Source organism: Tripterygium wilfordii, chromosome 18, assembly GCF_013401445.1.
Source record: "Tripterygium wilfordii isolate XIE 37 chromosome 18, ASM1340144v1, whole genome shotgun sequence".
Taxonomy (NCBI): Eukaryota; Viridiplantae; Streptophyta; class Magnoliopsida; order Celastrales; family Celastraceae; genus Tripterygium; species Tripterygium wilfordii.
In genome coordinates this window covers 4,346,546-4,418,479 of record NC_052249.1, presented here as the reverse complement: position 1 = coordinate 4,418,479, position 71,934 = coordinate 4,346,546, and the positions used below count along the sequence as shown (strand labels likewise).

Sequence of the window (71,934 nt, the reverse complement as noted above, 5' to 3'; positions counted from 1 at the left end):
TGACTAAATTGAAAATTGAGCAAACTTTCGATGATGAGAAGTGTACTTAACCCGCGTTTGTTTAGTTTCTTGATGTTGTTGTAGCTTCAAAGGCGGCCTGTTTATGTTATTAAAGAGAGTTTACAATGTAATTACAGATTATATATTTGATAGTGCGTGTGTGACGTACAATTGGGACTTGTATAGTATCAATATGAAGATTTTTACAATCCCAGGCGGCAGAGAAAGAGGTTTATGCAATGCAATGCAATGCAATGCAATGACGTTAGTGAACTGAACTGTAGGAAAAATATTCATAACAATTCAACTCTTAAACAACTTACCCATTATTTATATTCCTGTGAGGCTACTGACCCTGCGCAATACATCATATACTGGAGTTTTTTTTCTAGTTTTTTTGAATCTTTAATTACTAAAATAATATAGTCTTATTTTTTTATTACTAGTTTGACATAATGCACTAATCTCAATAGCTCATGTACTGGAAGTGACATTTTGCAAATGTTTTTTTTTTGAATAAGTATCATAAAACCCTTAAACTTATCAAAAAAGATCAAGGAAGCAACGAGAGGGGTTTCGAAGGAGGAGGTGAGGTTGCAGAGAAGGCTTGATGGTGGTGGTGGTGGTGGTTGGTGGAGATTGAAGAAGAGATAGAGGGAGGGAAAGAGAAAAGTGATAGACATGGTTTTTTGTTTTCAATTTAAATGTCTTATTTTTTAAATCCATATCATATTATACACATATTTTCTATTTTTGAACAAAACAAAGTCATGTCACATATTACCATCCACATCAACGGTTTTTGACGGAAAATAGACAGATGGACTAACAAGATCCATTGCATATAGTACAAGAACTTATTTGACACGAAAAAAGCACGAGTGTTGAATTGATCATTTTTAATAAATTTAAGGGCTTCTATGATATTTATTCATTTTTTTTTAACTGCACTATTGGTAGTAGCGCACTATTGGTAGTAGCGCATTTGGTGCAATTACGGACAAAAACTCAGCATATAGGTTCGATGTTCCTGAACAGTAGCATATTCCCCTTTCCGTGACGAACTTGGATTGCGTAACGTGGGATCTCTTCGGTGGACAATATGAAGTCAAACCAACCTTTTGCGTCATCGATGGAAGGAGTACAAAGTGGAAAACCTAACCAAATAAAAGAAAGAAAGAAACACAAAATGCACGTGACCGTCCAAACTTACCCCGAGTGAGTAACAAAGAAAGGTTTGTGCCATTAAAAAAATAAAAAAAAAAAAAGTAAAAAAACAAAGAAAGCACTCATGCTCCATTCTTTCAGTACCATACATAGGTAATTTTATATAATTATTATTGTTTTTACAGTATAACAATGTAAACAACCTGTTTTCTGATTACTCTCTGTTTCGTTGCCAACTGCGGCGGCGCCCCCCTCGCCCAAAGTCAAAACGAAATTAAGCAAACCCAATGGGAAAGAAATACGTATAGTCGTCAAAAGAGAGTATAATATGTTTATATATTTATTAGTCCGTCTCTGAAACGTCAAAAGGGAGATCTTTCCTCTTCCTTTATCTGCCATACCTGAAAACATATATTGTCCATCACAAAGAAAATAATAAGGCAAAACATAAGAGGAGAATCTTTTCCTCTTTACGGGCAATATGGGTCTGAGCTCAACTCCAATACGTAGGAGGAGGAGTAACGAGTTGTATCAAGAGATGATGGAGAAGAGACAGCTTTTCCTGAGAAGCTATCAGTTCAGTAGGAAGAGGAGCCTCACGGAGAGGATCAAGAGATCGTTGAAGCGGGTCTTTTGGTTCGGGCTAAGGCTACGATCCACTCATAAAATCAGCAATTTTGTCTGGTCGAGACTCCGATACCTCATCTTATACCGTAGGAAGAGAAGATTTATCCACCTCCTTAACAGTCAGAACCACACATGTTTCGGCTGTTCTTGATTTTCTTCTCTTTTGTAATTTTCTTATGTATGACGCCACGATGATGATTCCAATATCCGGTTGCTTGCCTGAATGACAATCAGATATTGTTGCAGAAGATCCTCCAGGACAGAAGGTCAAGGAGCATGTTTATCTTTTGCAGGACAGAACACGTGGATACAAACAACAGCTAATTATTTAATTTTGGTCTGTTTCAGCATCACTTTCTGTAGAGGCATATATATATATATATATATATATATTCATTCGATGTAAACATATATCAATCAATCTTAACGAAGAAGAAAGTAGGCTTGTATCAGATGTGAGCTGTTTCCATTGATTTTGAATCCGAGGAACTAATCTGCTGTTTCTCTGGGAGATCAATCAAGCAAAGCTGAATATTAAGAAAATGCTAATTTGTTTTCTCCATAACCAAGCAGGGTCAAGGGTAAAATAACAACTTCTTCTTCTACAAATATAAGGAATTTATTGACTTGCACGTAAAAAGATTCCAAGCACATAAATACTTAAGCCTACTACTGTAAATTGTAACATTATAATTTCTTTAACCCAGAATCAATTTTTTTAACCCAGAATCAATGGGGCTACAAGAGTAAGATTTACGATGAACATTTCCATGGCTCGAATGTTATGAATAGCTTATGATATATGCTTCATAAGTTAAACAGTAGCAATCTTATATATATTAGGTCATTCTCAATTGAAACAAGGGGGGATGATTCGAACATGATCATCAGAGTAATGCACAACCTCCTTACTATTCCAACTAATGACTCGGGTGTAGCATATTTTATTATTTATTCAACAACAGCATCAATATTTCTATTCTAAATTTCTACTATAATAAAATATTAATTTTTACATTAAAAAGAAACAAATGCATTACTTCAAATCGTGCAACAGACACCAATGCACGACTACTTTTTTCTAAAGCTTTATTTCCAATGCTCTATTTTACCTTTCAGAGACGCTAATTAGAGTGCTCTTACAGACAGTTTTATGTCCGTTGCTTTGTGATTCATCTGTTGCTTCAGAATTTACATGGAACTAAAAACAAAAAGACTTCCTCAATCAAAAAAGAAAACCACTATATTATTGTGTAGAAGCAACTCTCAAATTCATGCCTTGTGTTCATTAACATGAGCAGTAGCAATGCAGACTCCCAACTTCTAAATTTGACAATGGTTAGAGGTCAATAGCTATCAGCAGTGTATAAAGCACTACTTGTCCATATACATGAATGCAATCCCATTACAACAGAGCACGAGAACAAGAAAACTCTGCTGCCTTAAGCTTACTAAGGAATGTAACAATGAATATTGGCAAGACCGCCTTCAACCTAGGAAGAATTCGCTTTTATAAACTGTAGAATTCACTTAAATCTAAGATGTAAAATGTTGACGGATTTTGTTTACATTTCTCAGAGACTTCATAATCATATTGTAGGAAATGAATACTAATGTGCTGAGCAGAAAGCACTGTCAAACAGTAAGGGAAGCACCGTTATCTGCTCCTGTAAGATTAAGTATCATAGTTGCAGCCTTCAAAGCCCTGAGAGAGAACAGGTTCAATTAAATGAGAAACATAGATGTTCAAACTCAATGTTTGAAAAATGTTTTTAAAAGGAAAAGGGGAAAAAATGACTGGCGATGCTTTTGTAAAAGGTATAATATTCTGTAAAGGTCTTGCCATTTTTTTCATCGGACAATGGGTTATTAGCAAGGCAGTCAAAATCGGGATTTTACCTAAAATTGAAAAGGGGGTGTAAAATTGTATCGTAAAATCGTAAGATTTTATGTGTTCTCAGAATTAAGTATAATTATTAATAGTATAATGCAAAAATGTCCTACAATCACATATAACATGTTCAATGACACAAGTATAGAACAAGTTTCAACATCATATATAGTCAACGTAAATATACCATAAGTATATAACAAGTTCAAATAAAATTGTATAACATTGATGTGATATTCGGATATTCCCATTGCTGCTGCTGTGATAATCCTCATTGTAATGGTCTCTCCTACTGTAGTAAGTATATCTAGGTGGTGACCTAATATACTCATATTCAGTGACATAACATGATGGCTTGTATGTGTTGTAGCTTTGAGTCACATAGGAAGGCAGTGATGAATCTGGTGGTAGTCCTTGGCCACTGGGGTATTTGCTCCAGGGCCTAACATAGCCATGACTATACCCATATCTGTAGCCATGCTTCAAAATCATATAAAATCGTGTACGATTTTACACGATTTAAAAACCTAATTGGCACGATTTTAGGTCACTCACAATTTCAATACGATTTACCTATTTTTTGACACCTAAAATCTTAAAATCTTATGATTTTACGATTTAAAAAGCGATTTTAACTGCCATGGTTATTAGCCCATGAAATGAAAGCAAAATTCAATCAAAATCACAATCATAAAAAATGACCTGCGACCATGATGTAAAAGATAAAATTTTGTAAAGGTATTCGCATTTTTTTTGATCAGACAATGGGTTATTAGCCCTTGGAATGAAAGCAAAATTCAATGAAAATCACAAACCTATTTGCACTTTTTGTATGATTATGCTTTAAACAGTAAGCACAAGATCAATCAGAACACTACGAAAACAATTTTGCTTTAATTAATTGCGAGGCACCTTTCAGAAACATTACTACAGTAAATCATAACAAGGACAATGAATAAAATCTTTTAAAGAGGAGTGGAGTGGTACCAAGCATCAGGTGCCTGATATAGGGCAGCTGAATTTCCGAAGCATGACGCAAGCATCTCGGTATTTATAACACCCGGATTAAGTGCAACAATAGCCATTCCATCAGGTAACTCTTTTGCGACTGATCTGGTCAAACCCTCAACGGCCCATTTAGATGCACAGTAAGGTCCCACCTGTTTTTTTTTTTTTTTTTAAAGAAAACGGTAGGTCAACAACTGAACCAAGCAGTTTCATATCAGCACAGTACGAATAAGAGAAAGAAAATAATAAGCACCAAACACCTTTGCCATAGCAGTTCTACAACAGTTGTTAACAAGTGTCCCAGAAATCAGAATTATAATCATTGTCATAATTGACTTGAATAATGTCTTATCAGTGTCAGGGTGGCTCAACCTTAGCCTAAAGGTTGCAAAGTTAATAGGTAGTTATGGGAAGAGCTTTAGGACAAGATCTTACTCCCAATAGGTATTTCTTGGATTACTAGGGGTTCAATAAATGCACACTTCAATGCCTAGAAGTGTCTCTGAAAATCAAGCCAAGAAAAAGGATAAGAGAAATATATTGGCTGTTAAGGAATTCAAGCCTTGTCGCATTCATTATAAGCTAGGCAGCACCGACACGACAAACAGGGCTTCGCACCCGCCCTGAATGCGGCTGCGAAGCAGGTGCGACTGCGACGCGTCAAAATACGCATGGGGTGCGCAATCCTGCACCCCTTTTCTTTTTTACAATATAGATACAAAAATATTCCGAAATTTTGCCTAAGTGAGAATCCTAATGCTAACCAATAATTCACGAATATGGCTCTGAACTGTTTAAATTATAAAAACACAGAAAAGTATGCATTTCTCATGTCACTAGCTTTTCCTTATATATTACAGCATACTGTCTCCAGAAATTATTATACCCTCAGCTTTGAAAGTAGAATGCATAAAGAAGTCCATTTAGTGAAGATTCACATCACATCCTAAATGGATAGATAATATATACACATCAGGGTGCAATAAGTCATATGAATCAAAATTCAGGAAGGAACGATAGTCTGGATACATGCAGGGTTAACAACTTGTTAATTTACCAATGCAGCACCAGATCTCCCCCACCCAGAGGACATATTGACGATGATTCCTTGCTTGCTTGGCAGCATCAGTGGGATGAAGTGGCGCAATACATTTGCTATTCCTTTTACATTTGTATCAATAACATTGTCGAACTCTTCAGGTGGAACCTCCCAAATTTTGTTGTTTCTATTGATTGTGCCTGCATTGTTTACTGCAAACACCATACTACCATAGGTTAGTTACAGAAGCAGCATTTAATATAAAAGGAAGATGCAAAGTAGAAACAGGGAGGAGAAATCAAAAGTCCATACTACTCAACAAATTCCCATCTGGATCATATATACTTACTTTAGCTATTGCAATTTGCAAGTACATAAGTTCTAATCCTCCAAAAGTACAAATGAATGTGGTTCAAGAAAACAGATTCCTGACTACATGGCATTCACACATTCAGGTATCATATTCAAAAAAAATTATCAATCTCTGAAGGTTAGAGGTGAAAAAAAAAAACCCAGTCTCTGTTATTCATAAGACATCTCATGCCTTTTTTTGGATATGTTGGGGTCATATTCTTAACTTTTTGAGGGAGAGGAGAATCAAACCTTGCACCTTGTGCACGTATAGGGAAGATATTGCATACATTAACTGTTTCCTATGAGAAAAAGAAACATATGTAATCAATGAGACCAACCATGAAGTGTTTCCTAAACTGTTAAACCAAATATACTGCTTGCTTTGCCTTCGGGGTTCTTGAAGAAATAATTATAGACAGTAGTTTTAGAAAGGAAAAAAAAAAGTGCTTTGCGAGGTGATGTTATCCTCAAAGCAAAATGCATAAACTTTTGAGAGAGAACAAATCATCTATATCTTCACCTCTTTGCCAATAAATCAGACCATTTGCATGGAATAGGATTAGAAGATGGGATTAGAAACAGCATTATATCTGATTGGCTAAAGACCAGAGTAATCAAGAGTCTGAAGTTTTCATCTTTTAACCAAGGTCCAACTTATAAATCTGCATCTGAGGTTTTAGACTTCGACATTGTTTACCCAAATATCTCAGGAAAAAGTCACCTATCTCAGAGTGTTGCTTAGCGATCAAATGCATCCGATGGGTGGTCCTAAACTGCAGTAGTTCTATGGGCAGTACATGATTGAGTATAGGTTCGCTCCATTGCTGGCAAGCATAGAATTTTAAATTTGCTAACTAATCACATTAACAGGACAAGGACAAGGACAATACAAGACACAAAACCAAGGCAATCAAATATGCCTTGATCACAATTACAACAATTATCAAGGACAATAGCTGGATCTTTTGTTTAGACCCATAAATCCTCATCAATAGAAGGCTTAATTCTCCAATTAGAAGAAAGAGTAAGCAACAGAAAGATACCTTTTACTGAACATATATTAAAGAAACCAACAAAACTTGTATGGAAACAAAACATGATTTAAAGGTATTTGTCACCACCTATGATATCCGGAATCCCTTTCTTTTCCACCACCACCCTTGCCAGCTCTTCGACGCTGTTGTTCAATCTCTATAACAAAAAAGAGATGTATAAACAACAACATTTGTAATAAACTAATAATAAAAAGCAACTACTCAGACCTGCTCATTTCCGATACATCAAAATCCACCACCTAGACAACAGAGGAAATGCGCACACACAAAGAACGAATTACTATCCACTAGAAGACTTCGACCAAAATAATTGGAAGCCTGTCTCACAAATTTTCTTTCGACGCTCGAAAGATATCCTTTTGCATTCATATCCTTCTCTGTTACTTGCACCTATGTCTTTTTGGGCATTCCTCTCAAAAAAACTTCTCGGTGGAATTCGTGTTTTGCCAGTCAGAGTCAAAAGCTGCACTCTCTATCAACTCTTTCACATTCATATCTTTCTTTATTATTTCAACCCATTTCTTTTTCAGTATACCTCTCCTCAACGCTAAGATTTTCTCACCTTTTCACACCAGAGAGCTAACATCTCTAAGTTATACATGTCCATGCCATCTTAGAATTTCCATTCCTTCCATAGGAACTACCTCAACCTTAAATTCAATTTTGTCAACTCAACCTGATAGGTTTCGAAAAAAATTTACAATCAATGTGAATCCAGTTCAACCTTCCCCTTATACTCGGCCAAGGAAAACTGTGACAACATAGTAAGGACCAGAAAAAGAGTATAAAACAACCAAAAAATCTATTTCAATTCAATTAATCATAGAAAAACCCCAAATCCACCAGACATATGCAGAACAAAAAAGAAGAAAAAGAAAAAGAAGAGGAAATGAGAGAGTGCATATATTTTCGTGTGTCAATTTATACAAATATACAGCAAAAACAAGAATACCCAGTTCAATTATTCACGTCAAAACCAAACCACCTAAAAAAGAGTAATTAGGGTCATTCAATCACTCGTATCAAAACCCACCAAAGGAAATGAAATGCACATATAGACATAAGCAAGGGATGCTTATGTAAAGGTACCATGTCGGCATTGACGAAAAGGTGGGAGTCTGGGGAGGAGAGTTCTGATTGGAGAGAGGAGAGCTTATCCTGAGAACGAGAGCAGCCAATAACGGTGTGGCCTCTCTTGGCCAGCTCCACTGCTAGGGCTCTCCCCAGACCTTTACTCACGCCGGTTATCAGAACCGTCTTTGCTCCTGCACCCGCTCTGTTCACCACCCCAAACGACGCCGACATTGCTTCCACCATCAACGATTCAGAGGCTCCGTCTATCTGTCTCTATCTCTATCCCTCTTTTCATTTCGAAGATATATATGACTACAGTGAGAGGGGTAATTAAGACTTCTTGATATGCTCCACTCTCTAATATCTAATTTTTATATTTATGACGTTATAATGACGTTATCTACTTCGAAATATGTGAATGTTTTCTCGCAACTTAACACAATTGTAAAAGTTAAATACATAAATAACATATAGTATATAATTTTTATTATCAAAATAACATAATGCGTAATGTTTAGCGTAAATCATAATTCCAATTGAAACATTTTTAATCTACATAAAATAAAAATTTACTGATAATGGTTCTCTAAAATAGATAAGATTTAAAAATTTTAATTTAATTTTAATCAATTGAATTCTTTATTTATGTTTCTATTTTTCTGTTTCTTTTTACATAAAAAAATTTAAAATATGTTTATCATAAGATTGATTATTTAAAAAAGAAATAAGAGATTTAATTTAAAAAATTTCCATCTTATCTAATTGATGGTTAAAAACTTTAATGGTTTATATAATTTTGGTTGAAATGCGCTACTCCCACTAGCGCATTTGGCATAATGATAATGCGCATTATATCATATTGGTAAAAAAATTAAAATAATTTTATTTTGGTATTCAAAATTTTGAAAAGTATTATTATAGGAAAACCTTGAAATACTTGCATCCCAAAATATATTAAATTGTATAAAAACCTACAAATGCTATTTGTTCTTAAGCCCAAATGTATTTTTTTTTTAATAGTTAGGGTAATTTAAAATTTCAAAATGAATGACAACCCAAACTGAACTCAACTATTTTGTTTTTCATCAAGAGAGTCGCATGCACTTGATTCAAGGAAAAATAAGTAAGAGTCTCTTAATTGAAATTTTTATTTCAATAGGTCCAACCATGTTTATTTTGTTCCATAAGAGCTCATAGGATTTGTAACAATATTTCATAAAGGACAAAATAATTTAAAAAAATAGTTTATTGACTTAAATGCCCTCACTTACTATGTTAGAGCTTTGAATTAAATATGAAATTTACAAAATAACAAAACGCGATAGGATTTGCGATTGGATCTCCTTCACCAAAAGAAATAGATAAGATTTAACAGATATAATAAAATAGATAACATAAAATAGAGACTTCTAAACATGTATACAAATCTGATAATTTTTTGCAAAAATTGAATGCATATATATATATATATATATATATCCAGAATAACAACAAAAATCATGACGCAAACGAAAACTAAAAGACAAAATTTATAATAATGTGTGTTTTTTTTGTTAACGGACAGGTAAACCGGAACTACTTGTAACTACTATTGGTAATGTGCTTACTTTTGATATCTCTTTCTTTCACCCATTTCGTCTCTATTTCTTTTCGTTGGATGCCTTCGCTTTTCTTTGTGATTGAAAATTAATGGATATGCGTTTTAGGATGGAAGAAGATCGACGGACGGGAGGAACTGACTGAGATAGAAATGGGGGAACTAGGTTTTGAAACTGCTGGTATGAAAGAAGAAAGAAGAAGTATCCTTTACATAGGTAAGAGCATCCACAATGGTGCTATATTTAACATTGTTAACAATACTTTTTGGATAAATATAGTGCTATACCATCACAATGGGTATAATGGTGTGTATTTCAAGTACTTGAAATGTTACTTTTTTGATAAATATAGCGCTACATGCACACAATGGGTGAAAAATGACACTTGAAAATTTAGTTATGGAAAAAGGATACTTGAGAGTTGCAGTATATATATAGTTGATGAATAGTGAAGAGAGATGATGAAAATGAAGAGAGAAGTGATGAAAATGAAGAAAGAGAAGATTAAAAGGAAGAGAGAGGTGATGAAAAGAAAGAGAGAGAAGATGAAAAGAAAGGGAGAGATGATGAAAAGGAAGAGAGAGAAAATAGAGAAAATGAATATAGAGTGTTGGAATTTATGGAGTGTTGATGAATAGTGTTTATTATGGGACCCACTCATCCAATTAAATTATGCCACATAGAAGAGAGGAGAAGAGAGAGAATGATTTTGAAGTGCTGTATTATATTACTACTACTGTGGATGCTCTAAACGTATTTTGGTCTGCTCGTAATGTTTTGTCTTTTTTTCTAAAAAAGATTTTGGCTTGACCGCTTGGAATAAAAATGTTCCATTTTTGTTACATAAGTCCCTTGATTCAATTTGTTAATTATAATATACCATATATAGTATTTATTACATAAGTCCCTTGATTCAATTTCTTAATTTTAGTATTTATTACAATTGATGAACATCACCAATCATCAATCAATCAATCATCATCAATTTATATATATAAAATGGAAGCCTCAAGGATGTTTCCCCTTAAATTGTGAAGAATAACAAAGAGGGGTAAATCCGGAATTCTTAGAATTCCTTCAAGTCTCAAGTCCAAGTCAAATCTCAAATTCAAGTCCAACACTAAAATCCAACTGGATTTTATTACAAATTCGTAGAATTTGTTTAAAGTGTTCAACTAAAAATCAGAGGATTCCGTATTCGGGTGGAATACGTCAAAAGAAGAGATCAAGTCCACTTTGATTTAAATATTTGTAATTTGTATCAACTTCGAAGTGTATTTAATTTACACTGAGAAATTTGTTGTGTACAGCTGTCACATCTGTTTCTGTATGATTCAAACTTTTGCCACATGTAATAAAATAAAATTGAAGTTGTGTTAAGAAACGCTTTCAATCATCACGCCTTTTCCGCCTCATGTGATCAATCATATGTTACAATTCAATAATGTCATGTTATATATAGCAGTGCTATTATCTTGCTACTGAATGTACTCGCATTATAATTAAAATCTTTGTGAAGTGTATTGTATTTCAAACTTGACCACTTTTAAAAACCTTTTAGTTTTATCTTTTAGTCGCGTGAATAAATAGGGATACATATTTTCGCTCTGTTGATCCTACTGAGTACTCAGGTTTAGAATGGGATTCATGATTTGTCCATTTACTACTATGCATGGAATGTTGTCCATACACATGTTCTTGATAACATTTGTCACTTTGGAAAAAAGCAACGTAAACAAAAATTGATAAACTCTGAACATATTTTTTCCTTATGCATCAAATTTCTTGCTCCCTCTTAGAAAATTATTTCTTAGCATATTAAGAAAAATGTATTGTAGTTATTTGTTCCTCTCACAATTATCTCAATTTTCTACAATTCAAGCTCTGTTATTCATCATGATAACAAAGTATCGAAAAATTGTAAAAAATCTTTATTTTTCAAAATAATTATGTGCCGCGCGAAGCACGGGCATGCAACTAGTTGTATATTAATATATAAATACCACCCAAAATGAATATTTAAATAGGATGAGAGTTGATCGAGTGTTACATCCTTTTTCTGGAGCCTTACTAAATTAGTTTAATTAAGTTAATGCCTAATAATTTATGTCATTCTTTTGCTCTAAAAATTATTGTAATTCAAGAAATGGGCAATTCCTCTTAATTTGGAAATAATTTTTTGTATGTAATTAATTTAACAAGTTCCTAATCTGTGAAACCATTCGGATTGTTTATGAATATGGTGTGAAGGTGACGTAAATTGCATGTAGTTTTCCTTTAATTAAAATTGATCACCAACAAATCTTCAAGAATTTGATCATTATTAGTGGTTTTCAATTCTTTTTCCAATGAATAATTACCATACATATATATATATATATATATATGTTTAAAAGTGGTAATTTACAATTTAAATTAACAATGGATGGTGGTTACTTAGGCATACGGTCAATCAGTTATTTTTGCTGCTTCGATATCACTAATTGATGGGTTTCTCCAATATGAAATAGAGGAAGGGAAAATTTCAAATATCAAATTCATACAATTGTCACACCATCTTCATGAAACATCCATATGGTCTCATGGAACACAAGCCGAATATCTAATGAACTTTACAAAACTTAACTTGGCTTATAGTCATTCCCACACGCAGTGGGTTTTCTCTTCTATAGGTGAGTTTCTTTCCTAGGGTTCTTTGGGAGGTGGTGACTGCGGCTAAAAGATGGAATCAGTTTCTCAAATTCACGAAAAATTTCTCACTAACTGCTGAAGAAGATGTCCTTGTGGAAATAGAAGCATCACAAATCGAATAAAATCTACTCGCTTTCCCTAATTCTTTGGCGGGGAAGATCTTGGCTCCCAAAACAACCAATAACAAAGCTTTTCAATCTACCATTTGTAAGGTATGAGGAGTCGGAGAAGAAGTTTGGATTGTCGACATTGGGCCCAATGCCTTTCAATTTATGCTCTCTAATGATTTCTGCATGTCCCGTATTCTGGATGAGGGACCTTGATCCTTTGATAATCATATGATTGTATTGAAGCACTGGGAGGAAGGAACGACAACAACTACCTAACTTTGAATATATATCTCTCTTTGTATCCAAGTATGGGGTCTTCCTCTGGTGTGTCATACTCACTCTGTAGCCTCCCTAATTAGCAACTGTATCGGGTCTTTCATCTCTGCGAATAATTGCCCGAATGTGCATTTGTTCCATTCTTATCTGCCTTTATGCTAGTATCCCTCTCAACAAAGAGTGTCATTTGAAAACCCCAAATGGGAAATGTGTTTGGGTAAATCCTAAATATGAAAGACTACTAGATGGTTAAACATCAAAAAGAACTCTTAGTTAGGCACATTGGCTCTATATAAGATGGTAACACTATGCATGATATGCCTGTGCAAAAACGAAATGAAGATGTCCAAGCACAAACTATTATTCTTGGAACAATTCATAATCTTGATGCTAATATTACTCCAATGTTAACGATCAATCCAATACTGCAACTATATCCACTCCTTGTGCCTATTCTAGAAGGATTAGGCTTAAAGCCAAAGCCAAGAAATCCAAAATTTCACAAGCTGGGGGACTTGGTGCTAAACGCAAGGCTGTATGTGGAAGAGCTGATGAATGCAGAGTTAAATGATGATAATAAGCGACTTTGTATTTTTGATAGTGGGACCAATCATGACCTTAATTCTCTATTGACAGTGGCTAAGAAAGCTCAATCATGTCGACAATGGAACTATCGTGGGCTTGGAAACCAAGTACAATTCAAGCTTTACGTTAACTCCTCCGACATCAGGATCCTGATCTTATGTTTCTTTTGAAAACAAAACGTTCACATTCTGATGGCTCAAATTTAAGTGGTGGCCTTCTCCTATTATGGAAAATGTGCAGCATTTATCGTATTCTCCTTCTCGTAATAAGATATATTCTGCTATAAACCCCCTAATCAGACTCTCCTTGGCATTTTATTGGAATTGATGGGCAACCAGTCTCGGGTCATCGTCATGAATTCTAGAATCTCCAACAAAGTTTGCTGCTTATCTTCCCCTTATCATAGGTATGTGGGGGGAGTTTAATGAAATTTTATATACCTGGGAGATCAAGGTTTCTATTTAGAGGTCGGGAACCCTTATGCATAACTTTCATGACTCTCTGAATAATTACCAGTTGTTAGATCCTAGATATTTTGGATCTCGCTTCATATGGTGTGATAGGCGATCAATGTAGTTTAATTGAGAAATAATTAGATAGAGTGGTAACCTCTATGCCTTGGAACAATATTTTTCCTGAATTCTTCTGAGTGGATCATTTCTCTACTATAGTATTGGGTCTGATCATTCTCCAATTGTTTTATAAACAAATTTTGGGGTTTCTTCCCCTATATTGGGTCGAAGAAAAAGATAGTTTCTTTTTTAGGAGTATTGGACACGACACTCAGATGGTGAACTTGTTTTGGCCAACTCTAATTACATTAAGCAGTGCACTAATAAGTTTTAATCCTGAAAATCAGAAACGTTTGGCAGTCTTCCGAAAAGAATTAAGCGGTTGGAACAATGTTTGCATTGGCTGAGGAATTGATATGGTTTTGGAGGTCCAAGTAGTGAGTAAAGAAACCTTGAATTAGAAATCAATGAAATCCTTCATTATCGGGAATTAGGTTGGAGACAAAGGTTTAGACATGATTGGTTGTAGGCTGGAGATCATAACACTCATTTCTTTCATCAAAAATTCGACAAACGTAAATGCAAGAATTCTATTAATGGTCAGTGATTCCTTGATGGCACGATAACCTCTGATTTGTCTCAAATTGAGAATATGGTGGTCTTTTTTTTTTTTTTTGATATGTTCTAGTTCGATCCAACTTCTCCACTTCCAGCTTGTTTTGAGGCTTTTACATGCTCGATGACAGATAACATGAATTGCATTTTGCTTACTCTTTTCACTCCTAAAAAGGAGCGCATAGCACTGTTCTAGATTACTCCTTTGAAATCTCCATGCCCGGATGGAATGGCGACCCTATTTTATCAGAATTATGGAATATTATGGGTGATGTTGTTACAATTGATGTGTTGGAATTTCTCAATGAAGGAAAATTCTATGACCAAATAAATCATACTCTCATTATCTTGATCCCTAATGTGAATAATCCGGAGGCAATGTCATAGTTTAGACCGACTAGTCTTTGCAATGTTCTCCACAAAATCATGTTCAAATATCTCTACAATCATATGAAAAGGATAGTGCCAAGAGTTATATCTAATACCCAAAGCACTTTCGCCTCGGGCCGGTTAATTAGTGATAAAATTATTATGACAAATGAATGCTTACACTACATGAAGGGACTCGAGTCGAGGATGGATGGGTTTATGGCCCTCAAATTAAATCTCATCAAAGCTTATGATAGAGTGAAGTGGAGCTTTCTTTCTGAGATGATGAAGCTCATTGGTTTTGTCCCGAGATGGATTAATCTAATATTGTGATGTATCTCCTCAATCTCTTTCTCCTTTATGCTAAACGGAGCAGTGCATGGCAATATCAAGCCAACTCATGGTCTCTGACAGGGTGACCCATTTTCTCCTATTTATTTCTTTTTTGTGTAGAAGGCTTATCATTCCTTGTTCGAAATTCTCTGGCTAATCACACCCTTCATAGTATTCGAATATATCGTGGGGCTCCAATGATTTCGCATTTACTATTTTGCAGATGATAGTCTCTTATTTTGCATAGCTAATTCTAATAAAGCTATTGAAAATCTTAAACTTTTATATCTCTATGAGATGATTTCTTTTATTTTGGTGGTCCGGTTCCAAGATCGGTGCCCGAATGACGATGTGGTGTGGGGGAAAGGGTGCGGCGCGGTGAGAGAGAGAGAGGAGATAAGTTCATCTTATTTGTAAAATTGCCACTAGTCCCTCTCCAAAGTTTTACAAAACATTATAAAGTAGTTTTGATTTTTTGGTTTTTGAAAACAGAAAATGATTTTTAATTTTACAAAACAAATATCTAAAAAAACTCCCAAATGAATTTTTACATCCATTTTGATTTTCAAAAACAGAAAATTGTTTTGGAAATTACAATCAAACAAGTCCAAAATTTTTGTCCGGTTTAAAATAGGGTTAAGGTCCAAACACAAAAATTTTGTTTGATTTACTTGTCCAGACCCTAACCCAGATTAGATTATTGACCGATTTAGTTATCCGAATTTAACCAATCTAGGTTTGGTTAATCAAGTCTATCTGAAATCCAATCCTGGTTAGGGTTCACACATATATATATTTCGTCGATATGTGCTATTATCCGACATGGAATAGACCCGAGACCGAATTTTTGCCGCCCCTATGCAAAACTATAAGGTGATCACTATTCACCACAACAACGTTAATAATTTGTGTTCCTCTCTTTAATTTTTTTAATACTTCTTTTTGCTTCTTATGGTGCCGAGTAGGCTTGTGGTGGCCTGGGACCTTACACTTTTGAAACTCTTTAACAGGCCAAGTCAGAATCCCTGACTTAGCCCATGAAAGTAAAGTGGCAGGGCCTAACAAGGCCTTACCCTAGTAAAGTGCGACATGTCAGGTTCCCAGGGCCCTGACCTACTTTACAGCTCTAAATCGAATTTGATTGTATGAACTATGAAACACCATCCTCTGACTTGATTAAGAGCACTTTCAATAGCTTGTTTCAATTTTCTCGTAGATTCTCTCACTTTCTCGGGAAATAGAAGTCCAATTTCTGAGTTCTCTTTCTACAAATCCATGCTTGGACCCACTGATTTTGTTTCTTTGATGGACTTATAAAAAAGTATTCCACTGGGTCTAGGCCCATCCATATACCACTCTGTTTTCGGTCATACCATGATCAAATATGGGCTTACTTAATTGAAAAAGGGGTTTGACACTTTGACTGGTAGTCATGTTAGCTTGATTAGCCTATTCACACTATTGTCTGTACCGTAGTGATGGGAGCCCGGGAGCCCAACTTTATGTAGTTCAACATATCCCAAGTCTATATGGCAAGCTATCTCATCAAATGACGGAACAAATTTAAAAAGGAACGATCTTCAAAGCATAAATGATGCAGATGGAGATGGAGATTGAGATTGAAATATTTCTCTTAAATATTTTATTTTCGTATTTTAGGAAATCAATTGTTTGAAAATTAATTAGTATTATTTTTCTAGGTGTCTAGTATCTTTTTAGGTATTTGTTTCCCATTAGATGTGTTTATGGTTTGACTAAGTTTCGTTTAGTTTAGTATTTAAGATTGTAACCTTCATTGAGGTATTTCAGTTTTGAGTTGAATAAAAATTAAGAGACGACGATCTTTTTCCAATTCTTTGGTATTCACTCGAATCAACAAAGTATTGAAGTCTTAAATATGATATTCTGTGTCGAATTAACAGATTTAAGAAATCAATTGTTTGTAAACAATTAATATTATTTTTCTACGAGTCTAGTATCTTTTTTTATTAGAAGTATTTTTATATTTTTACTTTTTGGTATTTGTTTCCCGTTAGAAGTCTTTAGGATTTGACTAGAGGGTCTCATTTGATTTACTATTTAAGGTTGTAACCCTTATTAAAGAATTTCAATTTTGAGTTGAATTAAAATTATAGATGCGAGCAGCCTTTTATTTACAATTCTTTGGTATTCGTTAGAATCAACAAAGTCTTGAAACCTTAAATCTGATATTCATGTGTCGAATCAACAAGTCCAAGTACGTATTTTTCCATCACGCTGCCCTGCATCAGTTGGTATTGAAGTTTTGCTCCCTTCAGTATGTCGCCAAGGAGGTGTGCCATTAGGAAGGTACTTGTGGATGACGTTTATTATCGAGGTGAGATGGTTTGGATTCAACAACAATTGGCTAATCAATCAACTAGTGATGGCTTCAAGTGGCAACTGCTTCATGTTGACTTTCTTCTTTGCTCAAACATTTTTCGACATCGATGTCAGCCTCGCTGCTCATCTTATAGATGCCAAATTTGCCAAATCTTCCATAACCCACAATACCAAATTTGCAGGTAGTCTCTTATGTATGTATTGTATGATCAAAACTTAGTGCTATATCATTTCTCTATAGTTACTTTTATATATAGTTCAGTTCTCTCAAGATATTGCAAAGAATTGGTTAATGACGAATATTTGTGAATTTAATGTCATTTGAATACATTCTTTAACAAACAATTGAAATCAAGTCATATACAAACTATAACAAATTAACAGTTGTAAATTAATTGTGAAATAATGAATTGTAGATGACCTTCCTTATACCAAATTAATATAGTGTAAAGAAGAAAACTAAGATAAAAATGATTATCTAGCTAGTAAAAAGGATTTAAGGTTTTAATTAAAAAAATTCTAGGAGCATCCACGATGACAGAGGTTTGGAGTGCTTGAAATGAATATTTCTTAATTTATCAAGTGCTAGATGTAATATCCTGTCCAGATTTTTACACTATTCATAGTTTTTTGACGCGTTGATCGAGGTGGAGTGAACCTCGATGATCACGAACCGGGATTTGGGGAGAATAAAAATTAATTAAGATAAAAATCTGGAAATATTTTTCATAAGTGGGGGATTTAAAAAGAAAATTTTTGGGACAAGAATCACCTTAATCGGAGTTAAATGGAATTAGTTATGATTTTTTTAAGTTTAATACGTGTACATGTCTTATAAATGTACAATGACATTTCTGTAAAAACTGTAGGGACTACAGCGAAAAGATGAATTAATTAATTAAATACCAAAACTTTTTAAACTTTTCAAAAACACCCTCTTGTTTTCACGATTTTCTCTCTCTCTCCTCATTCCCTCTCTTAAACAGGTTTGACAGTATTTTGTGATTCCGACGACAGTGGTGGTCGTGGTTGGTACCAAAAGAAGCGTATTAACGAGACGAGTGTAACCCAACTTGAATCACATCAAACGAAGCTCCGATTTGGAAGAAATCTGGGATTGAAGTTCCGGCCACCGTGAACTTCCTTTGGTCGATCCGGCCGATTCCGACGACGGTTTGGCTTGTTTCAGGTACCTATGAGTTCATCTCATCGAGCTCTTCGATTTGATATTAAGATTTGATTGGTTTGGGTGGCCGGATCGCCGGCGGTAGTGTTGAATGGGTTTCGGCCGAGTTGACTTGATTGACTGGTGTGTTGATCTGTCTGACCCGGTTTGGCACTGTTAGACCCAGTTTGGCACGGTTTGACCCGGTTTTACACTGTTTGACCCGGTTTGACCGTTGACCATTGACTTTGACCGTTGACCATAGTTGACCAACCTTATTTTAACTGTATTTTCGTATATCGTGTTTTTCGGTGTAGACGGTGATCCCGGTTGAGATTCGGAGCGGGTTGACTTTCGAAGTTAGGGGTTGACGGGGACGCTTGCGTGGTATTTGCTTTCCGATTTCCAGGTAGGGGTTTCCTTACTCTTACTTGTGATTCTAGAGTTCCGGTTTCACGGACTCTTATTATATGGTGGTTTTGTCGGTTTTTGGGGGTGGAAATACGGCTTGTTATATGTTTATTTATATTCCTAGTTGATTATGATTATTGGATTGTTTTTAGGAGTGGGGTGGTTGGAGGTGATTGGAGGTGGTTGATGTAGACTGTGGGGCCCATATAGGAGCCCAATTTATTGGATATGGATTTACAATGGATGATATATATATAGACCGGGTACGTACCTGTAGACCGTCTGAGATGAGGTGCATCGCAGGGGACACTCTCTGGTGTAGGCTATGCTATCAGGATATCCGATCCTCATCCAGTTTTAGTGTGGACCTGGACTAGGAGACACTCTACGGGGATTAGGGTGGGTCTAGGGGTGGATTATGGATTATGGATTTCTGGTGGCCGGGGTTTGTAGTTACAGTGCTATATAGCCTTATCGGCTACTATATTACCTGATTGGATTGTCGATGATTGCTTATTTATTGTATTGCTTATTCTGCATCATATTCCTGGATTTCTTATATTTTTTGGATATCGGTGTTTCCTTTCTACGCCCTACTGAGCTTTGTAGCTCACCTCTCTTCTTTATTCCCTTTCAGGTGAGTTCGATGCGGGAGATGGTGGTCAGTGATGGGTTGCGTGAGCTGATGTGTAGCCTCGAGCCGACTATTGTAGCAGGGCGTGGATTTTGGTATTGTATTTTGTGTATATTACATGGTTTGGTATCGAGTGGATATATTCTACTGATCCACTGTTGTATATTTACTCCGGTGGTTTAGGTGGTTATCACTATTATTATTACATATGTTTATTGGGTTTAATTATTGGTATGGGAATTGGTTCGGGGGATGGGGTGTCCCCTGCCGGTCACGTCTCTGTGGGTATAGGTACACTTCGGTATACCTTAGGAGAGGGGCGTGACACTAGATGCCCACTGATGTGAGATTTAAGACCCGCTAAAAATATAGCGATTCCAAACCTAAATTATACTTGTAAGTGTGCGAATCAATTGTAGTATAGAAGTGGCAAATATGAGTGTCGATCCACAAGGACTGAATATTAAATATCTGCAATTCCAACTCTTCGTAATTATCAGTGAAAACAAAATGAATATTAATTAACACAAGTAGACAAACACTAAGGATTTGATTTCACCAACTCTATTGTATTTAAATTATTTAACCGATAATTATCATTTCATTCATGCATGTCAAAGATCAAGTCTCCTCATTTATATAATAATCATAGACATCTAACTTGCCATGTCTATCCTTAATCGCAACCATCCATGGGCATCTGGATTGACAAGGACAATCAAGAACGCATTAGGATCTATGATAAATTATGTAGCGATCACAAAGACCCTAGCATATGGCATCTATGTCTAAGTCTGGTTTTAACTGCAAAAAGCTGGTCTTAAATTGGACATGGGCATATGCCTCAATTTGCATCATGGTAATCAAACCTAGATGGTAGCTAAACATCAGGATTTAATTATCAATAAAGCATAGCTAATTAACACTTGACATAGCATAAATAAATTAACAATTAATCAAACCAAATTTATTTGAACACAATAGAGTGGATCCATCGTCATCCTAGTAAGAGGATTAGTTCCTCATACTAGGCTTATACAAATAATATAACATACTCATAAGAACACCCCCTTGTATAGGAAATCTAAACTTCCTCTCAACTGTCCAAGAACAACTTCCTCACTTTCTGCCTATCTCTGCTCTATGTTTCTTCAGAAAAATCTCCTTTCAAATTGTCTCAGTGTCTCAATTTATAGAAGTGAAAATCTACTAGTGAGATGGAGAATACTGATGATAGTCTTCACATGGGTCCTATCAATGTCGTACTTTGCAGTATTGATGAAGAGCTGAAGACTTTAGAAGAAAAGGAGATGCAATATTAATGCATATAAGTCCACGTGAAAACCAAGACAAATAGATATGGTGTCTAGTGATATTATATTATTGATATCATGACAACTATATATATATATATATATATATATATAGACACACACACGCAAATGAGCCATTGGTTGAGTGGCAATGACTTTGCCTGTCCCTTACTTCAGGTCATGGATTCTAGTCTCACCTCCTCCGAATATTTATAAGGAGGTGTGTGGGCTTGATAGTCTGCCTCCTGCGTGGGGCCTGTTGACACATGTACTTTCATAGGCCTGATCTAATGGTGTGTCGTATACTGTATTTGTACTTGTACTCAAAAAAAAGTATATAGACACACAAACGCACAACTATATATATACACAACTTATACATGGACTTTTAGTATCAAACGGAGATGGAGATAAATAATGTGGGGTAAGCTTATATACATATGCATATATATTTATCTACATGATAGGATGATTAAATGGAATGGGGATATGTAAATATACAGATGATGCAAGTGGCCTATTTGACATTTAGGATGATGACACATGGCTAAACAGAACTAGGCTTCATATAATTTGTTTATGGAACCAGACCAGAACTGAAAATGGACTATAAGTTTTTGGGCCTAAAAATATAGAAATAAATATAAAGTGATTAAAAATGATATTTTTACTTTAATTATGTAATAATCACTTCAAGCCCTAATTGTATGACAAATGTCCACTTGGTGCCATCATGATAGGTGCAGATGTAAATAATTGCTTCAATTTTTTGAATGCTTGCAAACAATCATCATCAAAGTTGAAAATAACTTCTTTAGTGAGCAAATTGCATAATGGCCTGGAAATCTTCGAGAAGGCTTTGATGAAACGACGATAGAACCCCGCATGTCCGAGAAAAGATCGCACCCCTCTAACATAAGTGGGAGGTGACAATCTAGAAATAACTTCAATTTTTGCTTTGTCGACGGCAATCCCCTTCTCGGAAATAAGAGGTCCAAGAACAATACATTCGCGAACCATAAAATGACATTTCTCCCAATTAAGCACCAAATTAGTCTTCTGGCATCTTTCCAAAGCCAAGACAAGATTGCATAGGTAAGTATCAAATGATGATCCAAACACAGAAAAGTCATCTATAAATACTTCAATGATGTGGCCCACCATGTCGGAGAATATATTTTTCGCGCATCGTTGAAACGTAGCTGGTGCATTGCAAAGCCCAAAGGGCATTCTTCTGTGTGCAAATGTCCCAAAAGGACATGTAAAAGTTGTTTTCTCCTGATCCTCCAGTGTGATCACAATTTGATAATAACCAGAGTAGCCATTAAGAAAGCAATAATAGGAATGGCCTGCCAACCTTTCCAGCACTTGATCAAGAAATGGTAAAGGAAAGTTATTGACCGATCCGCCAATTGCAAAGTGATTGAAGTTGGTTGCAATTCCTTTTCGAGACCAAGTTGCACAAAAACTGAGTATGGCATTAGATTGATGCTAACACCTAGGTCTAGGAAACCTTTCTCGAAAGAAACTTGCCCAACTGCATAAGGGATAGTAAAACTCCTCGGGTTCTTTAGCTTTGGTGGTAGATTCTTGTTCAGAACGGCACTACATTGTTCAAACATCATAACCTTCTTGTATGGTGTCAGTTTCTTCTTTCTGGTGTGGACATCCTCTAGAAATTTTGCATAGGAAGGAATTTGTTGAATTGCATCAAGGTGAGGAATGTTGATCTCCACCTTTCTAAACATATCCATTATTCACTGCATTTGTTCAGTCTTCTTCTCATTCACCAACTGGCTAGGGAAATACACATGAGATTCATTCATTTTATATTTTGATAAGTCGGTTGCCTTGGGCTGAATTTCATCATCAGACTTTTGTTCACTAGTTTTTTTTTTCATTTTCAGTCTTTTCACTATCATTCTCTAAAATTCCCACAAATGTTCCACCTCTGGTGGTGATGACGTTGATTTGTTCCTTGCACTTTAGATTAACTTCTGGTTGACTCAGCAATCTTCCTAGCTCCCTTTCACTCAATCGCTCAGCAATTTGACCAATTTGAATTACAAGTTTCTGAATAGATTTATGTATGTTGCTGAATTGTTGGTCTTACCTGCTATTTTGCTCCGTCATTTTCTGAATAAAATTGTTGGCATTGAGAGCTAGAAGAGTCATTTGCTCTTCCAAAGAAAACTGCTTTGGTTCGGCAAGGACTGGTTGTGTCATCTTCAGATTGTATTGCTTACTCTGGCTTTGTCCTCCCCAACTGAAATTTAGGTGATTTCTCCATCCTGGATTGTATGTATTTGAAAATGGATTGTTGTTGGGATGCAAGCCACCTTACCCCACATAATTGGTATGTTCTTGTTTAGAGTTGGAAGACATAGGACATGTTTTGGTGGTGTGGTTAGGTTGAGAACAAATGACACACATCTCAACTTGGGCTGCTTGTTGGGAAGATGAAATTGCTTTCGTTAACATGTCAATCTTCTTTTTCATGCCTTGCAACTGAGGTTGGTTTTTTGCTCTAGTGTGGACTTCATACACACCTTTTGGAAGCTTTACCCCTTGCTTTACTCTAGATGAAAATTGTTGAGAATTTTCATTTAAAGTTTCAAATAGTTCAAAAGCTTCTTCACTGCTTTTCTCCATTAATATGCCTCCACAAGCTGAGTCTACAATGCTTGTATTTGTTGCATTGAGTCCTTCATAAAAAGCTTGAACTTGATCATCTTGTGACAAGTTATGGTTTCGGCACTTGAGCAATAGCTGTTTAAAGTTATCCCAACCTTCATAAAATAAGTCCCCATCTTTTTGTTGTCATGTTTGAATTTCCCTTCTTAATTGCCTCGCCTTCTGAGTTGGAAAAAAATTCTTCAAGAATTTTGTTGCCATTTACTCCCATGTAGTGATTGATCCTGGGGTCAAAGAATTGAACCACAGTTTCGCATTGTCTTTGAGAGAAAATGAAAACAACATGAGTCATACTTCTTCTGACGTTAAACCCTAAACAAATTGTGTCTTACAAAGTTCAAAGAATTCCCTGATGTGTAGGTAAAGATCATCAAATGTTATGCCTCCGAAGTGTGGGATTGCATTGAGTAAAACTGAAGAGAATTTGACATTGCCTTGAACATTAGGTTGAAATGCTATGCTGGATGGCTGCTTCATATTCTGAGGTACAAATGAATTCTTCATTGGCCTCAGAATAGGTGCATTGACTAGTGGATTTGCAATTCTAGCAAGAGCATTCTCAGGATTCTCTCCTGCCATATTTCGTCTTGCTTCTCTTCTCAGTTGTGCCAGAGTTTGTTCAATCTCTGGATCGTAGTTAATAAGATTTATACTTTGAGATCGACGTCCTTGCATAAGAGAAAATGTCTAATATACACAAAATGAAAAATTAATATAAAAGAAAATAAAATGGGGTATAAAGGCCAACCAGAAGTATTAACAGAAAATAAATAGTTAGATTAGGCAGCTCAGCTGACCACATAAGCATATTAATATATATATATATATATATATATATATATATAAAGGTAGGGCAATGTAAAGTCAACCACAAATATAAATGATAATGTACAAAAAATGAAAAGTACATGTTACTGTTAGTGGTAGAAATTTAAATGTTAAAAATGTTAGTAACAATTGTTATAGATAGATATGGGTGGTGGAAGTTAGAACCAGCCAATAATAAGTAGTTAGTGGAGCGGTTAAGCCATCCACATATATAAATAATGACATAATGAAAAACCTTCCATTAAGGAGATGTAGTATAATATATAAGAGTTAGATAACAATATATTAAATCAGTCACCTGCAACTGTGCTCCAAAACTTGATGTGAGATTTAAGACTCGCTAAAAATATAGCGATTCCAAACCCAAATTATACTCGCAAGTGCAAGAATCAATGGTAGTATAGAAGTGGCAAATACGAGTGTCGTATCCATAAGGACTGAATAGATGTGGTGTATGGTGATATTACATTATTGATGTCATGACAACTATATACATATACATACATACATATATACATATATATATACACACACACACACACAACTATATATATACACAACTTATGCATAGACTTTTAGTACCAAATGGAGATGGAGATAAATGATGTGGGGTAAGCTTATCTACATATGTGTGTGTATATATATATATATATACTTACATGATAGGATGATTAAATGGAATGATGATATATAAATATACAGATAATGCAAGTGGTCCATTTGATACTTAGGATGATGATACATGACTGAACAGAACTAGGCTTCATATGGTTTATTTATGAAACCTGACCAGAACTTAAAATGGGATATAAGTTTTTGGGCCTAAAAATATAGAAATAAATATAAAGTGATAAAAAATGATATTTGTACTTTAATTATGTAATAATCACTTCAAGCCCTAATTGAATGACAAATGTCCATAATAAATTATCAATTAAAGTATACATTTGGACACTTATCACCCACAATGGGTATATTTTGGCCCTTCAAATTTTTCATAGATTTATCTTATACTCCATATGAGGAGTAGCTTGTAGGGAGAGAAAAGTTGATGTTTGGGACCCACACAACCAATAGAAGAATAGAGAAATGATGGAAATGATGAAAGAGAAAATGAAGAAAATGAGTATGGAGTGTTGATTCAAGTTTGTTTATTGTGGGTGTATTGAAATGTAACACTTGAAAAATGAATGGTTGCACAAAAATTGTTTGGGGTGTGGGCACAAGTGTGTTCATTGTGGATACTTTATCATAAAGTCATCGAAATCAAAGTGTACATACATATGATATTTAATTAACTTGATATCTACTAAATCACGATGTAATAACACATGAAGATAAATTAATTGACTCTTCAAAGAAATCAAACGACAATCAATAATAGTTTGATAAGGAAATGTAAAAAGATAGTATCATTAATAACTCTATACAAAGTATCAAAACTATTTTATTTTTCATAATTACGTTTAAATTGATTGAACTCTTCCATGGTTGCATCATCTAGTAATGCATTTATACATTCCATATCTCTGTCACCTTCTTATGGGAACATATTATTAACTAGTGGTGCAACAGCAACATCAACTTCTTCTTCTTTTTCTTAAATAGTGAAATCAATACTACTTTTAATCATGTTCTCATTATTCTCAAATAATGTCTTACTATTGTTGTTCTTTTCCCTTTTAATCATCCTAACTTGGCTCAACACAAGAGTGTTGCTCCTTGTAATATTTTTGTATTGGCAGTCAAGACGATACTCCTACATACTCCATTTCCTTCCTTTGATATCTTTCATATTCACGTTCTTTGTCTTTGGCTGGTACTAAAAGCTAAGATCAAACCCAATGTGTTGTTTGTTTTTACTTGACGTAATCCTCGCATCTTTCTCCAACTTCTAAACACTGCAAGGAGTTTCTCTATGCTTGTGTCTTCCATTCAATGTCTTTGGCTTCAAGTTGGTGAAGTAATAACTAGTGTTTCATGAAAAACCTTTATTACATTCTTCACACTCCTTCATCCACACGTTTTTTTTTACCATAAACATTACAATTTTTTATGGAGAGTATGATTTGATGTTTCCTTCTTCACTTTTGGGAGAAGATGGAAAATGATCAAATCTTGTGGTGTTTGGTCAAAACGATAACAAGAAGGTGTTCACTAAAGTCATTGTAATAACCCATGATTGATTGACTTATGAGAGTAAGAAAATAAATAAATAAAGAAAAAGAGAAGTTGATTGGGAAGAACGAAAATTAAGATCAAAGAGTACTAGCTAGAAAATCAAGCCATAATTAATTAACTTATGAGAACAAGAAAAGAAAAGAAAAGAAATAAATAAAGTAAAGTAAAGTAAAAGAGAAGTTGTTTGGGAGAACAAAAATTATGATCAGATAGTAATAGCTAGGAAATCAAGCCATGATTAATTGACTTATGACAGCAAGAAAAGAAAATGAAATAAATAAATAAATGAAGAGAAGTGGTTTGGGAAGACCGGATCAATGGAGAGAGTACTAAGAATTAGGCAATCAATTCTACAAAATAATATATGATGCATGGCATAGGAATAGGTATTTATACGGGTATTCTATGTATGGTTATTTGTTACTAATTGGGTTATGATTTATAGTGGATTAGCATTTGGAATTTGTCTTCTAGTTTTATCTTATGGATAACTTGGCTATCATGTTCTATCCAATAGAACTAATGAATTTACCTAATAATAATATAAGCGCCCCTAATTTCAACAATAGAAGCCACCATCAACCGGCAACCCTCTTCCTTATGAAACTCTAGACCTTCTCATTAATAGAGACGTGTTGAACTTCCGGTTTACTCAAGGCTCGTTGAACTCGAAAATCTCTGTCTTCATTTTCTCTTTTAATCAACGTCATCATCTGAGATAGAGCTTGAAGTTCTTGTGTATCTTTAGCAACTTTACTCATTAATATTTCTCATTTAGCTTGATTAAATGTACCTAGAGTACATGCTCTTTCTCCATTTAAGGTTATTGTGAGGTTTGTAGCACCATAAGTACGAGATTGGTAAAAAGAATTCTCGTTTAATCATGTAAGAGAGCTTTTTCGTTAGTAATGAACTATAACTGTCTTTATCGTAGGTACGATTGTAATGGTCGAAGCCATGTGGATCGTGAACGCTACATCTATTTGTGTTCATAGTCCTTTGATATCAAGTTGATGCAAACATAATCTCACCAAGCTAAAAACACTTGGAGTGCACTTCAGAATACAACCAGTAAATACACACATATAACTCTAATGATATACCCGATAGAAACACAACCTCTAAAAAGTATCACGATTACAACCATAACACATAACTTGAATAAATTAGAATCCAACAACCCATCTAATTCACACAAGCACGGTTTCACCTCACCAAGTAAATGAACAAAAAACAAAATCTTGTAACTTGAGCATCTCACCCATCTTACTAGGGACGATCTAGATCTCATTTGATTTACGAAATCATTCCATCGTAGGTCAACAACCAAAACATTCAATCTTCATCCAAAAATGCTTCTCTTCCTGACCTAAAACATATACCAAACACCATTGAACTTGGGGCCATGGATGGGCCTTTCATTACATAGATGTAGTTTATTGGGCTTGGGCCATGTCTGCCTCTCTGGGCTTCATAGAGCCCATTCCATCAGTTCGTGTGTTCTTAGAGGTGATGGCAACAACAATGGTCAAGGAACATGATGATGGGTGATATCACCTTTCTCCTCCCTCTAAGTAGTTGGGTGGGGGTGAATAAAGTACATGTATAACAAATGAAAGCAAGTTTTCATTGGTTAGTAGTGGCTTGCATAAAAACTAAATCCTTAGTGAAGGTGATTGGTGTGTTCACGACTATGACTAGGATTTTTTTTGTGGGATTGTGGAGGAGGCGGGGGTTCTATGTGACACACATCCTTATTTTTGAAATCATAGTTATCTCGGTGCGTTTTTCTTCCTTAGTTTCAATGAAAGATAACACCAACGGAATCTTCACAGACTTGGTTACTTGATTATAAACAAAATGGTATACAAAAGTAAGACACCTTAAGAAATATGAGATACATTATTAGTATAAATGGTTCTCATGTAAATTTATTAAAAAGAAAATAGCGTAATAGTATTTTATGAATCATTCTTTATTAATAAGTTTTTCTAAGGGGCAATTATAAATAGATCCACAATTAGGAAGACTTGTTACGCTAAGGACAAAAAAAAATAATTATAAGGACACAGTTGATTAAATGACATAGATGTCCCTTTTATTTAATAAAATTACCTAATTCTATGTGTGCCTCTCTCTACCACATTTTCTCCACGCTCACATCATTACCAATTTTGACATTTTTCTTTTTTAACAAAATTTCAAAACGATTTATCTCTTGATACCCTTGAGTTTTAACACCTACGAGTGTCCCATTTTACACTTGTTGTCAGGGCCTAACCAGTGGACCCCACAGAAAAGTCCGCACTAGAGAGAAACAAAGAATCGTTAGTTCAAATGGTTAAGTTGGACGTTTGAACCTTTTAGGCTTTTAGTGTAAGTGCGTGGGAGGTCGCAGACCCACTCTAACGCGATTTGACGTTACTTCCGCACTGAGTTTCGGCTCAGGACTTAATTGATCTATGTGGTTACTATATGGTTTAATTATTATATATATATATTTTTAATTTTTTTTCTTTCTGGGTTTCAACATTCATTGATGTCTTTAATATTCATCTTCGTTGGTATTTTGTGATTTGCAGACATTCTTGGTCATTATCACTGGCGACAAGTAAGTCTTTATCAGAATGCATATTCTCAATTCAAGATAGATTAAGACAAGTTTAACATTACTCTCAAAAATAATTATGTTTTGGTCTATTCTTGCAAATAATTAGTTAATTATTTATTTTTAAAAGGGGGGAGGGGGGGCGGAGAAAGCGGAAGAACTCCTCTGATAGTGTGAAGGAGAGAATGGAACTAAGTTATAATGCATTGTGATATTAGGAACTAACACAGAAGTGTTACACTTGTAATAGTTTAGCGATAAAACGTTCATTTTTGTCAAAAATAACCAATCGATACCACGTCAGTTGGTATCAGAGCGAGGAGTTGAACTTGGTTCAATGGTTAATTACGAAGAAGGAAACCATATCCGCGATGATGGTCGTGAGGTTGAGGCTATTTGGGAAGCACTTGATTCTAAGAGACAGCAGATGGATGAGTTACGCAAGATGCTTACCAGTTCATTTCCTGCTGAGGAGTTAGCCCCATAGGAATATGTGCCCAAACCTATATATGGCAGAGATAGTGGTAGATTGAATCTTGATCACCATATTCTTGCTTGTTCTCATCAATCTCCAATGCTAGAAGATTCAGATTCGGAGAAGAATAATGATGTAAGTATAATCTAAATTCATGAAGAGATTAATTGCTAGAAATGATGGATAGTTGAATCTTATCTTTTCTTTGAGTTTCAACTATAGGGATTGACTAACACCAAATTTTTATTAACACCTCCAATCAGGAACTTAGTGAGGATTCAGAATGAGGGGGACTTATTGTGAACTTTTTTCATTTTTTGGAAGCATTATATGATAGTTTCATTATTTACACCATTCAACACTTTTCTTTTTTCAATATATACAATCAAATTATCATTTCATAATCGATTTCCCATTTAACTACGGAAATGACTCTTCAGTATTTTTCACTTGAGTCGGAAAATCCATCTCATATGTATATATATATATAAAATTTTTGAAAAATCAAGGACCCCTCATGTATATATATATTTTGAAATTGTAAGGTATATGACTTGAAGCCCAAAAGAAACTCTCCGGCGATTTTCACTCTCAGCCACTGACATTTCAAAATTAATATTGATATTGATTCAAAATTCTTAATGGGTAACTTTTTCTGGTTAGATCACCACTCACTCAGTAGTCGTATAATTTCGAATGTTTTTTTGTGTTCATAAGAAGAATTTATTACGACTTTGAAAGTATGACTTTCTAAAACCAGCAAATATAACAAGACTCAACTAATGGCATGAGAATTTCCCAATAGAGGAATCAAGAACCGGATGAGTTATGACTGTTCGACCACACTAATATCAAAAACACAGCTCCGATGTACAAACTTTGTGCTTGATTTGCCCTTTAAAATATTCAATTATGTGGGCATTCAAGTATTCTTTCCAATGTCAAAAAAAAAAATCGTCTTAATTAGAGCTCAATCGAGTGAGTTATGGCTTTCAAGATACACTAATGTCAAAGAAATATTTGAATGTTGAAATTTAGAACTAAAACAATAATTGAGGGTGTTATGGTCAATAAAAAAGAAAATTTAAATATTTTATCTTTAATAGAATAAATATTATCCACTTATGAATATTATGGGTTGAAGAAAATTAAAGTGTACCTATTGAAATAAAAATTTATTTTGAGTTATTTATTAATTATTCGTTTAAAAAATGACAATAGAATTTTATGAGAATTTGGAAAGTTTGTGGGTGGAGTTACTAATATTACCGAAAGGTAGGGGTTAAATGTACTTTCACACTTCTCTGCTTCCAATTAAAAAGCTAGAGATATGCCAACTTCAAACACTTTCGCGTGTTCTAACTTCTATCTCGTCTTCCCTTTCCCTCTCCATCTGAGATAAAATTGAAAATTGCGAACAAAATAAACGAAATATATTCATAAATTGAAAAAATTTTGATGCAAGGAGGCGGAGGCGAGGAAGTGAGCATGGAGGAGCTCGCTTCCAATCTTTCCACCTACAAAGAGCAACTCCATCAGGTGTCGCTTTTAGATTTCTTTTGTTCGCTTTGAATATAATTTCTGTTGCTTGTCTTTCTTAAATTTTATGGATTCATGGTGTTAGCAGATCAAGAAAAGTGTTCTCTGGCCCCCTTTTGAATCCCTTTCACCCTGAGTCGAATGGAATTAGGGTCCTTTTGGGATATCGAATAGGGTTTATTATTTAATTTCGATTTCAATTTAGTTTTCTTTTGGGCTTAAAGTCTGCTTTAAGTATAGGAGTTCAGTTTGTATGATACTTGCTCCCTTCCCCTTGGGTTCTTGGTTCATCTGTATTGAATTTCGATTTTCAGCTGGAATTAGGGTTTTGCATCTACCTTGCTTAATTGTTGGGCGAATTTTGGATTTTGCATTTTCTTGTGATTTTACTGATGAGAAATTTTGGAAGAACCTACCTTGTAGAAAGAAATGGATTGGTCCGATTGGAATTTTTGCTGAAATAAGGTTTTATGTGTCACTATGAGCATTTGCCTGAACCCTAGGCCAAGTTTGTGAGGAAGGATTTAAATATGTGATAATGGCTGCTTACAGCTTACATATGTTTGGTTGGTGGACTAGTTGAGGTTGTGACTATGATGGGCATACAAAGAGGTTGTTTCTAATGCCAAATGTGCGTGCTTGTTTGTACATGAATCCAGTAACTGTACTCATTCTCAATGTGGCGTATTGAAAAGTTCAGGAAAAAAAATATCGTGTTTGCCCTTACAATTTTGAATTTTTGCATATATATTTTCTGCCTTTAGGCTGAACCTTGGTTTATCAGTAAACAATTATTTAAAACTTTATATTTTCCTATGTTCCATAGACGCTAAGGTGAATAAAATCTAACCATATATTCTATATGCATAAGACACTTCCCTGTTTTTGGTTCAGGTCTGTCAACTTTTGGCAAATGATCCTGGAAATTCTGAATATGCGGATATGGAGAAGGAGCTGCAGGAGGTGATGCTTATAATTTTCGTTATATTGATAGCCAGCTTCTCATTTCTTGTTTTAGTTTATTCTTTGAAATTATTTATTGAATGTTTGGGTTACATACTTACATCTCTTTCTATTTTGTTATTTTTAGTTTTGTCCCAGTTAAAATAATTGCATGGTCAAACAACCGACTTTCTCTCTATTAGTAAAGGATTCATAAAGCCCGGTATAGATGTCACCTTCTAGGTGTCTAGGTTTTTATGCCAGTACTTCTCTTTCTTTCTTGCCTTTTCCTCCTCTATGTTGAAGGAATCAACATTCTGATCAAACAGGAAACTTTAGTTAGCTGCTAATTGGCTTCCGTGGAGATTTGTTTTCGTAAGCATTGAAAAGGTGAGGATGGCCTTTATGCTAAATAAAGTTGACACTTGATACGCTCGAGAAATGGGAACACCATGAAGAGTGTAGAATACTGAGAAAATATTGGTAATATATGTACGAATTTAGAACTTAATTTAGATGCCCATCACTACTATCTTCATTCATTTGCAGGTTTGCTGTGTGTTGTGACGGCCAGCCTGCTCCACTCTCTCACCTGATGAAAGATGTTCACACTTTCTTTCTAAGTTTGAGTTTTAACATCGAATACCTCTTATAATGTTTAAAATTCTTTTGGTATTATAGCCAACTTGGCTAAACTTATGGGGATGCAGGTAATTGCATTGACAGAAGAGCTCCTTTCAACTGTTCGGCAGAATGAGATATCACCTGATGTGGAGCCTAGAGCCAGTGAGTCTCCTACTTTGCCCTATGCTAAAGGGAGCAAAATGGTAAATTATATTCCTATTTTTCTTAGTAAATTTTTATTTGTTTACAATTTTCATTTGGTTGGAGCAAAGGCAAGATTGTATTCTGGCAATTATATGTCACTGACGTGCATGGGCATTCTTGAAGTTGCATACTTTTACCTTTGGTTTGCTTCCCATTATCATCCCCCATATTGCTGAACCAATCCATAGATCTGCAGTATGAGAGCTCTTTCTCCTTTTTTAATCAAACTATAAGATGTTTTCCCCTTCTGCTTATTCTCGTCCCTTTTCTTGTCAATTAGGAATTAGGAAGTGTTTCTGAAGATCCTGAAAAGTTTCCCGTTGGCACAAAAGTCCAGGCTGTTTGGAGTGAAGATGGTGAATGGTATGTCAAAAGTAAATAAAAAATTCTAGCCATCTCAATGTGTATGTTTTCCATTTGTTTTACCTTTTTTTCTCCCTTGTATGTGTTTGATTAGTTGAATGTTCAGGTATGATGCTACGATTGAGGCTCTAACTCCAAATGGGTATTATGTTTCCTATGATGAATGGGGAAATAGGGAAGAGGTATGTTTCTGGTCGCTACTATTTTGAAATGCTAGTATTTCTCTTAAAGAAAGCCAAGTTGAATGTTTAGTTAATACTTTGATTTGATATAGTGACACCTGTTCATGTCAATGGTGTGTTTGTTCTAGTTTTAAACTACTAGGGTGATAGCATAGTGTTAAATTTCTCTAGGGCCAACCCATATGGACTCTAAAGGTCTTGAGTTTGATTCCCATTGAGAGCAATATCCTTGTAGCCACTCATTGGGCTTTGGCCCGACTTACCCTTTCGTCAAGGGGGAAAATTCTGTGCGTGTGGCCTAACGGCCTGAAAGAGGCGCCTATGGCATTTTTATGGGCCATGCCCGGCATAGGAACATAATTAGGGCTTTACACTCCTAGCCCATATCATAGAAAAAGTAATTTAGGCCCACAATATCAATTTTTCCATCTAACAGTGGGCCATGTCTCATGACAAGCAGTGAAGTTGGACCAGGGGTGTTTAAATTTTGAAGTGGTTATTACGAGCAAAATGTTAATTATATGCATTTGTTTAAGGACAAGTTTCTCTTTGTTTTATTTTTATTATCATTATTTTGTTATATAACTTGGTTAATGATATGTAATGAAATTTGGTTGATATTTTAATTTTTAAAGATATATATAATATATAAATATATTTATTTATTTTTATATGAATATATATAATAATATTTAATTATAGTAGCCGTATCCAGCTGCACCCGTATCCTAGTTTTTGGGAGAATTGACTTATCCCCGCACCCATATTGGTGCTTCTTAGTCTAGAAGTCAACCAAAAAAAACAGCTTGTAGGAGTAAGACCTGCATATTTGTAATTGCTAAGATCTTTTTTCATTACTCTCTCGTACTCCCCCCACCCCCCAAGAGAATTCCTATCCTAAAATTTTATTACTGTTAGTAATATATTAAAAGTGTTTACAATCACTATATTCTGTTAGTTTCAGGGCTAGAACGGTGAATTTAATATGATTATTTTCAATTATTCCAGGTGGATCCTGCCAATGTAAGGCCAGTTCAGTACGATGCTTTGCTGGAAGCTGAAAGGGTAGCCGAAGCAACAAAACAGGCTATCAAGCGGAAGATTGCGCAAGCTGCATCTTTTGACTTTCAGTCTCGAAGCTTACCAGCAAAGCTCCGTATAGAGTCAGATGATCCTGAGGAAGTGGTAAGCTATGTTCTTTTATATAACTTGTAATATATTCTTGGGAAAAAATTCCTTGTTTTTCTGATATCTTTGAAGGATAAGTTATGTTGATCTTCTAGGTTTCAAGAGTTGGCTGGGGATAGCACCTTGCAGCTTTGGTCCAAAATGACTTGAAATTTACCTAGGTGTTGGGTGTTGGGAAGGGGGGGGGGGGTGTTTCCCTGTTTTGTGTGGTGGGGGGGTGAGGTGATCCTAAGTAATTCTAGATCTGCAGAGCCTGAGGCATGCAGTTACCTCTTTTAAAAAAAAGAGGAAATTGTGTTTCTTAACGTGCCCTTAAGTCAAATCTGATGAAACATGCATTATTGATGATGGTGTCAAAATGAAGATAAAGCAGTTTTTTTTTTTTTTTTTTTTCTGATGAAGATAAAGCAGTTATGAGTTAGTTTGTGAATGATGTAAAGATAAGTTAGTGTAGTAGCACTAATGATGTGAAGATAGGGTGGTTTAGTGGTGCTAGTGGTGTTATGGCAGTAATGGTGATAGTTACAAACTTACAATAATTATAGTGCCGTTGTGATATGGTTGGTAAATGGTAATGGTAGCAGCTGTCATGGGATTGCTTCTATTGGTGGTAATGGTAGCAGCTGTCGTAGGATTGCTTCTATTGGTGGTAATGGTAGCATTTAATGCTTCTGATAATGTTGGTGAAAGCAGAAATCTCTCAAATATTGTAGATCAGTGGCGGTGATCTATATGGCAATGGGCGGCTGTTGTATACCAACTAGCTTTTTTTTAATGCAAGAAGGATGTTATTAATTGGAGCACCAAGGTGGTGCAAACAAATGGCCTTCCCAAATAGTGGTATTAGTGATAATGAAGAACTTGTTTTGTATCTTGCAGAATGAGGTTCCATTTTTTGTTTGTTTTAATAGCAGTTCTAGCGGAAATTAAATTTTGTTTATTAAATTCTGTACTTCTTTTATTGAATGGCTGATTGCAAAGAGTCTTAAAAAACTATCTTAAAATTGCACTTTTTTAATTGAATGGCTGCTTGCAAAGTCTCTTTAAAAAGCTATCTTTTTCTACGGTTTGTTTATTCTCAATTATTGATTATAAAAAAAAGATAAGAATCCTAGCTGCTAGTGCTCATTAAAAGTTGCATGCTATTCGTAAGCCGTTTTTATTTAATTCTTTTTAAAAGATAAATAGCTAATGAACTTTTTCTAATGTACTTCTTCTAGACGGTTGGGAAAAAGCTCCTCTGAGGCATGAACTTTGATAAGTTTGGCATATATAGGGATGGGGCCATTCAGACCCTTGCCGTGATGGCAGGGTGTTGAGGAGTCGGCCATTGAAGTAGTGGTGCTCTTCCATAAAACATATATATTTGTGTCAATTTCCTTCAGCTTCTCCATGTAGTCTTTTGCAGCACCTTGTTTCTATAACAAACCATTGAAAAAAATGCTACTAGTTCACCTAGAATCACCGATTAGGATTACCTCTTCTTGACATCTGCAACTGTAGCCTCATCCCTATCAAATCCATCAAATGGTTTTATGTCTGAGACATTAGATGTTTGACTCACTTGTAAATCAGTGGGTTCTTCAATTTGTTCACGTCTAATTAGTCCAACTAAGGCATGCATAACCTTTGTTTCTCAATGGTGAGTTTTGAACTTTTCAGCAGATAAAATGCCAGTTAGAATGAGATTGCAAACCTTGCCATTGCTAGATGCATGTGATCAAAAAATTTGTGACTCCACTAATTCTCCTTTTATATTTTGATTCTGTCATCACCTTCCTCTCAACTAAGTCTCCTACTGGTTACACCTCCACATCTTACTCTTCATCCATATAATCATCAAATGTTGGTTTCGATAATTCCTCTCTTTCATCATCAGGCTCAATAAAGTTTATAATCTCTTGGTCATGCATGAGAAGTGTCACTTTTTTTCTTTTTTTTCCCTTGGACTTTTTTGTTCAAAATAATTCTCTAGACTAGTCTTCCATTTTAAATAATCTCCAGTATGCATCTTCCCCATAAAATCAGCAAGTTCAATTTTAATTCTTCTGCCAGTTAGTTTAAGTTAACAGTCTAGCATTTCCTCCATTCTACCTTGTATCACTTGTTTATCAGCTCCAGCCTCATGGAGGGGTTTCTCATCGTCGGAGTTATCCACCTTGGGCACTACCTTGTCATATACTCAAGTGTGTATGGTAATTGTCTGGAATCTCTAAACAAAGCTTCCGTGTGTTTCCATCCCTGAAGAGCTTGCACAGCCACACCAAATTTTTAATCACAAGTTAAATACAACGTATTTATGAGATTCTAGTTTTCGTATTTGAAAAGCTTTGAGATTTTTATATTACTAGTTTGATGGGCTACTTGTGTTTCCCGTGACAACCGTAAGGCAAAGTGCAGAAAGCAGAAATTGTATTCAGTTAACATTAAATAGGATGCATGTATTTTTTTCGTGAATGTGTTTTCCGCCTATGATTTTCATTTGGAGGTCTGGAAAATTTGTTATTAACTTTTGCTATTCATGCCTTTTATCTGGGCTGTGGTGAACGTAGAAGCATTTGCACTTTGCTTTACCCTTATCAATAGTCTCTCTTATAATGTACCCACTGGTGTGTTTTAATTTTTTAAGATAACCTGAGACGGGTTCGATCAGTTATAATTTATACCTTTTTCCTACAGAATGAGGTTTATCTGATTGCCCACCATATTGATGCTGTTGTTAAGCAATGGTTCCCCCACCCCCCAATACACATTCAGACACTCATTGGTATAATTATGTAATGCTCTCTTTGCTAATTCGAATTCCACCCCATCTGCAGAAAGCTGCCAAGCGCAAGAAGATTCATTCTTTTAAGTCGAAGATGCGGATGGAACAACTCGAGGTAACTCAAAATAAGAGGCAGAATGCTTGGCAGCAGTTCCAGACAACCAAAGGCAGGGCTAAGAAGGTATGTAGGAGCAAGACAGAAATCAGTGATGAATAATTATTCGTTAAAGTTGGTATTTGGTTTGCACTTACAGAGTGTGCAAACTGGCAGTTGATCAGTAGGAATGGATACTATTTTCACTTATTTGCCACATTTTGTTGATGTATACTTGTTTTCACATTTGTAGATTGGTTTCTTTTCGGGACGTAAGCGAGAAAGCATCTTCAAGTCTCCTGAAGATCCCCAAGGTAAGGTTGGTGTGACTGGAAGTGGGAAAGGTCTGACAGAGTTCCAAAGAAGGGAAAAGCACTTGCATCTCAAGGGTGGTGGAAATGAGCAAACTGATGAGTAGAGTGCAATGAGGTCCTGCTAGGCTGCTATCCTTTTCGTTTACCTCACATGTACCTGCTTCGTTGGTCATATTGACACCCAACTGGTTCCATGTAGAGTTTTGGATATGCGAAGTGTCAATTTAGAAATCCCTGGTGATTCTAATTGGTTATAGCATATGGCTTCCTGGCATATACATGCTTAGAAAGCAGAGTTGTATCATAGATATGTTTTTTTTTTTTTTTTTTCCTTTTATATTCATGGATGTTGGAAGGGAAGTTTATGTTTGGGTTATAACTTGCAGAGTTTGGGGTTTCCTTGTGTCCAGCCCGCGGGTTTTGATAGGTTGACCCACGTCCCACCGGACCAAGAAATGTATTGAAATGGGGTGGCATGCAATCAAATTCACATAGAAGTCTCTCCTGCACTTGAGCATTACCCCTTTTGAACATAATTTTAACATATGCAGAGTTTATGCAGCAGAATCATTTTATTTTTTTTGGGGTGGGGGTTGTGGTATATTTGTCTTCTATGGTACCCCCACAAGTCTAAACAGAGAATTTTGTGTGGTAAGGCTTAAATGCAGGAGCTTCAATTTAACATATTAAGAAGTGGGAACACAGATGGCATTGGACCGCATGGAAAGGAACTGGAGAATGGGAAGAACAAATGATGGGCATAAGCTAATTGATTGACTGACTTTTTAACTGTGGTGTTTAAGGTTTTGCCTTTAACTATTTGTTTACATGCGTTGGATATTCGTGGAGAGGTTTTGTGGTGCCAAACTTCAATTGGTAAAGCTATATATCATCAGCATTGTTGATGAGTGTTTTATGCCTCCAAATCCAAAATGGTGGGAAAAAAAAAAGTTCGCGACAACATTATTAAGCTTTGAACAACTCACAAAAAGGCATTCCTCACATTGACAAATAAGTATCCATGAAAATGTCAATTACATCACTACCCTTGTTATATATCAGTTCATGTTGAAACAGTAACATGAAAGAAAATGTCTCAAATCCAGACGATTCCAGTTTGCTACACCACCGCCAGTCGTTAGACTCCCCTTATTGATATGCACAATGCCCAATCAGATTCCGTCCAAAAGGGAGACTCGAAGTTGACCCGTTTTGTTTGCGTAATGTTAATGTTTCAAACTGTAACATAGACATTAAAAAGTTCATCTACGTCATATAATGATAATATTTTGATTGTATAGTTTTACAGTTTCAAAACATAGAGGACTAAGAAAATAAGTCAAATTATTTGATTGTATAATCTTACATTTTCAAAATTGTAACATTATAACTGTACGATTCATATCTCAACTCAGTGCATCTCAGATTACGATATCAGATCTCATATTATATCTCAGATCTAAGAAGATGATGAAGAAGAAGAATAAAAATAAGAAGATAAAGAATAAGAAAACGAAGAAGATGATGGGGGAGGTGCGACGGTGATGGAGGTGTGACGGTGGTGGAGGAGCGACGGTGGAGATGGACATTGGCGGTGGTGGAGGCGGAGGTGCTAGTGGTGAAAATGGAGGGGAGTGGAGATTTCTTAGATTTAGGTATTCTTACGTCTGCCTATTGAAGAAGAATAACAAATATGAGAATATAATATTATTAATTTTTTAAAAGAGACACCTATATGGAAAAGAGATTGATGTGATGAGGACTATTTGCGTCCCATGCTTAACCAAGCACACCATATTCTAAATAAACCCCAGTCTAAAACATAACATTTCTGAGTACACCTCAATTTCAGGTTTTTTCAAATTTTACAGTCTGCACTCCATGATGAACAGTAGAACCAGAAGAGACAATCTCAAAAAACAAAGCATGCAAATAGCAGAACATGAAAATCAAATATAAACATGAACATGTATAATCAATAGAAGTTCAGGTAGCTATGCAGAAGGCATATTCAATATGTTCTACAAAATGCATGTTGAGATTAAAAATCCTACACTGATATGACACTTGTATGATAAGTTAAACTTCACTTGAAATAGTCTTGAGGTAACTTCTGATAAGCTTCAGAGGTTACCATATCTGGATCTACAGTTTTTGTTTTGCTTGAACTCTATCTCTATATTGATTTGGAGCACGTTTTTATTCAGATAAAATTGATCTGGATATTATCTAATACTGGAGATGTGATAGGAACAAAGTATTGAAGATTGATATGGACTCTTTGTGGATTAGTTGATGTTGACATGGACTCCTTGTTTATTAGTTGTTGAATAAGAACTAATGTCTATTAATTGACATAGCAGGCTCCTTGGGGAGGCCAGACAGGCAGTTGCCTAGGGCCTCTCATGTGGGAGGGGCCTCACTTTTTATTAAGTTGTATAGTTTTTTAGGTGTGTACAGACAGTACAGTGTACTTGTCAATTGATATAAGAAAAAAACATTTTAATATATTATTATTTAAGAAAACAAGCTCATTAGCCCAAACACAAAATGACACGCTATGTCGCTATCACATATATAAAAATTAAAAGTGTAATTCATTGACCTAGAACTTTGATTGCCGTGTAACAAATCAAATCCAAACCGTACAAGTGACGCCCCTCCCCCATGAGTTATTTGGTTTAGCGTTATTTGATTTCATTTGATGTAATAAATTTATAAGTTTGAGTTGCTTAATTTATTGGATATTGGTGATAATTTATGTGTATTCAAGAACTAATTATATTGCATTTTGAATTTATTAGATATGATGGATTTCAGATTAATAAAAAAAAATTATTTTAGGGGATGGGGGCCTCATTTTCTTAACTTGTCTAGGGCCTCCAAAATGCTAAAGACGACCCTGTTAATTGAATATATATGTGTTGGTTTTTATCTTAATCATGTGCAGCAATTATCTTCAAGATAATCATCTGATCAACATCTGAGATTATCAGAAGTGGTTCGTAGTGTCTATATAAAGCACATCAACATGGAGTGAAGGTGATCGAAGCTTTGAGAGAAAAACCTAGAGAGAAATATTTTGTGCTTCGAGTCTATTTTGTTAGTTTCGTTTTTCCACTCTCCTAGATGTTTTGATGAGTGATTCATATCTGTATTCATTATGAGAGAGTCTGAGTTTCGTGTTTGAGTGCTGCTCTGTTGATTTCTCTGACTGATCCACAGAAGGAAGAAGAAGAGCAAGACTGCACTGTATCGAAGTAACCTACGCTGGCTACCTCAGAAGTTACTTAGATCGTTCTTGAGTACAAAGTCTCTTGGAGGCGTCAAGAGCAATTGCAAATTATCATTGGTGTGTTGATTTGGGGTTAAAGCATACGCTGAGTCAAGTCGTATGATCAAGTCGTAGGTAACGATAGATTGTAAACTTTTCTTCACATAGTGGATTGCTTTCACAGGATGGTCGCTCATAGACCCGAGGTTTTTTCCCAGTAAGGGTTTCCCTGTTAAATTTGTGGTGTTCTTATTTGTTTATTTTTCGCATTGATTTCATGTTACGTTGACTAACAATCTTGGGATAAGAATATTGTATTTTCAATGCATATCCAAGGGTTCTGCAACAGCAAACACCCCTACCCTCTGTCCTGCACCACATTTTGGTCACACAGTACTAACCTATTTCAGAGATTTCATGTTCATAAAACATCCAACTGATAAGCTACCCCACATAGACATCTTAGTTCTCTACATGCATCGCTTGGATGGCCAATAATTAGCTTGAGTGATAACAAACCTCCCTAAAACAGCCCAGCCGTTTGCCAACATCTATTTGGCCATCATTATTTCTTTACGTAAGCTAGTGCAGGAGAAACTTAGGTTGTGCTAGACCAATCTCCATTCTAAGTGAAGAAATGTAAGCAAACGTTAGACAACCTAATCCACAGAGACAGGCATACAACAATACTGAGCATAAAATGGGGAAATGATCTGTCCGACGTCCCCAATACTCCGGTGAAGGCTCCATCGAACACTTCGTTGTTTTGGGGAGTGATGGGTCTGGCGTTGTAGGGGAAGATGGAGCGTGAAGTGAAGAAGGAGAAAGAAGGGATGGAGGGAAATGATATGTGGTAGGGCTAGTTGGGATGTTATTAGATTGAAGATTTTTTGTGATTTTGGGGTGTGTCTAGTCAACTCTAGAGTGCAAATAGTCCTCATCAAAGAGATTTTCAAGTAGACCTATATACCCATAAGTAATAAGTTGTCAAAATGTTACTTATATGGCATTTGCTATTTCTTTTTTAGAGATGTGATGAGGTGTAATTTGAATGAATTAGTTATTGCACTGTGCAATCTATTATTTTTTTTTTGTAAGGCACAAACAAAGCTAAGAAACAGAGGGAGAAAGACCAAAGCAGTGGTCAGGAGAATCATGTTTGGTATCCAACCATAACTGCAATATCGGAAGAAACTGACTGGGAATGCCGTCGGAGAGATTCCCAGCCGCAGCTCATCTGGCGAGACCATCCGCTCAAGCGTTTTGACACCTGCTAATTTGGATGTTAGGGTCTTAATTCCTTTATATTATGTTAGTAATTAAGTATGCATATATCTACTATTAATTAATCAAATTAGTATTAGTATATTAGTAATTATAATAATTTCATTAAATTTATGGATATGATTTTTATTTTGAGAGAATACCAATTGGTCCATAATTTGGAAGACTTATTCCAATAAGGACAATTAAAAAAAATTTGATTATGAGGACACAGGACATTGAATTACATATATGTACATCTACATTTAATAAAATTATAAATTTTAATGAATCATTGTGTTTTCATTTTAGCTCTCCCACATTTTCTCCAAATATGACATCATCAGTTTTGATTTTTTTCTTTTATTAAACGAAACGTTAAGACAATTTATCTTTCAAAATAGATGACGAATTTTGAAAAAAATATTATATATTCTAAATCAGTGAAAAAATCTTTCAAAATAGATCACTCATCAATATATTATGAGATGAAAAAATGTGGCAGAAAAATGTGGCTGAATTTTTCTGCTATGCAGAAGAATTTATCTACAATGTATATAATTTATATGCAGTGCATAAAACTATTTATATACAAATTATATAATTTATCTGCAGAATATATAATTTATATGCAGTGCATAAAAACTATTTATCTGTAGAGCATATAATTTATGAATTAGATATATTGAGGATACTTTGGTTAATAAAAAAATATTTTTAAGTATTTATCTTTAATGGAATAAATCTTATCTATGTGTGGACCTTATGAGTTAAAAAATTAGGGTGGACCTATTAGAATAAAAGTCTGTTTGAAGAGACTTATTGCTAATTAACCTTTTTATTTTTATCTTAATGTTAACAAGTTATATATATGGAGCCAATAAAAATTTGAAGGTGCTGCTCCTGGACCCCGCAAAAATGTCCCCGCATATCCGATGTTGGTTCCCCCTCAATTCCCTTCAAATCTCTCCCCTTAATTTTTTTTTTCTAAACTATCCAAATAAGGGAATTGGTAGAAAACTCACTTTTCCTTCTATTCCCTTCTCCCCAAATTAATCTTTGAATCCAAACACAGTCTGAGAATTCTAAGATGGAATAGTTAGAGGAAACGTGATGAAAAAAACTACTTGTTCTTTCAACATCAAATATATGTGGCTCATGAGGTAATGATATGTTTATGTGCATGTGTGTTGTCTTGAGTTAGTTAACAAGGTAAGAGTTTTTTTACGTTGATTTAGAATATATAATTTGACCACGCTAAAATTAATATGCATATATGTACATGAGAACTCGCGATCATTATCCTTCATATGTGTATTAGGTAAACTCGTGGACCTGCACAATAATTTAAAATTAATACATAAGGAGGACCGATTTGAGTGATATCCAAAATAAATTTAGCACATTTTAATAAATAATTATATATATATAACGACCATATACACCATTTATTTTATAATATTATTAAAAATCACAATTCATTGAGCATTCAGGATAAGAGTAATTCTTTCTCAAAAAAAAAAAGGATAAGAGTAATTCAAGTCCTTTGTTTTGACCAAACAAAGGAAATTTTGTTCAACTTTTCAGGATTTTAATTATACTTTTCAGGATTTGATGCAAAATTCACTATAAGTGGGAAAAAAATAATAAAAATATACTAAGTTTTTGAGTGTAATGCAAAAGAAAATGGTACATTAAGCCAATTTGCCCCCACATCACCAAAGGAAAGAGTCGTATAGTTGCCCCTATAAAATTAAATTCTTTTGATTCCCCCCTCCCCCCCCCCCGGCACTAAATTTATATATTATTGTCCTCTCACACCAAAATTTCTATATTTGCCACTAGGTGTAGTGCTATATTTATTGGTGTTAATTATTACAACTAGAAAATAGAGAATCTCAATATTAACTTTATTGTTTATGAGTATCTTAAGTCAACTAGAAAATAAAAACATGAGAATCTCAATATTAACTTTATTGATTTGGCTTTGCCTGTATGAGTTTCTTAAGTCAACTTACAAAATAAAAACTTTCCATAGTAATTAGTACCATAAATTAACTAGTCATTAATATTTACGAGATGGTATTCAATATTTTGGTTAGAATTAAAATGATACTTTTCCTATTCAAATTCAACTGTTAAGGTAATTTTGAAAAAAAATTTGGTTATTGAATATATATACAGGCTCAAACAAGATTGTAATTTTTTTTGAAGTACTACAAAGAATTACTCTTGTAGTTGGAATCGAATTTTGGGCACACATATTCCTAATCCAGCCGTCGATTACCAATCAAGCCGACTCTCATTGGCTTAACATTAGGTATTATTTAAATTTTTAGATCATATTTCTCTATATATCTCTTTTTCTTCTTTTTATATTTTTAACATCAGGCATCATACAAATTTGTAGGTCAGATTTTTCTGTTTTTAATTTTTAACTTTACTATCTTACTAAATATTTTTTGTAAAAACTAACGAATAACTCATGTTTTAACGAATAAATATATATTTTATAATAAATCAATTTTTTTAAAAAATATATATTTATAAATTAATTTTATATATTTTTTTGTACATCCTTATATTGCTTTTCTTAATAATATATCTTGTTTTAAAAAAATATATATACTTTTAAAAATAGTATATACTTGAAAAGATAAATGAGTACTTAAAGAACATTAATATAAATCAGAATCGGTAAGTCTGAAAGCATCAATATTGTACTTTTAATTTAATTATTTAGAAAGGAAAAAAACACAAGAAAAAAGAAGAAATACTATATATTCGGACTTCTAAAAATTGTATTATAATTATATTAGGATTCCAATTCTTTCCATAAGTAACTTGTTATATTTAATTAATTATTTTTTAAATTTATTGAATCAAACATATTAATCATTTATTACTCAAAAAAACACTTATTAATTTTTTATACACTCAACAAACACATTTGTCAAAATAATATACTATTTTTAACCGTCTATACTTTTTGATTAGCGCTATATGCACCTCACGATTTATAAAGTGTACCCGAAAATATCGTCAAAACTGTCAATCTTATGACACCCCATTGTCCCTACCACAAACACCCAAATCCTTTCGACCATCGCCTCCTTTGTTCTCCTTCATCCAGTCACCCTCAAATGCCCTCGATGGAGGCGTCGATGACGGAGTAAGATGACCAACGACAAGCCCGTATTTGACGGAGAGGACGACTTCTTTGACGACGAAGAGCATGATGAGGAGGAACATGTTAGTTTCACCATGACATTTCTGTTCAATGTTGACATAGGTTAGCTTAACCATTACAAATTTGTCACCTAAGAAATGACATTGCATGTGTTCATTATGTTCACAGTATAAAGTAGTGGAGGTACATTCTCCAGTGGTGATTGAAGTGGACACAACAGAGCATTTTCGGACTGATAAGGTATTTTTGTCGATTTCTTGAAAACAAACAGGTTACATTTCTTAACTTCTTCTTGCTGGATTTTTTGTATTGTGTAGGTTTTTCAGAATAAAGAAGCTATAATTGATTATGCAAGGAAACGAGATCGTAGCCGTGGAATTGTAGTTATAGTGAAAAGGTATGATGTTAATGATCCAAATAGAACCCCTGGGATTTTATTTGACTGTGAGAGAAGTGGTGGTTACAGGGGTAGAGATAATGTGAAGAAAAGGAAGACATCAACAAAGAAATGTGGATGCTCATTCTCCGTCAAAGCACATGTGGTAGACATACTAAATGGTTCATGGAAATTGGTTGTTGTGAATGGGAAGCACAATCATGCACTAGTTAGAACATTTGAAGGTCGATCTTATGATGGTCGTCTAAATAAAGAAGAGAAGGAGACAGCTGAAAGGCTAAGTAAGATAGGGGTTAGGATAAGAGATATTTTGAATTATATCAAATTGAATGATCCAACAAATGCATGAACTATGAAGACATTATATAATGTCAAAACTGCTTTGAGAATCCACGAGACAACAGGAAAATCACATACGCAATAGTTATTCAAGTTACTCACTGAGCATGATTATGTAACCAAGCATTGATTTGAGGCAACAATTGAGGTGGTGAAGAATCTATTTTGGTGCAATTCTACTTCAATCCAGCTTACCAGGGCCTTTCCATTTGTGTTCATACTGAACTGCACTTACAAGATGAACAAATATCTTTTTCCCTTATTGTAGATTGTTGGTGTGACATCCACCAAGAAGACTTTCTCTGTTGCATTTTGTTACAGGAGTGCAGAGAAAGAAGAGAACTATGTTTGGGCTTTAGCTTTAGAGACTTGTTTGATGGTGTAGTGGCTAGTGTGTTCATATGTGATAGAGAGATTGCACTGATGAATGCACTAAAGACTACGTTTTCAAATGCTAAAAATTTGCTATATCGGGTACACATATACATAAACGTGTTAAGCAATTGTGTTGGTTTGTTTCGTCTTAAATCTAAGTTCGATGATTTCATGGTATGCTGGTCTAATATGATGCAATCTTCTACAGAGAATGAGTATGAAGATGCAGTGAAGAATATGCAAACTTAGTTTAAAGATCATCCAAGAGCTTTGAGTTATGTCAATGACTCATGGTTGTTTAAGTACAAAACTTACTTTGTGGCTGCATGGGTTTATTAGTTCTTTCTTCTAGGGAACACCACTACTAACAGAGTTGAAAGTAGCCATTTGAAATTGAAAAAGTACCTCTCCAACTCAGTTGGTGGCTTTGTCCAGTATTTCAATTATTGGAAGAAATTATGCATTCAACCTTTCAATCAAGACCCCAAAGATGAGGTGACAATTGAAGTTGAGATTCAAATTGTCAGAAGGTTATTTGCAACTACAACTCAACCTCAAAAGTCAGAGAATAAGAGACAGCTTCAAACTTTATGCAAGCCAAGCAATACTTCTCTATTAGAACAAAAACCAAAGGTCAATGTGAGGGGGAGAAAGAAGGGGTAGAGGGGGCAAAAAACAGTGGAAAAATCAATGAAGCATGATCCTTCAACCTTTGAGTATGCACAAGAGTCATGTATTTGATGATGTTGGGCAGAGTTAGGTTTCATAAAGTCAGGTTTTGCAGAATCAGAGTCAAGGGCTTCACAAGATCAGGTGTTGAAACAATAGGCAAAACTGAAAAATTCATAGAACTAGGAATGCAAACACTAAAAATTGGGTGTCCCTATTTCCTTATTTCATGTAGCCATATATATCAAATATTGTTGATGTTCCTAGAGATAGCCACTGTGGTTTTAGGGTGGTGGTTGCTTTCTATGGTTGGGACAATAATGGTTGAAAAGTGGTTAGGAGATACTTTGCAAATGAGTTACATAGGTATGGACAACAATATGACAAGCTCATGTATTCTTTTTGTAGCACAACTGCTAATTTCACAAGAGCAATGTTTCACTTTTTCCCACTCAGGGATCTAATGCCATTGGAGTACAAGCAAGATATAGTGGTATTCGAGTACATTAATGACTCTCACTTCGTTAGATTGGAGCTAGCAACAAATAGTCCTATGCCACCAGTCTCAAAAATGTGGTCGAATCATCATCATCCTAATGCAATAGGTTGGTCTTTGCATTTTGCTTCCAGGATTGAGAAATTCACTGCACTTTCTTCCTCAAAGTCGTGAAACATAGCCACTGTGGAGTTGATAGATTGATTGAACATATATTTTTGTTCATTTTTTACAGTTTAGCTGTGACATTGATGTGCTCTGTTTTTGTTCTTATGACGAACATGTCTCTACAACTGTAATTTTGGGATATAGTTAGTTTTTTTTGAAAAAACATGAAAAGGGGTACACTACATAATGTTATGTTTTTAAAGTGAGGTGTATAAAGTTTGGGTGCATATAACATTTATCATACTTTTTAACAATGTTTTTAAAACCAACCCGGACAAGGGATCAAATCACTGATTCAACCAGTGGATCATCGGTCGAACGCAGGTTCAATTAAAAAATAAAAAATATATATTATAATTAAACTTAATGCTAAAAAATAAAAATAAAAATAAATATCAGAATATGATCATCCCAAAAAGTTCTAAAACAAAATTACAAAACTAATTGAAGTTTACATCATGTAGTAAGATAGAACAATACATCCAATGATCCAAAATGTCAAATAACTAAGCCAAATAACCAATACATAGGTTAAAGTTTAAATTCAAACTTTAAAGTTTAGAACTTAACACAATATAACTAACGAACAAAACAAGTAAACAAAGGCATCACATGTCAAATGTCAATTCCAATTTCTAACTCCATGGATTCTAATTAGATGATGGTCCATCTCCGGGTTCTCCCACAACTCTAGTCATTGCTCCAGCCATATCATAAGCCATACTCATATGATCACCAAAACCTCTATCTTCATTAGTAAAGATACCCCCACCTCCAACTTCACTTCGGTTGCCACCAATTCCACCACCATCATCATCATCATCATCAACCAACTCTTCAATATTCAAATCATCTACAAATTAATGATATTCAATTAGGGTCTTATCAAAAGAGAGTAGGCCTCACCATTTGGCCTGCGGACCTGGGCCCGACCCGGGCCGGATTTTACATCGGGCCTGGGCAGCCTGGCCCTATGCTTGGGCGGGTCTGGGCTTGAATTCTGGGGCCGAGCCCTGCTCGAAGCCCGACAGACTGGGCCAAATTCGGGCTGGTCCAAAGCTCGGCCCAAAAACCGACCCATGCCCTGCCCGAAAAAGCCCACTATCTTCCTCCTCACATTCCTCCTCTGCTAGTCTGCTCCTCACAGTGTCATACTAGTATACTACTCTGCCACTGTCAGTTTGCCCGGCTACCCCTTTACAGACTAATCTACACTATAGACTTGACTATACATGCTACAAGCATACATGATACACGACACCTCTCTCAAGTCTCATCTTTGACTAGTGAGTTCTTTCATCTCTCTGTCTCAATCTTGCTTTAATGCTTTGTAGACATCTAGTTTTGCCCTTTGAGTTGCAGCCTTGCAGAGTAATAGAGACCAAAGTTGCAGGTGGCCGTTGAGTTGAACTATTGAAGCAATTCTAAATTCTAATTTATGAGACATCCCACCATTGCTACTTGCTACAACCTCCGTGACTCAACATTCAACCATTACAAATACCAGCCCTTACCCATTCCCATTCGTCACAAATCACATCTTTACAATTTCACTTCTCAATTCTCATTCTCAATCTCACAATTTCTCTCTCTAAAACCCACTTCTATAGTTATACTGCTAGTCTGGTATTGTGCAACACCTCTCACCACGGCACTACTACAGTACCTCTAAAACCCACCATGGCACTACTACAACACCTCTCAAAGCAGATCTAGTATTGTGCTTCCGTTATCCACTAGTTTGAGTGACTGGGGCTGCTGCTCTACTTCGCCACGACAACTTCACGTGTCTGCCTCTCTCTGATCAGATAGTCAGACGGCTTCTTGCTTGGCAGCTTCACGCATCTGCCTCTCTCTGCTCTGAAAGTCTAAATCGTTTGGTGACTCTAGTCTGGTAACATGGTAGCTTCACATGTCTCCACGGCTCCACCTCCACGAGTCCACAAGGACGATGACTGTGACGAAGTTCAACTGTTCTGTTCAAGAGTCAAGAGTTCAACTTCCTTTATCCTAAGTTCCTATCTTATCTATAATCCTAATGGTTGGGTAAATTTCGTTATATCTCTATTCTCTAGTATATATGATATATATGATCTCTTTAAATGTTAGACAATTTTTTAATTTTCTTTTATTAATTAATTCTTATGAATACAGAATATTTGTGATACCGAATTCTTATGAATACATTAATACATTCTTGATACTCGATAGTTGATACTTGTACACTATTAATCTATTATAATTTATAATTGTATTTATATATTTATATGTAACAGACTAACATTACCTATTTGTTTTGTTAGGTTAAAGTGCATTGCAATTTGTAAAAGCACTATTGGCAATTTGGCATCTCATCTTCAACTTATTATAGGGAATTGAATTCTTGGGATAATTTCTTATTTATAAATTATTGCACCTTTAATTTGATTTAGTATAGACCCTAGGCATAATGTTGATAACACCACGATTCCTACCACTATTGATGAGGAGGATGTTACTGTGAAGGAATCCATAAGATCTCCCAGTACTCAACCTCAAACTCAAAATGAGTCTACTTCCACTGATACAACTAGAACTGTTAAAACCCAAAAGCCGACTAGTAGTGCATGAAATTTTTTTGATAGAATTATAATTACAAATCCTAATAATGTTAAAGTAGTGAAAGCAAAATGTTTAACATGTGGTAAGCTATTAAGTGGTGCATCTAGTGGAGGTACTAGTCATTTGATACGTCACTCTGATAAATGTAGACAAAATAGTAATATAGATATCAGAACACAAATGTAATTAAATGTAGATCAAATAGGAAATGTAGCTAATTTTCAATATGATGAATCACATGCACATGAAGATGTAATAGATTATATGGTTAGGGCCGAACAACCATTTACTTTTGTTGAAAAGCATGATTGTACTGATATGATTCAAAGGGGCATTAATCCTCGATATCGTGGTTTTTCTGCCGCTACTGCGAAAAGGGATACTATAAATAAATTTCAAAGTAGATTACTTGAATTGAAGGATTTTTTAAATAATTTTGATGGAAAAACATGTCTTACATCTGATATATGGACTTCTGTCCAAAAAATGAGTTATTTATCATTGACAGCCCATTATATGGATAATGAATGGAATTTGAATAAAAAAATAATTAGTTTCAAAATGTTAGAATCCCCTCATACTGGATTCTCGATATCGAATTTAATTCTACAAGAACTTGAATACTTAGGCATTAGTAGCAAAATATTTTATATTGCACTAGATAATACTAGTAATAATGAAGTTGCTCAAAGAACAATGAGACGCTATCTTACGCTACTTGTAGGTGGAAACTTATTTCATATTCGTTGTTGTGCTCATATTTATAATTTGATAGTTCAAGATGGTTTACACATTTTACATAACTAGAAATATTGTACTATGCATTAATTCATCAGTATCCAGATACGAAATGTTTAAAAATTATTGTGTAAAATTACGCATGAAAAGGAGAAACATTCCACTAGATGTGCCTCATAGATGGAACTCAACATATTTACTATTAAACGTGGCAATAAAATATAGGAGGGTCGTAGATTTATTTCACGAAGAAATGAAAGAAAAATATGGTAGTTCAAATTTACAAGTACCTAGTGATTATGATTGGACAATTGCTGAAGTTATTAGAGATGTTTTAGATGTTTTTCATACTGCTACAAAGATATTTTGTTCAATTTATTATCCTACATCTAGTCGAGTGCTTATGCAATTAACACATATTTGTATGACATTTGATAAATATTCACAAATTGATGCTTTTAAAAATGCTTTGGCAGCAATGAGAGAAAAATTTTCAAAATATTTTGATCCTTTACCAATTTTATTTAGTATTGCTGTGGTTATGGATCCTAGGTGTAAGATTGAAGTATTAGAAGTATGGTTAGAAACATTATATGCTAATGATCAAGAAAAAGTCAAAATACAAATGAATGAAATAAATAATTGTTTGACTCAATTGTATGATGAATACAAAAATCAACTAGGAGAGCATAGGACACCACAAAATGTTACTGGTTCGAGTTCTTCTTCCTTGTCTTCGTCTAGATTCTTAGGAGGATTTCAATTGCTAAAAAGTAGATGAACTCACTCATCTACATCATCTAGTGGGCCAACTTCTTAATTAAAAATGTATCTTCATCAATCTGTGATTGATTTTGATGATAATCCTAATTTTGATATATTAGCCTGGTGGAGGGTACAACAGGGCAGGTACCCTTTACTCTCCAAAATGACTCGTGATATACTAACCGTTTTAGTTTCGACCGTAGCATCAGAAGCAGCTTTTAATGCAGGTGGGAGAGTTATGTCTACAACTCGGAGCAGCCTTGGTCCAACAACTGTAGACGCATTAGTCTGCCTTACAGATTGGAGTTTGACAAATCAAAGATTGTGAGAACATATACGCAAAGCTGAACTTACTGAAGAAATTAACAACTTAAAGTTATCAAGACCGGAATGGATTGAAGTTAGTTCTACCGTTGCTACTTAAGATTGAAGAATAATCATCAATATTAAATTGTATGTGTAGCTAAATAATTATGCATTTATAATCAAAGAAATGAGAGATGCAAATGATTGATAGTATATTGTATATAGGTGCCAACCTAGTTGGGATGTATATATAGTATATACGATGCAATTTTCACCCTCTATAAAATATTGTTCAATTGTATAAAAATTAAAGTAGAATTATGACATTAATCAATTATAAGTAATATGTATTTTTTAAAAAAAGTTAAGGGCTAAGGCCCGGGCTCAGGCTTCGGGCCCGAGCCGGGTCTGGGCCTCATTTTCCCACTCTACCCGGCCCGAGGCCCGAAGATCAAAACCGGGTCTGGGCCCAAAAAAGTTGGGCCGGGCCTGGTCGAGCCCTAAAAGAGAGAAACAAACGATCAAGAACTTAAAAGTATACATATATAAATTATAAAAACGTACATATGACTAATTCTAGCAATAAATCAATTATAACAGCACTTTCCTTTGCACATGCAAGAAATCAATTCCTTTGCAACATATGGAGAGAAATTCATATTCCTTTGCACCAAACCACCATCAAGAAATCAATTATATGTTATAACAATGGAGTAGCATCAAGAAAAACAAATGAATTATAAAACTATGTAACTAACCATTATCATTTGAATTATTTTGGATGGTAAAAGATGCTACTTTTTGACGAAATGTCTCTAGCTCCTTAAGTGTTAAGTTTGGTGGCTCTTCTTCTAGCACCCAACTAGCATTCTCCTCAAATATGTCAAAGTCAAAGGGGGTCATAATTCCGACTTTTATTCTTGCAAAAATTAAATAACGTTACAATGGTTAAATTGTATAAAGTAAAAACAATAGAGAAAAAAAAAACTAAATTCATGCTTCCAAAAAACCATATAATATTCATATACCTTTGTCGCAATCTCAAGTTGTAGTGAACAAAAATAAAATCATTTAACCTTTGATGTTCCAACCTATTTCTCTTCTTCGTATGAATGCACTCAAAAACACTCCAATTACCCTCACAGTCGGAAGAACTGCAAGTTTGGCTCAACACACGAATAACTAACTTTTGCAAATTCGGGGCACTAGATCCGTAGCTATTCCACCATTCATCTACATGATAAACATAAACATAGTCATAGATTTTAAATATACAGAGTCATGGACATAGTCATGCATTTCAAATATACACAAACAGTGATCAATTTACCTGGAAACATGGTACTATAATCACTTACAGCAATACTTCGCCCAAAATCTCCATCTACCATTTTGAAAGTTTTCATTTCACTATAAAACTAGCTACGCAAAGCTGAATTGTTATGAGAATATATCTCAATGACATCTAATAGTCCAGATATAGTGTGCTTGTGTTTCACCATTTCAGCACCATTATATTGGTAACTAGGATTTAACCAAAATCCCGCAACATGAAGATCTTTATGTAATTGCCTATCCCATCGACCATTTAGAATTTTCAAATAAGGCTCTATCCTTTTTTTCCTTCTCTGAAATCTTTTGATCATCTTCTCCCTTGCTTTTATGGATAGTCATATATAAATAGCCTATCGATGGCCTATTGTTACTATCAACAATGCGTAAAACGCAAATGAGTGGCTCGGTAATTTTGACAATTATAGTGCATTCGTTCCAAAAAGTATAACACAAGACTTCTTCAACAAACTATTTTCCTTTACTATCCTTGACATAAGCAGAAATGGCCCATTCTCTTGATGTAACCATTGCTCTTAAAGCATCCTTTTGGCTTAAGATACTTTGCAAAGTTATGAAATTAGTGGCAAACCGAGTTTGGGCTGGACGAAGTATTTCTCTTTCCACCTGTATGCTTTCTCATCAAATGCAATGGAAAGCAATGATTATATATGTACTTTGTGATTTTTGCCGCATGAGTTATAATCTGATTTACCTCATCTAGGTTTCCAATATCTTGAAACATCAAATTAATACAGTGGACAACACAAGGAGACCAATAAAGAAAGGGAAATTCCTTTTCTAATAACTTTCCAGCAGCCACATGATTTACAGCATTATTTGTGACAATATGAACCACATTTTCAGTCCGAACATACAATATCACCTCTTTAAACAATTTGAACAATAAATTTGCTGTTTTAGAAGCATCAGAGGCATCCACAGATTTTAAGAAAACCATTCATCTTGAACAATAAATCAAAAAATTAATCAAAGTTCTTCGACATTGATCTGACCATCCATCAGCCATGATGGTGCATCCGGTCATTTTCCATGTTTCACGATAAATTTCAATCACTTTTCTAACTTCTTCAACATTCTTGCTAAGTAGATAACCACGATAAGGATAATAATTAGGAGCCTTATAACCGACACTCATACTAGCAATAACATCAATTATTAGTTGAAAATATTGAGAATTAATTGCTTTAAACAGAATACAAGAACCAATAATCCACTTTGATATAGCAATATCACACCTCTCTTTAGCATCCTTACCCTGCAAAACACTTTTAATAGTGGGCTGAGCTCCATGAGTTGTTCTTGGCATGAAATAAACTCCTATACCATACTTATTAGCAACTGATTTATTCCTACTACTAAGCCCTTTACCCGTGCCATTAAAACTAGATGGAGGTATATGAGGTTGAGGGTGATCAATTTCTTGGACATCATCATCCAAACCCATGTCTTGTTCCTACCCATATGGATTACTATCTTCACATATTTCTTGTATCTTCTTTTTTTTGCACCAAAACCATCAATATATTGTTGAATTTGGAAGCGGACATCTGTTGGTACTTTCCTACAAACCTCAATCTCTCCTTTTATCTCTGCCAAATGTTTCTTAACTCTACTAATGTCACCACCCTTATGCACATTATTGCAATACAAGCACATAACTTTTTTCCATCCACTTCAATAATTTCTGTACAATGCCCCCATGCCGGATCAGTTTTCCCTATACTAGTAGTACTTTTAACAGAAGAATTTGTTAATGGTATGGATTGATTGGTTGAAGGTGTAGTAGAGGAGTCCATTTAGAAATTAAGAAGTTACCTGCTGCTATTAACACTTAACAAAGCTTGAGCAAATTGTTATAATCCTCTAACAGAGCTTGAGCTTGAATAACCTACATAAAATAAGTAATAGAAGTATAGAACTACATTAGTAACATAACTGAACAAAAAAATTGACTAATTAGGGACTGATTATGGTAGAGAAATTAACTAATTAGGGATTGATTATGATCTTTACATGAAAACTGAGTTGAGGGCCTTGAGGTAACAAGCCTACGACAGAGATGAGGTGAAGGCTTCAGACGACAGCGACGACATACGACAGATATGAACGAAGGTCGAGATGAGACAACATCATACTTGATGGAGCCGTGGAGTACTTGATGGAGGCTGGAGTGAAGTCGCGAAGGAGGTGGAGGGCTGGAATCTTTCGATTTTAGATTTTTAGGGCTTGGAAAGTGGAAAGTGGAAACCGGAAAGGTTTTTAGTTTTTTTTTTATTTTATTATCTTAACCTGTTATAATTTATACGTTATACTGTTGTTGTAGACTTGTAGTAATATAGGCATATAGGGTCCATTTGACAGACAATTTTGATATTAGCATATATTGTAGCATATATTGTAGAAAATAAATGGTGATAATAAATGATAACATATATGGTTCATGAAAATGTTGGTAGGTGTTTGTTGTTGCTTTTGGTGATAGCATATATGGTGTTAAAATTGTTGTGTAAATTACATGTAAGAGTATTATGCGTTTAAGTTGTAACAAATTAAAATAAATGGCAAAATAAATTGTAAAAATTTTCTAATAAACAATAACAATATTAAATAAATTAAAGTATTATAAAATTAATCTTAAATTTAATTGTTAACTAATAAAAGAATTAAAAATGTTGAAATTGTAAAAAATTATTTTATTAAAAAGAAACTGCTACAATTAATGTGTAATATTTATCAAAAAAAGAAAATGTACTGTCATATGATGTGACTCATGATTGAAAGGGTAATATTGTCAGTTCAAATAAAGTCAAAGGATATAATTGGAAAATGATATTCAAATTGTCTCAAAATGGTCCAACATGGAACAATTTGAAAAATGATAATATGTTGTCTTGGTTTTCGGGTCCAAATATTGCTGTTTGTTTGTGTTTAACAATATATTGTCAAACTATAATATATGGTGCACCAAACACACCCATAGTGTTATGTTTATTTTGTTATTAGTTATTAGTTTTTAGTTATTACAATTTACATTTTACAGGTGATAGTGTTTGCTTATACTTAGTAAAATAAAATTAATAAATAAAATAATCATATTATTAGTAAATGCTGGTTCAAGCAGTTTTCTCTGGGTTGCGGTTTAATGGAATACTGTCCGGTTCAAGTGGTTTTTACCGGATCAAATGCATAACAAGTATTTTAACAAAATAATGCCGGCTTAGCGGCCGGATCACCGGTTTTTATGGTCCGATTCAAGCGGTTTAAAACAGTGCTTTTTAGATACCGAAGACATGGAGGGTGACGTCGTAATTATCGTGAAATAGAGGGTCAATTGCCTGCACCTAAAGAGTGGGACAGAGGAAAGAGAAGGTTGTTCTGTAGGATCTCGGGGCACGCATTGGATCACTGTTCCCATTCCCTTTGTAATTAATTACTTTATTTATTCCTTTAATGAATAAATTCCGTCAATAAAAAATAATAAAAAAACTTATTACCCCATTTAATTGTGGAAAAGTCTTTTTGCCCCCTCGAGAATACCTCAATTTAGCTGAATTTAATTGTTTTGAAATTAATTTGATTGACCAGAAAAAGAGGGAACAAGAATGGAAAGCAAGTCAGTTAATTAGTATATTCCGGGTTTTACAGTCACCAAATCTTGTAGATTAGAAAAAGCGAAGAGTTTGTAAGAACAGAAAAAGAGGCGGAGGTGGTCGTGTCGGCTTCGACCGGACATTGACGATATATACTTGCGCATATATATATACGCAGTCTCTGTGTATATATATATATATATAGAGAGAGAGAGAGAGAGAGAGAGAGAGAGATCCAGTCAGTGCTTCTCGTTTCTGATATTGTGAAGCCCTTAATCGATTGTTGACTATTCGGATCGGTGGGAGGTTATCGAGAGGTACGTATTCTTAGATTTGTCTGTTTGCTTTGTGGGAAAATGGAGGAAAATGAGGGGTGGAGGTGTCAACTTTATCCTTTTGATATTTTTTTTCTCTCTTGTATGTGGGTGATTGAGAAAAACTTGGGCAAAATTGTTGTTTCTCATCAGATCCCTATTTTCGTTCATGTTCATTTTCAATTTCCCTTTTAATTTCCTATCTAACCAAACGAAGTACTTAACAGTAACTAGCGAATTGAATTTTGTTAAAATACTTCTTTCGTGGTATGTTAAATTTTGTTGTTGATGGTAAAGATTACTTGTTTTGGGGCTTCAATAAAGGAACGAAACAGAGTTGCAGTGGCACATAAGGGTAGTTATTGTTATTATTAAATGCTTTGAATTAGCAGACTCTGAAGCAATTTGTAGATTTTACAATAAGTAAAAGTAAATGCATTGTAGTTAAGGAGGTCTGTTCTCCAAAAAAAAAGTAGGTTTGTTCTGGTTTGGTGAGGGAATTTATTGGTAGTGTAGTTTCTTAATTTGCTTGATTTTGCTCTCATAGGATCCTTTGTGGTTCTGTTATGGCATTTTCTGTGGCTTCAAATCATATCTCTTCAGGAGGAATTCATCCAGGTATGGATAGAGATCCGATAGTTTTTTTTTTGCCTTTGCTTGCTCTGATAATTGTTGTTTGTATGAGCTACTTGGATTTTTTTTTGGTGGCTCAGCACTTTCACAATTTTGCCTTCCAAATTCTAACTGTGTCCTACCAATTGCACCTTTGAATTCACAATAGATCCCAACGATGCTCTCTACAAGGAATTATGGCATGCCTGTGCTGGGCCTCTTGTTTCTCTCCCTCGTGTGGGGGAGCGAGTATATTACTTCCCAGAAGGTCACATGGAGCAGGTATTGTGAAGTTTCAGGGATATCTTGCTACTTGATAGAACTTGTGTTTTAAAGGCTTAATGCGGGTATGTTTGGTTTGGTTGTTTGGTTGAAGTGTTGATGATTAAAATTTCAAATAATTAAATGCATCATTCCGAAGCTCAATATTTTGGGACAAGTGGTGCTTTAACATGGTATGTATGAGAGTCTTTGGCAAACACTAGGTCTTTGATTTAAACTCACCTCCTAGCTAAAATTAAATGTAGCTCACGTTGAGCCCCCCAGATTTAAGGATAAGTTTGGTCTACACATGAGGCAGATCATTAGGTAAGTAATCGATCCAAATAAATGGAATGCGTTATCCCCATCAACTTAAGCTTCCGGGATAAATGGAGTTTCGTATGGAGGACAACTCTTAATCCATAGTAACCAAGCACTAACTTTTGAATTTCATGGCTTTTTTAGCTGATAGTTTCCTATTTATAGACACCCCTTCCTAGTTTGTTTGTTTGTTTTTGTGTTTTTTTTTTCCTTCTCTGTTGTTTTTCTTCTTCTTCTCTGCACTCTTTACTTGAGTGAGACTCACTGTGTGCCCCTGGAATAAATTTTTCTTTTGCACTAAAATAAATGATGCACACCCCCTTCCCCCTCCCCACACGAAATTTACAGAATTTATGGGAATTATATTTTTTAATGACATTGTGGTGTTAGAAGATGTTTGAAATTGGAATGAGATTTTGTGTTGTTTGAGTTCTGTCTAGCCTCCTTGTAATTCCTTTTGTGCACCTTCTTCTTCTCAGTGCTTAATTATTTTTTTTTTTCCATACATAAAGTGTTTGGTGTTCTAGTTGCATACTTGCATTCATCTTTCCTTTGAATGCTACAATAAAATCTACAGTTTATAGGCTTGTTTTGGTTGGGTTACAACTCTTGGCCTTAGAGTAGTCATTATTGCATTAAGTTGCAATACTTCCATAGAATGTTAGCCTAAATTAATTTAAATCTATCTTTTTTAATCTTTTGGAGTTTTATTCTACCATTTTCTGGGATATTAACGTATTAAGTGAATCCCACCCAACAACTAACTTAGGGGGCATTTGGTTCCTAATTGAATGTGTGTGAGTGTGAGATGAGCGTAACTTGAGGTGAGTGGGACAATGAGTGTGTGTGAGAATGACCATATTTGGTATGAAATAAAGAGTGAGTATGAGTGTGAGAATTTTAATTGTACATTTTTTCTTATTATCCTTTTTCTTTTTTAAAAAATAAAAATAAGGATAGAATAGTCTTTTGGACATTAAAACTCTTATCCCTTGTGGAGAATAGCCATTCTCACCATTTTGGTGAGCTTGGCTATTCTCCACAAGGGAGGATAGAGGGTGGAATGAGTTTGGGATTCCATGCTCCCAAAATCAACCAAACAAGGGAATGAGTGATTCTCACCCTCATTCCACCCTCTAAATGCCAACCAAAGGCTCAACACTTGGAAAGGGTGAACCTTGGCTCAGTGGTAGAGTTGCTTCAATGAAACCTCGAGTTGCATGTGTAAACCATGGAAACTGCCTCTCTTCGATGTAAGATAAAGCTATGTTGTTGTGCTCTTTCTTGACCCGCTACTATTGCAATAGCCTTGTCATTGGTTATTGTTTCTTTGTTTTTTCCCTTTTTCATAAACAACACTTGGAATTGGCTTAGAATTATTGTTAACTAGTGGAGGATTTTCTTAACTACTTTCATTCTGTCATATAATATTTCATTGCTTTCATTCTTATTGTTATGTTCTCATTTTTATAGCTTGAGGCATCAATGCACCAAGGGAAAGAACAACAAATGCCTTCATTCAATCTCCCATCTAAAATCCTTTGTAAAGTTGTTAATGTTGAGCGTCAGGCAAGTGATGTCTAAACACAATTGTAGTTTCCTGCTAACCTACATGTGCTTCCTTTCTTATCCAATGAATATCAGCTTTTTAGCTTCGTAACATTCTTCTTGGTCTGGTTGCTTTTGCTGTGGAGTGTAGGCTGAACCAGAAACAGATGAGGTTTATGCTCAAATAACACTTCTACCTGAAGCACATGTGAGTTTCTCTCCCACTCATGATAGTTTAAAATTTCCATCTGATCTTGCATGGAGTATTGTATGTAATCTTTCATCTAGTCAATATAATGTCCAAGCAGTTGCACTTATTATCTTCCTTTCGTTCATATATCAGCAAGGTGAGGTTACAAGTCCAGATCCTCCACTTCCAGAACCTGAAAGGTGTACAGTCCATTCATTTTGCAAGACGCTTACTGCTTCGGACACCAGCACCCATGGTGGATTCTCTGTTCTCCGACGACATGCAGATGATTGTCTCCCTCCATTGGTATGCTTTAGATATCAAAATTTGTAACCTTATTTAACTCTGCATGATTTTTATTGGGATTCCCTTTTGAGTATTGTGTTAACCATTCTTTTTTGGTTCAGGATATGTCCCAGCAACCACCATGGCAAGAATTGGTTGCAAGTGATCTTCCTGGCAATCAATGGCGTTTTCGTCATATTTTTCGAGGTTAGGGATTGTTTATTGACATTATGACAACTAAGTGGCGGATCCAAATTTCAAAATTTCTAATTGGCTTTGGTGGCATTTGGTTTGTGTTGCTTTACTAATGCCCTCTTTGGCCTCTCTGCTTTCTCTGCTCAAAATCTGTTAATGATTGTTTTGTGTATTTCTAAATTAGTAAATGTCTTCAATTTCTTTCGTTATCTTTCCTCTTTATGCCATTAGTCCCGGGAAGTGTAATGGCCTTAGCAAATCAAAATTATGCTGCTAAGGGGTCTGACTGAAATTGTACCTTCTTAGCTGAGATAGCTTATGACATCTGTGCGTGCCCTGAAGGTGTTTTGCAATTACATCCTTAGTGGCATTGAAGCTATTTGTGCATAACATGGCCTTTCTTTCCTTCTCTAAAATTCTTTTTCGGCCTTTTGTGTATTTCTTATTTAGTTTTGAATTAATTTACAATAAGTCATCTCTTTATCTCTCCCTCTTTGACTTCTTTCTAATGTTTCCAGTAACATGGCCTTTTATGAAGGATGGTGCTAAATTCCTTGAGATAACTGTATTATCTACCCTGTTATGGTACTTGCTATGATTATGCAATTATTCAGTTATTAACATCATATCATTTACAGGGCAACCTAGGCGTCATCTTCTTACAACTGGGTGGAGCGTCTTTGTTAGTTCGAAAAAGCTAGTAGCTGGTGATGCGTTCATATTCCTGAGGTGAGTTTCATTAGAAATGATGAGACAAATATGTCTTTTGCTTAGAAAACTTTGTTGCCTGCACTGCAGCATAGCTTCAGTTAATCAATGTTAATTGTTTTTCCAGAGGGGAGAATGGGGAGCTCCGAGTTGGAGTAAGGAGGCATATGAGACAGCAGACAAATATGCCATCTTCTGTAATATCTAGTCACAGCATGCATCTTGGGGTACTTGCCACTGCTTCCCATGCCATTGGAACTGGAACACTCTTCATCGTCTTCTACAAGCCAAGGTTCCTCTTCTCAATATTCCATGGCCAATTGTATTTGCCTTTCATGAAATGCAAAACTTTCAATTGCTATCATCTTAGACATCTATCTGGACACCACAAACTGGATAGGAAATGTGAGTCATTGTGCAGACACATGCACACATGTCAAGTTGAAGATTCTGCCTGGTTAATTTAGTGGACACTTTACAGTACCTTTTAGATACTTTTAGATACTTTCTAAGATGAAAAAATGTGAGTCATTTTAGCGTGCAGAGTCTGCAGACACATGCACACATGTCAAGTTGAAGATTCTGCCTGGGTAATTTGGTGGACACTGGACAGTTCCTTTTAGATACTTTATAAGATGAAAACTATTACTCTAAAGGCTTTGTTCATTATAATGCAATATATATGAAGTATTTTTGGTGCCCTGTTAGGAACTGATTTTCCCCCTAGATTTGTATGACTAAACAATTCCTCCTCTAAGTCTAGAATTATTAATATAGTTATTCTCCACTTGTAGTTTTGGTGCAGGCCTTGGGTTGTGAGTTCTAACAAGATCAGCAAGATGACTTGCGATTTTGTTTTTACCCTTTAGCAATCAATAGTTTTATTCAGTCCTTTTGTACCAATGTCTGGAACTAAAAGAAAGTGTGGTAGGTTGTTTGGCGGGCATGCAAATCAAATGAAGAAATAAAGTTCAGTGTAAAATGCCTTTTCAACACCTCTTCACCTTATTAAAAAATTTATTAGCATTTCTTTACATTGCAGGCAACATAAATATCAACTAATTTCAAGCATTGGTACCCTTTTAATTGTCTTTTTTAATCTTCAGGAAATGTTATCATCTCTTTTCTGGGTTGGGATGGAGGTGGAAGAAGTTTTTTGATAGTCTTGGCAGACCAGATGGTCAAATTATTGTGTTTTGTGCATTATTTCCCCTTTGTTATTATTCTTGCTGATAAAACATTATATATCAGAACAAGTCAGTCTGAGTTTGTCGTAAGTCTCAACAAGTACCTTGAAGCTCGTAACCATAAGCTTTCTGTCGGGATGAGGTTCAAGATGAGATTTGAGGGTGAGGAAGTTCCTGAACGAAGGTAATCTTAAAGAGGATTGCAATATCTTACTTTGTGGCTTTTTTCTAAGTGGGGTATTTATTATAATTAAACTGCAGGTTCAGTGGCACAATTGTTGGTGTGGGGGAGAATAAATCTTCAGGATGGGCTGATTCTGAATGGCGATCCTTAAAGGTTAAAGATTTCTTATGTCATTAACATACAAAGGGTGTTTGTTGGATGTCTAAAAACTTCTTCCTTTCTATTTTGCGCTTTTCCTTTTCAGTAATTTGACTTTTCAGATTGTTTGGGTAGAATTTGAAATTACTTATGACATTGAGTTGATATAGGTTTTTATCCTTTCAAATTTCCTCCTATCAATTATTTCTCAGTTCTTGAGTAGTGAGTGATTTTCTTTTTGTCTTTTTCAGGTTCAATGGGATGAACCTTCTTCAATATTGCGCCCAGAAAGAGTGTCACCTTGGGAACTGGAACCACTTGTTGCAGTTAATCCTTCAAATTCCCAACCTACACAAAAGATCAAGCGGTTAAAACCATCGGTTTTACCATCGCCAACATCAGATTGTCCTGTTCTTGGTATGATAGCATTCTGTACGGGATCCTTAATTCTGAAATTTATATAGTCATAAATTTCCTTTGGTCTCTTTGTGCACTAGGTATGTGGAAATCCCCAGTTGAGTCTCCGGCTTTTTCATACTCTGGGTCTCAACATGGACATATGGTCAATTCATCTCCCAAGTATGCTTTCGCTACAATGCCAAACTCTTTTGGCTTGAACACAAATTGTTCACTTGCTGCTGTTTCTCCAAATTCAACGTATTGGTCTAATAGAGAGGAGAGTGCAAAGATGTTTTCTCCGGCAGTTAACAAAGATCCTGGTGACAGGAGACAGGTTTCAGGGAATGGCTGTAGGCTGTTTGGAATTCAGCTTGTTGACCACTCTAATATAGAAGAAATTTCACCATTTACTACATTGTCCGGAACGGTGGGAGATGTTCAGCCTGTTGTTTCTTTATATGCTGACTCTGACCAGCATTCAGAACCATCAAATGTCAATCATCTTGATATCCCATCAGCAATTTGTGATCCTGAGAAATCCTGCCTGAGATCACCACAGGAGAAACAGAGCAGGCAAATTAGGAGCTGCACTAAGGTACTTTAGTCAATATGCATCTGTTTCTCTTACCATTTTCAGTTCTCATCAGTATGATAAAGTTGCTTGACTACAAGCTTCAATGTGACATTTGTTTCTTCAAGCCTATGTCCCTTTTTTAGTGATAACCACTTAATGCAGCTCGTAGTTTTGTGATGAGTGCATAATGGAACATGGTATGTGTGATCATATTTTGTAGCAGATATCTTTTACGGATAACGTACAAATTGCAATTTTTTGATTAAAAATTATCTTTTATCTTTTTGAAGGTTCACATGCAAGGAATTGCTGTTGGTAGGGCTGTTGATTTGACTCAATACAATTGCTATGAGGAGCTGCTTAAGAAATTGGAGGAGATGTTTGACATTGAAGGCGATCTTTGTGGATCCGCAAAAAAATGGCAGGTTGTCTACACTGATGATGAAGATGACATGATGATGGTGGGGGATGACCCATGGCAGTGAGTTCCTTCGACTTGCTCTTTTTCTCTCTTCTTTTTTGTCTGTGTTTTTGTGCATTTTATATTGCACTGGTGCTATTTTTAATTAATTTATAGTTATTTACATGCTTTACACAATGGTAAGCAACACTAGACAATTTATCTGGAGGATGGTTTATGCCTCATTCTAGTTTCTTCGTTCAAGGTTCTATATGTTAGAAAATCTGTTTAAGTGTCCTGTGTTTTTCCTGTCTGGATTTCAAAGTTACTTTTTACCTTCTTTTTCTGCCCTTACACGCTTTGGAAGGGGAACTTGAACCTGTGACCTGAAGGTCATATGTAATGAGTTCAACCACTCGGACTAAGTGGTGGTCCCTTGTATTTTGATGCTTTATTCCAATAGTTGTTTTAGTTGTGGCTTATTAGAAACAAAGTATGACTATACATGTAAATTTCAATTTTCAATTCTTCTGTCTACCAATCTCAAACCCATTTTCTGACGAATGTAGAACATTGGATGCAATTTAATTAAAACGGGTTTGAATGATCAGATGTGAAATTGTTAAACTACCTGTGCTATCAGATGTCTCTACTCTAAATTTATGTTAGAAACTTCTAGAACTGAATGGTGTTCATCCTTGCCTGCAGCAGGATGGCTGCTTCCTTCTGTGTCTTCTTTGAAGTGTTGTTTTGTTTATAATCAATGTCTTTTTTCATTGCAGTGAGTTTTGCACCATGGTAAGAAAGATTTTCATCTGTACAGCGGAGGAAATCAAGAGGCTTTCTACCAAGAAGAAAACAGACAATAATGAAGTAAAAAAACCCAGGCATGACGACATGGCAGTCAACACTGCGGACCAGTCCTCAGTTGTCGGGTCTGAATGCTGATATCCACATGGCGCCACTGTAACATTGAAAATTGGAGAAAATGAGGCTCCATGGTAGAGAAGGAAATTGTAATGTGTCATTCAAGATTTTGCTAAGAGCATCATGGATATGGGATAACATTTACAGCAACATATGATATTGCTGGAATAACCGGTACAATTCTGTAACTCAAAAGATCAGTGGTGATCAGTGGTGACATGGAAAGGGCGGCTGAGTGTACATTTGAAGAGTGAGCCTCACTTTAACCATCAGCCTGCTTCCTTAAGTGTTTGGATTCAAATAGGCTGAGAAGTTTTGTGTACTTATGCTTCCTCTTTTGCCTTGTGCACAAAAGTATGGGGAATGTGATGTCTTTGCCTGTATTTGTCTTTTTTCCTTAGGTTTTTTGCCCTTCAAAATATGTTCTATATTCAAGATGATGCATTTACCTCCCTACTTTTGTGTGTATATATCTATATATACTATATATATAGGTTCTTCCATTTCCAGGCTCTTCTCCTATGCATTTCAAACGGGAGGGATACTCACATACAAGTCCTTCTTTTACATTCCTTTGCATGAACCTTTATATGTGCTTTTGTTAGCAGATGCAATGATAGATGTCGAATATGGCTAGATTATGATGGCATTGAAAAATTCCTATGTTCGTGACTAAACGTAGTATGCTGACTGTTAGGCCAGTAAGTGGGTTAATGCTGGGCCTTTTGGCCCATAAACCCAGTACAATAGTGTCTGTAAACTTCAAACTTTGATGATGACAGCTTGCAAGAGAGCCGTTGGAGCATAGTGGGTAAGCAACGGTCATAAAACAGTTGACTGTAATAACCTTTTTTTCCCTTTACAAAGATGCACTTCCCATTCCCAAAGCTGTGAAGAGATGATAATAGTGTGATTGTGATGATCAAGACAATGAAGAAGCTCAAGTTCTGGTCAAAAAAGAAGAGGAAGAAGAGGAGAAAGACCCAAGACGAGCCTTACTACTACCCTCCCTCAACATCATTTCATCACTGCTGTTGCCCACACTCCTCTTCTTCAACTCAGCCTTCAGCTCCACCACTGCCTTCATGGCTTGAGCCACTTGCACCACCACCACTCTTCCCAGAAGTGGCCTATTCAGGTCAAGCCCGCTTATCATCACAGGAGATTGCTTCGGAGACCAACTACCATAGGGAGTCTGCTACTGATGCTGATGCTGCTAATCTCCAATCTTACCAGCAGTACTTGGTTCCAAACCCTGTGTATGGTGTGCCTGCAGTTGTGCATAGGCCAAGAAGAGAGAGATCGGCTGGGTTCTTTGGATGCATTGTTGAATTTGGAGTCAATGTCGTTCGCTGCTTCTGTCCGTGTTTTCGCCTTCAAGAGGTTCCTTAATTTCGTTGCGGATGTTGATAACTGTCGGATCATTTGCTGAAAATAGTGTTTTTTTTTTTTTTTTTTCTTTCAAGCTTGAAAGACCAAGTTTCAGATTGGGTAGCATTCAGGAACATAAACAATTGTAGACTTTTCAGGGCTACAACCAAAGTTTGCAATAAAGATCTGTAACAAAAATTTCTATCCAGGAAGGTACAAATGCTTTGTCAAATTTTATTCTACTGGTGTTTTTGTTGTTTCCTCTTCATTTTCCTGCACAAACAGCACTGGTCATGCAATTCTCTCTCACGTCTGATGTAGAGTGTATATATATATATATATATATACTAGTGATAACTCCCGCGCGTTGCAGCGGGACGTTAGAAATTTTATCATGTCTGACTATTTTTGGAAGATAAATGAGTCACTATATTGCAGATTTCAACATATAAGATTATAAGTTCAATGGTGTATTTACGAAGATGCTGTGAAGATATGAAATGAAGCAAGAAAATAATGATTTTAAAAGAGCAGTTGTCAACACTACTACGACACTTTTTTTTTTTTAGTACAAGTACAAACACAATATATGACACACCATCAGATCAAGCCTATGAAAGTACAGGTGTCAACAAGCCCCACGCAGGAGGCACAAATCAAGCCCACGCAGGGGCAAACTATCAAGCCCACATAGGGGCAGACGAAGCCCACACACCTCCTTGTAAATATTCGGAGGAGGTGAGACTAGAACCCATGACCTCAGTCAGGGACATGCAAAGTCATTGCCACTCAACCAATGGCTCATTTGCTACCACGACACTGATCCGAGTGAAAAGGAAGAAATAAAATGAACAAAGAAGGAAATAATGATACTCGGTTAGTAGCTTTGTAACTTGGTGGCTACAGATACAGCATGGTCATGCTTGGCCTAAACCCGTTACAGCATCATCATTATTTTGAACTCACAAAACAAACCCGTTTCATAATTCATATTCAAACAATTTTGAACTGACTCTTGGAAAGAGCGTTTAAAAAATCTAATGAATTCATGGCATCAAGCAAGAAACCAAACAAAAGCATAATTGGGATTCTTATCCAAATTTTCTTAAACCATTGAACTGATAGTGGTGAATAAATTCAGGAGAGAACATGAACATAACATCTATAGAGTTCCTCAAAATTTCAGAGACAACAGGGAATACAGCGGGAAATTAAAGTTAGGTCTCAAGTATATTTGTCTCCACTCAAAAAATAATCTCAAGTCAGTTAGCCTAAGATTCTCACTGGAGTAAATCCATTGCTTATCAGGGAATAACAGTTACAAATGAAAGTATAAGAAACATATTCCAAGTGATTTGGAGTTCCACAGGTTAGAGAAAAATTGAGGCGGAATACATTCAGTTCCAAGCAATGCAAACTAAATTCTTAATGTTAATTGAAAGAGGATACTTGAAACAATCATACACTCTCATTTACGATAGTTGGTGAGAACTTCTTGGGAGATTTACTTGCAATTTCTAGTTAAATTGGTGTGTCCAAGCAATGAAATTATTTGATTGTCATTCTAATTCCTTACAAAAAAGTGTGAAACCTCAGTTCGAGGGAGAAGTTAAGAAAAAAATTCCGAAGCGTTAAGAGCCTCACATTGTTTAGATACATGATATGACAGAGAGACCTTGGTGTAAAACCCCAACATTATAGGCTATGTTGCCTTGAATATCGAGAATAAGCAAACCATTCCACCTGGTATACATCAACATGTCCCCTCAAATCTTACTGGATATTTGCATTAGATAGCCTAATATAAGAAACTTAAAATGCTAGATTTCAAATTACGTCGAGACAAAAGATGACAACATTACATGAATTCACTTAAGTCTTTGTCCCTACAGTATTATAAGAAGAAAAATTGCTCACGAATCCAAAAATTCCCGAACACATTACACACTCTTTCAATCAAGTTACAATGACGCATTGCTAACTAACAACAGCAACACGGTTTCAAGGGCAGAACCCAAGATTATGAAAGTACCTTGAATGGTTTATTGAATGTAACTTCAAAAGGGGTTTTTCCATATTGTGCAGGCCAAAAATCTGAAGAGAATCAGAGGATGATATGTGATCAACATATCAGGTCCAAAGTCCTTGAGTGAAGTTAGGTTAAAGAGATAGGAATAGTATGCTAAAGGCCATTATTTTTTTATGTAATATTCAAACTCGATTTATTTATTTGAATAAAACATATTTAACATTTAAAATGAGAAAAGACATATCGGCATCAATATCTTTTATTCTATATGGTATATGAATTGGTGTGTAGAGTCTAAGCTTGCACACGGAAGATCAATTCATAAGTTCCTATCGAATATAAGTAAGCGATCACAGCTAAGACGGAATTGGACAAACCGTCGGCTTGGCTGTGGTATAGTATTTCAGTATACCTATCTTGGTTACGGAGAGCGGCAAAACTTGAACTTACTATACCAGTACACTTGGAGTGTATTGATCAGGACTACCTGTGAGTCAATTTTCCCAGTCTGACTATATGAAAAATTGTACACTCACACAAGACGTAATAGAATTGTTCGTATTCTTAATTTATTAACGATTTTTAGTACATGTGCATTTAATGTACGAGACTTTGATTTACTAAAGGGTGAGGTCTTTTTGTACAAGTCAACAAACACCAAGTGAGTTGGGTTACCGCATTAATTGTACGATGGAAAATGATCTGTTAATAAAATTCACGTCCAATTATGGATTGATGATACCCTCTTGAGAATGCTTATAGGATTTGAGATTGTGTCAAAACCCTACAGGTGGATTTTAATTAATCCGACACATTCAAATAAGTTAAGCGGTAAGATCAAGGAAATATTTAAAGATGTCAATTAAATATTATATGTCAGTGGCATATTTAATTGACGAGTATCTGTAACTTAGCGTGAGGAATTTATGAACAAGTATAATGAAAGGCTCAGATTTAATTTGAGATAAAACGGGGAGTGCAATTATAATATTTTAGTGGAATATATGATAATTTATGAATTATAATTATGTCCATGGGTTTGGGCTGATAATTAAATTCATAGGAAGCCCATGTTTTATTTTTCCAAGTTGGTCCCTACTGTAGCCCAGAAGCCCAATACTAGAAGATACAGGAAAACCAAAACGGACCGGAATTAGGAGAGGGAGAGGCTTAGGGGCCGGCCCACCTAGGGAGAAAACCCTAGGTGTGGCCAAACCCTATAAATACACACATAGTGTGTGTTTTGTTAACACAAGTTTTGAGACACCAGTTGGCCTCTCTACTCTCTAATCGTTTCCACTAGTTTTGCTTTGTGTTCTTCAGGTTCTTGGAGAAAAGAGACCACCCTCTCAATCCAAGTTTGGGAATTGGTGCATACGGTGGAAGATCCGTAGGTTTGAGCTTAGTATCAAACTCGCTGACTCCATCCTTTGTTCCTGATTATTAGAGATCAAATCAGAGAGATCTCAAGGTATATAATCTTCTTACAATTAATTAATATATGGCTTGTGCTATGGTGATTAGTATTTGATAAGAAATTTTTGAAACTTGTCTAGTTATCGTTTATGTCTATGAGGTCCTTATACGCTTCCGCTGCGTTGCACGTTTCCAACAATTGGTATCGGAGCCGGTCATAGATACGTAATCGATGCTAAACAAAATCAAAAATTTGTCAAATTTAATTTGTTTGCATAATCTATGTTTTTCGGTGTTATTGCTTACTTGTTTTTGCAAGCTGAAATTCTGGCTATCATGGTCTAAGTTTTTTTTAATTCTGATTTTAGAATTGTTCACTCTGAATAAAGGAGTAGGAATTATTGTAAATCGAATTTTAGATTGTGAACTCCGGTTTGAAGGAGGCTAGGATTTTTTTTTGTAAAAATAGATAAAGAAACGAAGAGACGAAGGGTACCGGCAGCCTTGTTACAGCTGCCGGCTACTGCTGCCATCACAGGCAGCTGCTGCCATCACAGGCAGCTGCTGCCAGCGCAGGCAGCAGCTTTGGTTGCAGCCAGCAGCTGCTGTAGCGCGTCCGGCAGCCGGCGGTCACCACCGGAAGCTGCCGGACAGATGTGGGTGGCAGGGGGCAGATCGGGCAGCGGGTGCGGGGCAGTCCGGGCAGTAGTATTTCGAGCAGTTTCCAAACAGGGATTCCTAATCAAGTTGAGATTCGGCTTGATTGAAGACCATGATAGCTAGGACTCTTGATTGATTTGGTTTCCTATTTTAACTGTCTCTTATTTTAATTGCATGTGTGATTGTAATTAAATGTCATGCTAGATTAGGATTCCTATTTATTTATGGATGTTATCTAAACATGGAAAATAAAATATTAATCACCCAAAAAATAAAATATTAAGTGGGAGAAGGGTTACACATCACCCTACGGTCTCCATCATTGATTCAAAGAAAAATATGTAATAATAAAATTCAGAAAGTTGAGATATTAAATGTGACTACGGTATTATTTTGGGAAAATCCGTTTTAACTTAAGATTCTTTTCGGTACCAAAGTGTGTCATTCCGACCCATGCATTTAAGTATTCTAATTTAAGATTAACAATGCAATGTCTA

The 71,934-nt window shown here is 35.3% G+C and overlaps 7 protein-coding genes across 7 annotated transcripts in view; 4 read left to right on the top strand and 3 right to left on the bottom strand.

Annotated features, from left to right (window-relative positions):
• Positions 1-839, bottom strand: part of LOC119983408 (germin-like protein subfamily 1 member 19) — a 2,074-nt gene extending 1,235 nt beyond the window's left edge. Inside the window, exons 1-2 of the mRNA XM_038827096.1 lie at positions 785-839; positions 170-278 (exon numbers count right to left, since the gene is read on the bottom strand). Coding sequence (XP_038683024.1) covers positions 170-278; positions 785-839 — 164 coding nt within the window. The remainder of the gene's footprint in view (positions 1-169; positions 279-784) is intronic.
• A 682-nt stretch (positions 840-1,521) lies between these two features.
• On the top strand, positions 1,522-2,356 carry LOC119984527. The gene has a single exon (XM_038828518.1). The coding sequence runs from the start codon at positions 1,649-1,651 to the stop codon at positions 1,943-1,945; it is 297 nt and encodes a 98-aa protein (XP_038684446.1). The 5' UTR covers positions 1,522-1,648; the 3' UTR covers positions 1,946-2,356.
• A 690-nt stretch (positions 2,357-3,046) lies between these two features.
• LOC119983546 (NADPH-dependent pterin aldehyde reductase) lies at positions 3,047-8,504 on the bottom strand. Its single transcript, XM_038827206.1, has 5 exons — positions 8,231-8,504; positions 7,208-7,277; positions 5,751-5,944; positions 4,673-4,845; positions 3,047-3,499 (listed from the first exon to the last, which is right to left on the bottom strand). The coding sequence occupies exons 1-5, from the start codon at positions 8,456-8,458 to the stop codon at positions 3,430-3,432; spliced, it is 735 nt and encodes a 244-aa protein (XP_038683134.1). The 5' UTR covers positions 8,459-8,504; the 3' UTR covers positions 3,047-3,429.
• A 22,804-nt stretch (positions 8,505-31,308) lies between these two features.
• LOC119984671 (survival of motor neuron-related-splicing factor 30-like) lies at positions 31,309-38,758 on the top strand. Its single transcript, XM_038828739.1, has 8 exons — positions 31,309-31,513; positions 32,408-32,476; positions 33,166-33,282; positions 33,564-33,646; positions 33,753-33,828; positions 34,837-35,013; positions 37,836-37,964; positions 38,131-38,758. The coding sequence occupies exons 1-8, from the start codon at positions 31,433-31,435 to the stop codon at positions 38,293-38,295; spliced, it is 897 nt and encodes a 298-aa protein (XP_038684667.1). The 5' UTR covers positions 31,309-31,432; the 3' UTR covers positions 38,296-38,758.
• A 10,254-nt stretch (positions 38,759-49,012) lies between these two features.
• On the bottom strand, positions 49,013-49,443 carry LOC119983407 (forkhead box protein O3B-like). Its single transcript, XM_038827094.1, has 2 exons — positions 49,269-49,443; positions 49,013-49,215 (listed from the first exon to the last, which is right to left on the bottom strand). The coding sequence occupies exons 1-2, from the start codon at positions 49,441-49,443 to the stop codon at positions 49,013-49,015; spliced, it is 378 nt and encodes a 125-aa protein (XP_038683022.1).
• An 8,322-nt stretch (positions 49,444-57,765) lies between these two features.
• On the top strand, positions 57,766-66,468 carry LOC119984404 (auxin response factor 1). Its single transcript, XM_038828325.1, has 15 exons — positions 57,766-58,035; positions 58,580-58,650; positions 58,814-58,926; positions 60,700-60,795; positions 60,926-60,982; positions 61,118-61,270; positions 61,372-61,456; positions 62,083-62,173; positions 62,280-62,444; positions 63,404-63,523; positions 63,601-63,676; positions 63,913-64,078; positions 64,159-64,655; positions 64,925-65,115; positions 65,817-66,468. The coding sequence occupies exons 2-15, from the start codon at positions 58,599-58,601 to the stop codon at positions 65,980-65,982; spliced, it is 2,028 nt and encodes a 675-aa protein (XP_038684253.1). The 5' UTR covers positions 57,766-58,035; positions 58,580-58,598; the 3' UTR covers positions 65,983-66,468.
• Positions 66,469-66,840: 372 nt separating this feature from the next.
• Positions 66,841-67,569, top strand: LOC119984405. The gene has a single exon (XM_038828326.1). It carries the CDS (start codon positions 66,880-66,882, stop codon positions 67,351-67,353), a length of 474 nt encoding a protein of 157 aa, XP_038684254.1. The 5' UTR covers positions 66,841-66,879; the 3' UTR covers positions 67,354-67,569.
• Positions 67,570-71,934: the final 4,365 nt, after the last annotated feature.

Bases quoted from the DNA above. Each gene is read 5' to 3' on its own strand.
- LOC119984671 (XM_038828739.1), top strand. From the start codon at position 31,433: ATGCAAGGAGGCGGAGGCGAGGAAGTGAGCATGGAGGAGCTCGCTTCC. The intron at 31,514-32,407 runs GTGTCGCTTTTA...TTTTTGGTTCAG, and splicing joins ACAAAGAGCAACTCCATCAG to GTCTGTCAACTTTTGGCAAA. The intron at 32,477-33,165 runs GTGATGCTTATA...ATGGGGATGCAG, and splicing joins TGGAGAAGGAGCTGCAGGAG to GTAATTGCATTGACAGAAGA.
- LOC119984527 (XM_038828518.1), top strand. From the start codon at position 1,649: ATGGGTCTGAGCTCAACTCCAATACGTAGGAGGAGGAGTAACGAGTTG.
- LOC119983546 (XM_038827206.1), bottom strand. From the start codon at position 8,458: ATGGTGGAAGCAATGTCGGCGTCGTTTGGGGTGGTGAACAGAGCGGGT. The intron at 5,945-7,207 runs GTGGTGACAAAT...TGGTGTTTGCAG, and splicing joins AGGGATTCCGGATATCATAG to TAAACAATGCAGGCACAATC. The intron at 4,846-5,750 runs GTAAATTAACAA...AAAAAAAAACAG, and splicing joins GGAGATCTGGTGCTGCATTG to GTGGGACCTTACTGTGCATC.
- LOC119984404 (XM_038828325.1), top strand. From the start codon at position 58,599: ATGGCATTTTCTGTGGCTTCAAATCATATCTCTTCAGGAGGAATTCAT. The intron at 62,174-62,279 runs GTGAGTTTCATT...TTGTTTTTCCAG, and splicing joins GATGCGTTCATATTCCTGAG to AGGGGAGAATGGGGAGCTCC. The intron at 63,524-63,600 runs GTAATCTTAAAG...ATTAAACTGCAG, and splicing joins GAGGAAGTTCCTGAACGAAG to GTTCAGTGGCACAATTGTTG.
- LOC119984405 (XM_038828326.1), top strand. From the start codon at position 66,880: ATGATCAAGACAATGAAGAAGCTCAAGTTCTGGTCAAAAAAGAAGAGG.
- LOC119983407 (XM_038827094.1), bottom strand. From the start codon at position 49,443: ATGGGTCGGTTTTTGGGCCGAGCTTTGGACCAGCCCGAATTTGGCCCA. The intron at 49,216-49,268 runs GTGAGGCCTACT...ATTAATTTGTAG, and splicing joins CCAGGTCCGCAGGCCAAATG to ATGATTTGAATATTGAAGAG.